Genomic DNA, 66,297 nt, shown 5'->3' with positions numbered 1-66,297 from the left:
TGGGAATGGAAGGGGGGACTTTAACTCTGTTTTAACCTTCAGTATTGTTTGAATTGTTATAACTATGCAATACATTTGTAATAAACACAGACACACACAGAATTCTGAGTCAAGGTCTGCTTGATTCTTTTCTCTTCACTACAATGGCGTCCCACATCTCTCCTTCCAACGTCCCATTCTGTCCTCTCTCATGCTAGACCTTCCCTGATCCTGACCACAGGGCACTTGGAGTCCTGTTCCTTTACACATGCTGTCCCCTCTAGCTGGAATGGCCTCCCCAGGATGGATCTGCTCTGTTAGGTCTCTAGCTCTATTTCATGTGTCATTTCCTGTGGCATTTACACATGCCTCTATCACAGTGCTCCCCAATTCATGTTAACATTCTCCTTTGAGCTCCCCTACCACACTAATGGGTGGGGGCTGCTTCCTCTTCCCCTTCCCCTTCTGGACCTGGCCAAGGTTGGCATCCACCCTCCCATGGTCCTGCAATGGTTTGCTTTTAGTTGAGGATGGGGGTGCCTTCTCGAGCAGACAGCTTGGGGCTGGTGTTGGGAGAGCCAGGCCCATGCTCGGATCCGGCCTCACCTCTCTGGGATTCGGTTCCCTTCTTTCCTTGTGGAAGAAGGGGAGGCTCTTCTCTCCCCACCAGCCTCCTCTCCACATCCTCTTGACCTCCCTGGCAGAATCACTTGTGCCCCGAGCGTGGCACACAGAGGAAGGCCCACCTCAGCACAAGTGCAGATTTGGAAAGAGCACCAGCACTTCAAAGTTAGCTGCTAAATGTCACTTTAAAATAGTCTATGAATGTATGTGTGTGTGTGTAGCTGTATATGTCTATAATATGCATTATAGACATATAAAGATTATAACATTAAAATTACATAATCGAAAAATTATATATTTTTCATTGTCATTCTATTTTAAGTAAATTTTTCTTTATGAATTCTTCTTTGACCTGTAAATTATTTAGAAGTGTTTTTAAAATCAGATATGTATTTTATATTTTTTAAATTGTTTGCTATTGCCTTATAACTTAAGAGCATTACAATCAGAGAGCTTGATCTTTTTGAGAGTCTTAGCCCAGGTTTCTTAGAAAACTTAAGTTTACATCATAACACTGTCTTGAGGGGTTCAATCCCAGGGAAGCAAGAGTAAGGGGGGAAGGGCTGTGAGGCAGAGGATGAGAGAAAGCAACACATGCTACGGAGCCGGGCAAGTGATTAAAGTGGTGAGAAGATGGGGGACACAGGCAAAGCCAGGTGGAAATTGATGAGAGCACGAAACTGGACCTGGTGCCCACACTACTTTTGAGATTTGTTGAGACTTACTTTATGATCTAGTATGTAATCAATTTTTACAAAAGTGCTTGAGAAAGACATTTTCTAAGTATCAAGTGCATGGTTCTGCATGTGTCTATTCATCAGGCATATTAATGGTATTGCTTACTGTACTTTACTAATATTTTTTCTGCTTGACCAATCCGTAATTGAGAGAAGTGTGTTGAAATCTTCCACTATGATGGAAGATTTTATCAATTTCCCCTTATAGTTCTATCAATTTTTGAGGCTATTTAATATTGTGTATACATAAGTCTAAAAAAAACTATTTACTAAGAGAAATTTCAATTTTAGTATATGTGTTGCCAAAGCGAGCATGAAAAATTTCAAATATATAGAAAAGTGGACATAGTAGTAAATGCCTGTTACCTAGATTTGGCACTTCTGAGTTATTTTGAAGTAAATTACAACTTTGTGTCATTTTACTCCAAATACATCTGTGTGCATCTCTAAAAATTAAGGATATTTTTCTTAGTGAACTATAGTATCGTTGTCACGCATAATGAAATTAACAATTCCTTATTATCATCCAATACCAAAGTCATATTCACATTTCCCCAATTACCCCTTTGCTCAAATGCCTTTTGCTGCTAATTTGTTCAATTCAGGATCCAATCAAGGTCCACACCTTATAGTATTTGACTATGTCTTTTAAGAGTGTTTAATGTCAATGATTTGTTGAAGAGCTTGGGTCATTTGTGTGGTAGAATGTCCCACCCTTTGGATTTGTCTTTTAGTTTTCAAATGGTGTCATTTAACCTGTTCCTCTAGTTCTTATATTTCCTGGAACCTGGAAATTAGATTTAGGTAGAGTTAAGCATTTTTGGTCAGATGCTTTCAGTTGATGTAACATGAAGCTGTACTTTACATTCACATTGGGAGGAACTATTAGTGGGTAACAAGATGAAAGTCTCACCCCCTCATTTTAAAATTAGGTTTCCTTCTGAGATGAGCAAAGAATCTATGGGGTGATACGTGGGTATTATGCAAATATCCAGTTCTCCATTGTCTTAATCCATTGAGGCTGCTATAACAAAATACCTTAGGCTGGAAAATTTATAAACAACAGAAATTTATTGCTTACAGCTCTAGAAGCTGGAAAGTCTGAGATCAAGGCACCAGCAAATTCAGTGTGTGGTGAGGGCTCATTCTCTGCTTCATAGATGGCACCTTTTTACTGCATCTTTACACCGCAGAAGAGGCAAACAGGCTCCTTCAAGCCTCTTTTAGAAAGGTGCTAATCCCATTCATGAGAGTGGAGCCCTCATGACCTAATTCCCTTCCAAGGACCCCACCTCTTAATATTATCACCCTGGGGATTAGGTTTCAACATACGAATTTTGGGGTATGGAAACACTCAGACCATAGTGTCCATCAACGTTTCACTTAAAGGTTTTAGCATCCTTTGTGATCCTTGCCTGAATCAATGATCTCATTAGAAGTTGTAAACAGTGGCTTTCTATCACTCAACTGTATTGATTAGCTACACTTTTCAGGAAGTAAGACTTTCCCCTCAGCACCTGAAGCCATCCTGTTACCTGGAAGTAGGTTCCTAGGGCAAAGCAGAATAATGCTTAATTTTTTCTCTTTAAATGTCATTTCAGAGTAAGGACTTGGTGTGATAGCCAACTCCAGTGGTGACAAAAGGATTGTGTGGTTTTTTCTTTTCTTTTTTCCTCTCTTTGTTTGCTAGTTTTAACTCACTCTATCTTCCTGATAAATCAAACCTTTTATGACTATGTAGTGATTCTATCCTAAAGTCAGTTTTGTCTTTTTGTCCTAAATTTCTATTTGGAAAAAATACTATATAGCTACCCAGCTTAAATTTGGTTAAGTGCATGCTTTCTATATATTTTCCCACCTTTTTCATTTTAATGTTTCTGTAACCTGATGTTTGGGTGTTATCAATAACTCATAGCTTGACTTTACATTTTTATTCAATTTTACTTTCTCTGTGTACTAATTGGTGAATTCAACATTTATTGTGATTACCAATACTTTTTCTTTTTTAACCTTCCAACTTTGTATATTCTTTTTGTCCCATTTTTTTCTATGCTTTCCCCTCCTCTTACCTCTCTTATTCCTTCTTTTGAGATTGCTTCATTTTTAATTTTTTCCCTTAATTTATCTTTCTTTTATTGATTTGGAAGTGAATCACTTTATTTCCATTCTTTTGGCAGGTACCCTTTTGACCACCTAGAATACAGTACAAACACTGTGTAACATAACTCTGTCAATACTTAACTTCCCTCCTGAACAATTTAAGAACTTCAGAATATTTTAACTCCACTATCCTTTTCTGACTTACATGCTATTGTTACCCCATATTTAAGCTTTTAAAAATTAACCCAGAAAACAGATATTATTATTATTTTATGTGGACAAAGTTTGTTTAGATTTATCTCCATTTTCACCAGTTGCCTCACTATTCCTTCTTGCATCTTAGTTCTTCCTTTTGGGATCATTTTTCTTCTTCCTAAAGTACATACTTTATATGTTCCTTTAGAGAAGATTTGTTGGTGTTAAGCTCTCATCTTTGTTTTTGTGAAAATTCCTTTATTCTTGCAGGACAGTTTTGTAGAGTTCACAATTCTTGACTTATCATCTCTTGGCATGCTGAAGATACCATTCCACCGTCTTCTGCTCCTTTACTGCTGTGGGAAAGTCTGCTGTCAGTCTACTTGTGGTAACTTTGTGGTAGTGTGAGCGGTCTGGGTTTTCTCTCTGGCTGCCTTAAGGAGTTTCTTTTTATCTTTGGTGTTCTGAAGCTTCAGTATAACATTCCTGCATGTGGATTTATTCTAATTTTCCCACATTGGTTGTATGGTGTACACTGTGATGGCAAATGCTATGTGGATTCATGCCTTTAATCTCTTCTGGAACATTCTCAGCTGCGATCTGTTTGGCTGTTGCCTCTCTTTCATTGTCTCTATTCTCTCCCTCTGGGATTCTGGATATGTTAGACCTTACCATTCTAACCTCCATTGCTCATAGCTTTGTTTTCACATTTTTTGTTTCCTTGTCACTTTCTGCTACAAATTTAATAGTCTTTCATCTATCTTCCAGTTCATTCATTCTCTCTTAATTTGTGTTTTAAATGCTATGTACCTCATCCACTCAGTTTTAAATTTTAATAATTAGTTTTTATTTCTAAAAGCTCTATTTGGTTCTTAAAATCTGCTTGTCATTTTTGCTGGATTATCAGAATGTCCATTTTTAACAGAAAATAACAAGTGTTGGTGAGGATGTGAAGAAACTGAAACTCTCGTGCTCTGTTGATGGAAATGTAAAGTGGTACAGCCTCTATGGAAAACAATATGTTGGTTCCTCAAAAAATTAAAAATAGAATTACCTTATGATCCAGCAATTCCACTTCTGGGCATATACCCCAAAGAATTGAAAGCAGGGTCTCAAAGAGATACTTGTATACACACGTTCATAGCAGCATTATTCACAATGGCCAAAAGATGGAAGTAACTCAAATGTCTAACAACAGATAAGCAGATAAGCAAAATGTGGTATAAACAATGGAATATTATTCAGCCTTAAAAAGGAAGGAAATTCTGACACATGCTCCAACATGGATGAACCATGAAGATACCATGCTAAGTGAAATAAGTCAGGTGCAAAAAGACAAATACTGTATGATTCCACTTATATGAAGTACCTAGAGTAGTCAAATTCATGGAGACAGAAAGTAGAAGGGCGGTTGCCAAGGGCTGGGGAGACGGAGAGATGGGGAGTTAGTGTTTAATGGGTACAGAGCTTCAATTTTACCAGGTGAAAAGAGCTCTGGAGATGGAGGTGGGGATGTGAATGTGCATCATACCACCGAACTGTACACTTAAAAATGGTTAATGGTAAATTTTATGTTACGTGTATTTTACCACAATTAAAAATAATTTTTAAATGTGGAAATAGTATCCATTATTTATTTATTTAAATACTTCATAAATTATCTTGCCCTATAGTGAACTCAGAAAGCTCATGTTCACCTTCCCCATATGTAACCTCAGGCAAGGTGTTTACCTCATTATGCCTTAGTTTTCTTGTCCGTAAGATGAGGATAATAATAGCCTCTCTCTCATAGGTTTGTGTGAGTGTTAAATGAAGCAATACATGATTAAGCACTTAGATCAGTGTCTGGCACGTAGAAACACTCTATAAGAATTAGTTATTATTATAATTATCTGCTCATTCTGACATCTGAAGTCCTTGGGATTCTAATTGATGATTCTCTCTTATGGTGTTTTTGCTTTCTTATTTTTTGGCAGCTGGCCAGGATGGGGATCTAAACCCTTGACCTTGGTGTTATCAACACCACACTCTAACTGAGCTAACCACCCAGCTCTGTTTTTGCTTTTTTTTTTCTTTTAACATTTTTTTCTAGTCTTTGATTGTGAACGCATAGTTGTAGGATCTTTGTCTGGGAATCTTGAGGCTCTAAATTTGGGATATTTTCCTCCAGAGGATCGTTCACCTGGGACCACATTTGCCCCCTTCTGTTGTTTCTGCTTCATGTAAGGGTCTCAAGTGCAGCTCTTCTACCTGCAGTGGGTCCAGGTTTAGTTCTGATCTCAACCCTCATATAGATCTTTGCCCCAAATTTTAGTTTTTTGCTCCCAAGATCACTACCTTAGTTTCAGCTCACAGTTCTGTTGGTTTTATCTTATTTTATTTTATTTTATTACCTTTGAGCCTTTACATTATTTCCTAACAACCTAGTAAGGCATAAACAAGTATATTTTATCTGGGATCTGACTCGACTACAGCAAGAGGATCCTGAGAAAACCTGAGCCTCCATACAGCTGCCAGAGAAGTCCGCAGGGCTTAATTCTCCAACCATTTTGAGTGCAGGGACTTATTCATGCTTGTCTCCCCAGAACCCAGCTTGGGGACTGCCTCATACCTGGCAGGTGATACTTTTTATTTCTTTTTTTTTTTAGATGAGTGAAAGAACCCACATTGAGGGCTCTGTAGGTGGAAGAAGTAAGGACACAGAGGTGCAATGTCTCTTTCCAGCCACTTGGGGAGCCCTGAATGAATGCCACCCTTGAATGCCTAAATCATGTCACTCCCAAGTCCTGGGATATCCCTGGCTCATGGCTAACATCCCAGGTGGGGAGGGAGGGAAAGGGGCCAGTGGGAGACAGCCCTGCACGAGAAGGAGACTTGCCCACCCTGACTTCCCCGGACTGCAGCTCACTCTTGCCCTGACTCAGTGGATCTGATCTCCACATCCCTTTTTTCCCTGCCCCTGCTTTGAGAAGTAACTGCCTCCTCAGGACCTTTTCCTTCCCAGGTCAAAGGATAAAGGTTCAATAGTCCTAACTCAGTTCTTAACAAGCAGCCCAGCCAGCGTATGTCAAAGATTTCACATACCTGTTTAATAATAGCCGCCACAGAGGTAACTATAATAACAACAGTAGGTACAGTAGTCATGCCAATGGGAGGACAGTATTTTTTATGTCACCACTGATTTCTTGCTCCAGTGGGCTTGGGGATGGGTGGAGAAGGAGGGCTGGCTCGGACCCTTTCCTCCTCCACTCCAGCCCTTGGTGATCTGGGTGTTCACAAGAGAGTCTACTTCCATTCAGTAGAGTGGGAAAGTGCCTTCTCGGTTTAGCAATGCTTTCTGAGACCTTGGCCTGCAGGCTGGCTCCTTCAGTGGGCTGCATCTCTCCCTGGGATGCTGGGGCTGCTGGCTTCCTCTGGGTGCCTCAGGGCTGTGGGGATCTCTTACAGGAATGGAGGTTCTTTGCTGCTCCGTGAAATGCTGAGGCCGTGAGTGAAGAGGCAGGCCCATGGCGGTTCTTGCTCTGTGTCTGACTTCTGGGAGATCCCCTGGTGGACGGGGCAGGGGGACACAGCTCCCAGCACTGCAGAAGGGCAGCAGCATTACAGCTCAGACTAGAAAAAGAGAGACCAACGCAGAGAAAGTCAGATGATTTGAAACTGGACAAAACAGTGACCTGTGCAAAATTAACCTTCCTTTTCTGAACTCCTTTGCTTCTCCCTCTACCCTCTAGGGTCCAAAAAGTCTCATAAACTTTTCTACCCTCTTCCTTATCAGAATCTTCTCTCTTGAAAGGATCTGATATTCTCATTCTGTCAGGAAACAGAGAATGATAAAGCTCAGCAGGTTCTCTACCCTAAGGTATTTGTGTTTAATAGGAATTGCTGACCTAAGAAATTTCAGCCTTAACGGTGGAATCTCAGGCTGGGAGGGAAAATTATTTGGGATGTAAAGGGTTGTCAGAGCCCTTTACATCAAACCTAGGGATGGTTTGGTGCCCCCGGGTAGAGGAAGGGAGGGAGGGTGCCACGGGTGGGGCAAACCTCTCACCTTGCGGAGAGTGTAGATCCAGTTGAGATAGGCTGTGACCTTGGTGTACACTCCTGGGGTACTCGGCCCCCCGCAGCCATAGCCCCAGCTCACGATGCCCACCACCTGCCACTGGTCAGATTGGTACATCAGGGGCCCACCACTGTCACCCTGGGAGAGGCCAGAACAGAGGCTGCTGGGAGGGCAGACCAGGGGGTGCATTCCTCCTTCCTCCCCTCCCTGAACTGACCCATCTGTTCTCCTGTGTCCCCAGGGCTCTCTGCTGTCCCGCCCTCACCACCTCAGCTCACGCTGTTCCTGTACCCTGGAATGATCTGCGCATTGGGGCAAAAGGGTTTATCTGTGGTCAAGTAAGTTGTGGGTGTGCTGTTAGCCTTGTCTCAGAGATTCGAAGCTCACACTAGCAAACTGACAGCTCCAAGGTGTCCTGCAGTAGGAAAGCCTGGTTGTCTTTGTTCAGCCGAGTAGTTCCTAGTTTATTTAACCTCTCATGGTACCTATTTTGTGCCAGGTACTGTTCCAGGCCATGGAAATTCAATTAATGAAAAAAACAAAGATCTTTGCCCACAGGGAGCTTAGAATCAAATGGGATGAGAGAGACAATAAACAAATAACAAAACAACAAGAAATTGTCAGATAGTGAAAAGTGCACTTATTTGGGTGTCTTTCTTACCGGCTTCTATAGCCCCTGGGGCTTTCTCCCTCCCAACCCAATACCACTGTAGCCTAACTGTTGATGTATCCCCACCACCACCACCACCATGCACTCCCTGAGGGCAGACACTGTCCCCAAAGTCCACCATGCTCGTGGCACGTGAGAGATGACTAAGAGATGCCTCCTGAATGAAGGAATCTGACTGAAAATGGGGATGGGAGCAGGGTTAGGGGTTTTAATGAAAATGGCTAAGAAGGCGCTCTGGAGGTGTGGGGGTGTGAGAATAGACACAGGGATTGCTAAGTAGTCCTGGTGGCCAGTGGGGGTTGAGGGAGGGGACAGAAACCAGGGCTCATCTAGCATGAGATTTTTTTTTTTTTAGTGTAGTTCAGCAACTTGGGAAAAGTCACAGAGAAAACAGACCTGGGGTTCCTGCTCATAAGTCTGTAGGTGATGAGAAGTAAGGGTGGGTGGAAAAGATGAGCAATGTTATATTTGTGTATGAAATAGACATTTGAAATCTTTCTGCTTGTCTGCATCTACCCATCCATCCACCCACCCACCCACATCCATCCACCCATCCATTCTTATGTCTCTATCTGACTATATTCCTTTCTTCCGTCCCTCTCTCCCTTCCTCCTTTTATCACACATTGAGTCCTCACCATATGCAAGTCTTCACATGGGGCATTCAGCCTCTGGGTTTTCTCATGTCTCTGTGACCTACATTCCTACATAGAACTCCCCATGATCCTTGGAGTCCCCACCTGGCAGGTGTCCACGCCACCGTGTGGGTGGCCTGCACAGATCATCTCCTTGGTGACTTCCCCCTGGTATGCATCGCTTGCGTTGCATCGTGTGCTGTCAATGACCTGGACTGACGCCTGCAGCAGTGTGTCAGACATCTTCCCTGGGAGGTTGAAAACACACTCACATTCCCATTCTTGCCTTCTCCTCCCAGCCCATGTTCATTCTCTGGGTTGCCAAAACAGTGCTTTTTGCCTGGCACTTTAGTGTGTGGTCCTCCGAGGTGGGTTTTTCTGAAGGGTGGTACTCCTTCCCATCACCTCTGGAAGCTGCTCCCTCATACAAGGGCATCTCCTACCATTTGGTGCTGAGCCTAGGACTTACCTCCATTCTGCTTTGTAAAGCCCCATCCGACGACCCAGAGTGAGGTGGCTGGAGCAAGCTCCTCATCAAAGAAGGGCAGGCAGATGGGCCTGACTGTGTCTGCCCAGAGCAGAGAGGAAGAGGGAAACTCCAATATTAATCATGTTTTTAAAAATTTTCTGATGCTTTGACATCTTGGGGATCTTGCTAGTCTGGGAGAGACTGGGTTAGCTCATTCCTAGAGACAATAAACAACTTGCCTGGGAGCATGCGTTTAACATATAAACCAACTGATCCAAAGCCCATATCCCCAATGCCCTTTTTTATTCAATTCTCACACATCAAGCCAACATTTGCCCTGCCTTAAATCACCCCAAGACAGGTACCGAACAACTAGAGACAAACCTCCATAGCCCAGAGAATTATTTACATGATTCAATCCCAAGCTTGCTCAAGCTTGCCTATCCTGCCTTGCCCATACCTTCCTGAGGAAGCCACAGGCACGACTCGGGCCATGCCTTCCCCTCGCTGCTTCTGCATCCTCACCGACTCGGGGGCTTTCCCATGTGGCCCTGTGTGATGACGTATGTCCCCTTCTCTCAGGAATTATAAGTAATAAACTCTTTTTTCAAAGGCAGTTGTCTCTGTGTCTGTCAGCTTACCATACCTGATTAAAGCAAATCCCTGGTGCAAATCTTGAAGTAACCCCAGGGTTCAGGAGAGCCTGGCAGCTAAGCCCTCTGAAAGGTCTACATCAAGGTTTCTATAACACCTGTTCTGGGGGATGTTAAGAGAGGTGGCATGAAAAAGGAATTCTGTGATCAAATAAGTTTAGAAAATGTGTGTTAAACACAATATAACAGATTATTTTTAAAAACTTCTCACATCTTTAATAAACTAGTGTGCTCCAAGAAGGGAGCTATAGTATGAAAATGCTTCTCCAAGTTATCTGACAATGGAGCCCTCTCTTCCCCGAGGGACAAGTGTCTTGTGGAATCCACAGTTGGAAATGCTGATCTAAAAACTCCTCAATAAGCATGAGGCATCTAACAGAGCTGCTCAAAGATTCTAGGGGCTGCCTTAGAAGTAATGAGCTCCCTGCCCCTTGAGGAGAGCAAACAGGGGTGCGATGACCCCTTGGCAGGAATGTTTTGCAGGCTCTTGGGCATTGGTCAGGGGTGGGGAATGTGCTGGATTATCTTACAACTGGATGTCCCTTACAACTCCAAGACTGGAAGAATCTATGGTTCTCACTTGAGGTGCTCCAAATGGAGAAAACGGACCTTGGAAGACTCTCTGGCAGGGGATGGTGTGGGGGTTAGCTGACAGCTTGAGGAAGTCTCATAGTTTCAGTGGTGTTAGGCTGATGTATAAGTTGGGAACAAATGGGCAAGCTCAGGCCTGGAGAGGAGAAGTGACATGCCCAGGGCCATTTAGTGAACTAGCGGCAGAGTGGGAGCAAAACCTGGCCTAAGGGGCTCAGGTCGCCCTTGGGGCTGTGTTCCCAGGTGCCACTTCTCACCTGAGAATGTGAGTGGGAACTTCAGCTTCACCAGGGCAATGTCCTTCTCTTTGGGGTACATGACGTTGAACTCAATGATGAAGATCTTGGCCACAGGCCGGGACAGAGTGTTGTCCAATTTGTTTGAGCCGACCCTCACCTTCCAGTTGGACACATCAGGATGCTTCCTGGGGGCAGAAACAGTTGGACTCAGGCCTGAGCCAAGCATGAGGAGGCTTTACCAAAGACTGGGTCCTCAGGCCCTGGGGTTGGGGTGCTGGGTGTTGCTGCCTTAGGAAGTAACATGGTAGTGGAGCAGGGGTGGTGGAGAGGGGGAAGTCTGAGGAATCCCCTACCAGCAGCCAAATTCTAAAAGTGGATTCGATTGTTTTTCCTTAGTGAAAACTGCCCAAGGAAACTTCTAACTGGAGGGCAGGGGAAGGAGCTGCTTCCAATGCTTGAGCTCTGGGGTCCCAGCAACCCTTTTTCTTGTCTGTGTTACTCACGTGGCACCTATACTAGAGTCAGTTACCTTATGTGCCAGTCTTTCTTTCTCCCGACACCAGACACAGCTTAGTGTGCTGGAGTGTTTTTCCAGGAAAAGATTTACAGCTCTCGTGAGATTCTCAAAAAAAGGTTAAGAACCACTGGCCTAGACTGTGAACCCCTTGAAGGCAGTGAGGGGTCTAATGCACTTGGGGACATAATCTGGCACTTGGTCCTGGGTAGGTACTCATCGGATGTGAATGAATGGAAGTGAAGAGGGCCTGGGAATGGCCCTTCCCAGAGGTGTGGCTGGGCCTCTCTGTGCCGGGCTGAAAGGGAATCCATACTTTTTAGTTTTCTTAAGTTTCTGGACATAACGAGGGAGTGGCAGAGACTCTAGACCTTGAGACCACTTCCTGGAAGACTGGTAAAGAAGGAGTGAGTTCTTGGGACTCCAGGCAGATGGGAAGAGCTTTGGTGCAGTGAACGAGATGGGGGTGTGGAGAGGTCACTGGGTGTCTGATGCCTTCCCACCTGGAAGAGGTCAAGCTTGATGCCAGAATTCTCTGCTCAAAGCCCAATGCCCAACAAAGGGCATCCTGGCCAGCATCTCACTGCGGTGGCCATACCCTGTTAGTGGTTTCTAGGGGAAAGGAAGAGGGGGAGGAGACAGGGCCCCAGACTCTCCAGCCCCTCCATGGCCTTGACCGCCCCCCCCCCACCAGCCTCCTCACAGCCAGGCCTCACCTGAAGCAGTGAGCTGCCGTGAGGATCCAGCGGTGGTCTAGAATGCTCCCTCCACAGATGTGCTGTTTATTGTACTGGAGGCTGACCTGCCAAGGCCAGGCATCCACAGGGGCCTCCTCCCCGCCCACCACCCGAGTAGTCTTCAGGCTGTGCCCACAGGCTGGACTCGGTAGGAAGGAGGGAGAAAGCAGGACGTCAGGCTCTTGGGGAATGGGGCTGCCTCCCCTTAGAGCCCGCCGTCTACCCTGAGCAGGGCCCTATGACCAGATGGGTGGGGAGGACCAGGCCAATTTGGAATTATTCACGGGGAGATATTGAGTGTCCCAGACCACAGGCTTTCCCTAAATCTTCCTCTCCTTTTTTTGGCTTTGGATGTGTTTAGGAGTTTAGACTGTGGTCATGGGTGTGTCCATTATGCTGGGAATTCAAGACCTTCAAAACAAATAGTGATGCAGAATTACGAAAGCCCTGCTCAGGTGGACTGTGCCCAGCCACTCCCACTGAGTAACAGTAAACAGACGCCCACAGCTGCCTTGGGACCTGGAAGTGGGAAGAAATCTCCAGAAACTAGATTTTCCCTTCCCCAAATCATCTTTCTCCAAGTCCCTTTCCCCTGCTAAGGGGTCTTGCAATCTGACATCGTGTCTTCTCACTGACCTGGCTTTCACATCTGACCCTTTAACTCCTATAAAATCCTCCCATTCCACCTCTTTGTCCCATTCTCTGCCTCCTCCAGTCCTTTGGGCAGCCACTGCCATGGTGGTCGTTCTAAGGGGAAAAGGCTGCCATCCTTCCCCATGCATCTGTGCAAGGCAGAGGTTTATCAAACATCATCTGATTTCTAACATTGCTTTCTCCATGTCATGCTGTCACTCCCTCAAAGCTCTCACTTCCCTCTTCATGGGCAGGGCAGAGTTGACACTTCTCTTCCCAGCAGCCTCCTGCTGTCTTTATAGAAAGTTCCTGTCTAGCCAAATTGTTCTGCTTGTACCTTCCTAAAAGAGTCATTCTGTTTTTACACAAGGAAGTCCCCCCTCCCTGAAATTGTCTCCTCTCCTGTTTATCTAAATCATTAATTAACTCCACAAACTTGTGTCAAGTGCCTACTGTGTCTGGGGGGCAGTGCTGGATGCTGGGAGAGTGGTGGACAAGACAGAAAGACAGACTTGGTCCTGCCCTCCATGAACCCACAGTTTCATTCTCCAGTGTTTAGCTTAAGCACCACTTCCAGGCCACCTAATCCCTGGGGATCTTCCTCTTTTGGAATTCCCACAGCCTGTCCCTAGTGTTGGCCAGCCTTTTGTTGTCATCTTGCTTTGGTCTTGTCTTCCCAGTAAGACAGGAAGCTCCTCAAGGAAGATCTGTCACTTATACATCTCTGTGCCTTCAGTGCTACTTGGTACAGCACTTCAGAGGATGTGACCATTCATTGATTCATTCATTCATTGATTCATTCATTGACTAGCCACCATGTGCCAGATCCCACACACTAGATAGTGGTGGGGGGCCACATGTTAATGAATAAAAATCTTAACATCCAGCAGGGAAGCACATACACTGCTAAACTGCAAAGGTAGTGACGTGACCTTTTTCCTTTTCTCTTAGGCTTTCCAATTTCTGGCCATCTTTGCGGGTCCGGCTCAGTTCTTCTGGATGAGGCCAGTAGGATGAGCTGGGCCACAGCACTTGATTTCTCTTCTGATCTCCTCTGTTAGAGCTAGAACAGACCCCTGAGATCCTCACTGGGCAGTTGGACTAAAGGGCTTCTTGGGAAAACACCCCTCAGAAAGGTTAGGGGAGTTACTCAAGGTCACACGGGATGTAGGTGGGACTAGCGCCTGGGTCTTCTGACCCTGTCCAGCTCTCTGCAGCAGGTCCACTGTGACTGCTACTCAGTTTGGCACTTGCCACGTGTCGTCTTGCATCTCTCTCTTACTCAGTCATAAGCTCCTGGGATTCTTTTACTTGTCTGGTATTTTCTACTTCCAAATGGTGCTGGACAAAGTTAGACACATTCTAACTTTTCAATGACTGTTTCCTCAACTGAAGGTGGATAATATGATCTTGGATACCTGAGCTGACAGTGACAAAGGAAGTTGCGTGGACCCTGAGCAGGGTGGTAGGGGGTGGAGGCCTGGTCCTGCCCTTTCCATTTTTCTTCCTCTTTCTTTCCCAGGTCTCTGCTCAGGCCATGGGGCTGTGTGCAGATGGTAGAGGAAGTTCTTTGCATCAACCACTTGCAGGAGCATCAGCTGACAAGCCCAGCGGCTGGACCAAAGCAGAGCAAAACTTGGAGTTTCACCTAATGCTAATGCAACCCTGCCCTTTCCAAGATTTACTCTTTGAGAGATTTAGGAGAGAGGGTGAAGGTCCCCCTCCCTGCTCATGGCTGGCCCAGGCCCAAACCCTTAGAGATGGGGCGTACTCACCAATGCACTGCAGGGAAACCAGGGAGCCTGAGAGACAGGGTCTGGAAAAGAGACACAGGGCCCTGTGGTTTCTGCTTCTCCCCCGGCTGGGAGGAAGGGGCTCAGGCCTTCTGGCACTGTTGATTCAAGTCCCCTCCCAATGCCTGAGAAACCTGCATAATGGGGACTGCACAAGTCTAGAAACTGCATTAACATTCAGTTTCATTTGATTTGATTCAACACTCCCACTGTTAAGCACCTACTACGTGCTAGGCCTTGCCTGCTTCAAAGCCCAACCCTGGCTCCTGGCATCCAGAGAGGGAAGAGAGCAGAGCCTGGAACAGAGCCTGCTACACTGTGGGCTTTCCAAACTGAAAAATGGGATTTCGATGGAATCTCAGGCAGATGATCATTCTGCTACCATTCTGTCCTTTCCAAGATTCACTCTTCGATGAATAAGCAACTTCCCTGAATGCTAAGGAGGCAGCATCCTCTCTGAGCCAGTGTGATGGAATTGCTGTAGTGTGACAGAATTCATTCAGATGCTGCGTTCTAATGCAGGGTGGTGGGGCATATAAATAGGCCATTGACAAGGGCCATGGAGTCTCTTCCCTGGATCACTGGAATGTGGGGAGGTCTTACTCTGGCCTGGGGAGGGGCAAATTGACCTTTGGAATCTTGTCTATTGGGTAATTTATTAGGGAACCTAATGTAGTAGGAAAAAACATTGGTTTTACTGTTCAGATTGATGCAAAGTTCACTTTATCCATCCCTCTGCCTTTGGGTAGGTCAGCACATCTTATCCAGCTGTCCATTGTATTAAAAAAAAAGGTCAACACAGAAAAACCTCTCAGAAATGTGATTCTACAGCTCTTGGTATTTAATGATCTGCCTGGCTAGGAGTTCTTCCTGTTGTCTGGCTTACAGTCTCCTTGCTGCTGGTCTTTTCAAGGTGAGCTGGCTACAGCCCTAAGAGCAGCCTCCATGTGTTAGCCTTTTGTATGCCAGCAGGTGTCCTCTCACTTACCCACTTGAGTTTCGCACCTGAAGCTCCTGGCCGTCTTCTGTGATTTCAACAACATCCAGTTCCTGGTCTGGGCCAATTGCCACAGCTCTGAAAGTGGGTCTGCTGCTCATATCAGGAGGGAGAGAGAGTTGTGAGCTGGGGCAAGAGATTACAACAAGATGATAGGAGTAGCACCCACTCCCAGGAGAGGGGGGGGAGTGGCAGGGGAGTGGTATTGGTCGTTGTCGGTGAGGGTGGGGCTGCTTTGCTATATAGTAAGGGACATTCCCTTGGTATTCCAGGACTCAACCTTAGCTCAGTGCTGACGTGGCCTTGCTTTGTTGGGCAGGGGACTACTAGCCCAGAACACAGAGCTCTGGAGGAATGTTAGGGATCCCCTTAACTTCCAGCTCTGTCCCTATTTTATTTTATTTTATTTTTTTTAAAGATGACCGGTAAGGGGATCTTAACCCTTGACTTGGTGTTGTCAGCACCACACTCACCCAGTGAGCTAACTGGCCATCCCTATATGGGATCCGAACACTTGGCCTTGGTGTTATCAGCACCGCACTCTCCCGAGTGAGCCACGGGCCAGCCCCCTCTGTCCCTATTTTAAATGTCCCAGCATTCTCTTCTGGTTCACAGCAGGGGGAACAAAGAGGCAAGGGACCCAGGTTAGCTCCCATCTCACCTTGAAGAGAATTGTAATGTGGATATTTGGTTCTCCAAACATGGAGTCTGGTCTAACTTTAATAGTAGAGGTACATTTATGGCCCTCTTGGAGATAGGTCAGGACTGGATCAGTCTTCATATGAATCCAGATCAACATTTCTCTCATTTGAACTACCCCTCCCTCTTTCCCTCTGCTAATCTGTGTTTGCCTTCTTTCAAACATTGGGTTTAAGTCTTTCCTCCTCCAGGAAGCCTTCCCTGATTAATCCCATCTCTCTGATTGTTCCTTTACTGAATCTGCTTCTTTCAAATCTTTCCCTTCTTCCCTGCCCCATCATGCTAGTACAAGCTCTGCATGGAGGCTGGGGTCAATCCATGGCACTGGCTGAATGACTACCTGGGTGGACCCAGGTGCTGGACCTGGGAGGAACAGAGTCTGCTTTAAGAGCCCTCCAGGCTTAGGTTCTTGTCCTGGCTCTGACTTTAGTTTGATGTGTGACTTTGAGCAGGTCACGTTCTTTTTCTGGGTCTCTCCAAGCCTCAGTTTCCTCCTCTATAAAATGATGGTCCCCAGGGTACTTCCCACCTTGGTTTTGTGGTCCTAGGACAAGAAGGACTTCCGATCCAGGTGGAGGAAACAAAGTAGAGAAATCTGAGACCCAGAAGGAGGGACAATGGCAGAAATGGGCATTCCCAGGAAACTAACCTCTGTTCACCCTTTACATCCTGATGAATAATTCTGACCAACTTTGATTTTGTAAGAGCCCAATAACCAGGTGGTTTGGTGCCTTAGTGAGCTCCAGAAGGGCAGAAATTCCAGGAGCCTATCATCTGAAGAACCCCTGGAGACACCCAGGTTTCATAATCAGGCCTCAGCCTGCGGTGCTAGGGACAGCTGACTCAGCAGTTGACTGGACTGAGGGGGGAGGAAGGGCTGTCTGCAGGGAGGCTGGGCTGAGGTGGCTGCAGGAGGAGGGGAGAATAGCAGGTGCGGGGCGTGCCTTCTTCATGTCCTTGGAAATGATGGTGGCAGTGTGTCCTTTCTAGAGAGTGATGGGAGTTGTACCCCATGGAGGGTGGAGAGCAGCAGAAGCCTGATAACCAGAGAGCAGAGAGGGCAAATAGGTCTGATCGATTTGTAATAACTGCCTGGAGCACTTACTGAGTAAGGACCTTGAGGCTGCTTTAGGGATGTATGGGAGAGAGTTCTGTGATTGATTGGTGTTGTCTGCCCGTTATCATTTCTGCCTAGTTTCTGGGTCCAGGTTCTTAGAATCCGGAAGAAGTTTGGGGCCTTCCAGAAAGAGGTTATCCCACTCTGCAACTGAATACATGGGTTCTTTTCCAGCCTCTGCAATTAGGATTTTTGGGTGATCAACCTTCTCATCTCCCCTTCCATAAGAGATGAAGCCCCGTGAGAAGAGAGAATTACCTAACCTAGAAACAGAGATGCCATTACAACTCCTGATGCCAAGGAATTAGGGGTATTGGGCACAAATTAAATTAAAATTTAATCTACCTCTCAGTTACTTACTACCCAAGCAAGTTACTTTCCTTCTCTGAGCCTATTTATAAAATACGTATAATAATAACTACCTCTTTTGTTTTCTGCCAAGATCAAATGAATATAAATATATATAAGCTAATTACCCTTATTATAACTATACACCTTTTTATCCACTCCATATTTGGAACTGCTTTTGAAATTTGCTGAGAGAGCTGGGATTGTGGATGATGGGGTCCTAATGAAATCAGGCTTGCTTAAATGAAATTTTAACCAAGGGGACTTTGACTAAATAAATTAAGCTTTTGTATTACTGGATGGATAGCTTCTTGCAAAGTCAGGACAAAGGAGTGAGGATTGAAGAGTAAAGGAAAAGAGGGGACTGCAAAGGAGCTAGAAAAGTGCGTGGGGTGTGTGTGTGTGTGTGTGTGTATTTGTGTGTATGTGTGTATGTATGTGTTTGTGTGTGGGGGGAGGGGCAGAATACATTCTCTCACTAGCACCTCACAGTCACCCTATGAGGTTGTCATTACTTTCCCCAATTAACTCTTGAGGAAACTGAGGCTTAGGAAATTTAACTTCACGTTGCATGTAAGTGAAAGTGCTGGGATTCAAAAGCAGTTCTGTCTGACTCCAGTGCCTGTATTTTTAGGAAAGAAGGAGGAAGGCAGGAAGGAAAGGAAGAAGAGGAAAGAGGAAGGAAGACAGAGGAAGAGAGGAGGTTGCAGGGGTGAGGTGACAGCCTCTGGAGGCTTGGGTTGGGTACCTGCCATAGCCCATTTGCCCACAGGCTGTCTTGGCCAGAGCGTCTGTGAAGCCGTCGAAACAGGCAGAGGCCCACTTTCCGGTGGCCGGGTCCAGCACCTGCAGGGTGGATCGGTCCTTGGAGAGGCGGACTGGGAGGGGAGGAGGCTGGGTCAGCTGGAGAGTGGGGTCCATCTGGCCCATCCCTCTCAGAACTCATCGTGAGGCCAGCCCGACCCCCCACAGCCCAGAACTGGGGAACGGCAGAGAGCACCACCACTTTCAACATCAAGGGACACCCTCCATTAGGCTTTGTCTGTTTGAGGCTTGTTTGGGTGTTAGATACGCAACCAAATGTCCCGCAGTCAATCTCCGTTTTGACTTGTTGTCCTGGCACAATGATTAATAGTGCCCCCTTTTGTTCTTATAGGTATCAGATTTGATGACACATTATGTGGTCACTCTACTCATGGTCCATGCTGCTTTCTCAGCCTGGGGAAACTCAGTGAGGGACCTAGGTCCTGCCTCGTGTATGGCCAGAGGGGGAGATTGAGTGAGAAATACCACTGGCAGTAGGATGGCAGGTGCCTGCAGGCATTTGACCGCTAATTAAAAAAAGAGCAAATAAACAGGAAGTCACTCAGCACCCCTTGAAAGCCTCTATCACCCATTTCCTGGATTATCTTTTTCTCTTCAGAGCCCAAGTACCAGGTGAATCAAGCCGGCTAGCTCAGTCCAAGAAAGAACATGGGCTTTTATGCTAGAACATCTCATATCCCTTTGACGGATGTAGCTCAGTTCTGTTACACAGCATGCTACAATACACACTAATGAATAGAAGGAGCAATAGCTGGTTAAGTGGCTTACAGTCTCTTTTCTAGTTCCCTTGAAATAACAGATTTCATGGAAAGGAGGAACTCCCCAAGGTCATCCTGTGCCTCAAATCCTCCCAGGCACAGCAGGAGTGGGACAAGCTCTGTTACAATTTCCTGTCCCCTCTGGTCCACATTTATCCATCAGACAGTTAATTGAGTGTTGCTATGTGTGGGGAGTACTCGGATTTAAATGTAGACAAGACACAGTCTTGCTCTCAAGAACCTCGTACAACAGAGACCGAAACTAACAAGCAGGTTGGCAGATGCTGTACAGTGCGCCATGGGGACCTGAGCAGACTTCCTGCTGTGCCCACTCTTGTCCCTCGGCTCCTGGACTCACCTGCCACTGCAGACCCAGTGGGGAAGTTCTCGACACAATGCTCCTCGTCCTCCCCCAAGGCACAGTTCAGCTCGCCGTCACACACCTGCATTTTTGGGATGAAGTGGAGGGGCTTCCCGCAGAGGAAGTAGTATTTATCCAGAATCACCTTGACTGGAAGGCAAGCACAGGGAGGGAAGAGAGGGCTGAGGGTCAAGCAGCAGCAGGGCAGGGAGAGGCTGAGTTTTCCTGAAAACAGTGCGGGGCTTGGAGACAGGTAGACGGGTTCTAGGCTTAGTTCTGCCACCTAGTAGCAGATGTGCTTGATCCTCAGCCTCGGCTTCCTTATCTGTAAAGTGGAGATAATAACACCTTCTTCATGCTCACAAGATGGCAGAGAAATCAAGAGAGACAGTGTGTGTGTGAGTGACATTTAGAGACAGGTGCTACAGTCTTTTACTCCCTAGTATTCTGTCTGGTCACAGAGGTGAAGACAGAACAGGGACCTGGAGTCCAAAGACCCGGTTCTGAGTCCTGGCTTTGCAACCATGTACTGTGCAACTTTACACCAATCACTTCCCCGTCCTAGTCCTCAATGTCCTCATCTGTGCAATGGGATGACAATATCTGCCTCACAGGGCTGCTGAGGACATGGGGTGAGCTGGCAAGTTGTGAAAGTGTCTCGTAACTATCAAGTACAGTTCTAGAACTGGGTGTTTTTATCTGGGATTGAAAAGACCATTAAGAGGTTGTTTTGTTTGTTTTCTGTCTGCTGTCTTCAGATTCTGCAGGCTGCCTTCAAATTCTGTTGCTCCTTTGCTGACTTGGGAGGATGGAAATGTGTTTTGAACCCCTCAGGGGACAGATGTCACAAAACTTTTCCTTGGTAAGGACCCACAGCCAAAAACCCACACCTGGCAGGAAGGAACCTCTCCCTCCTAACTGAACTCTCCTTGGCCTGACATTCCCCTCTCCAGTCCAGTGTCTCTCCTGGCTGGTTCTAAGGGTGGGGGCATAAGTCTAACCATGGTCCCCACTTATCACCATGTTAGGACCTTTCCTTACCTCATGGAATCCTGACAACAGCCTTGGGAGGCAAGTGTCATCATTAACTCACATTACAAATAGGGAGAATCAGAGTTAGGGTTTATTTTTCAAGGCCACAGAGTGCTAATATGGTACAGACAGGGTCCGTCTAACTCCCTGGGGTAGCTCAAGACGTCGTCTGCCGGCCCCCATGCTCCTGGTTTCGGTGAAGCAAAGGAGAAAGAGCAGGTCAGATATGTTCATGGTCAGGAACCAGGGTACAGCAGGGCCACCCTAGACTCCTGGAACAAAGCCAGGGCACAGTGTCACCAGTTGAGACCCCAGAAGCCAAAAGGTTGAGGGAACCTAGCCCAAGATGAAGGACTGAGTTACCACCTGATTGCAGAATCTGGGACACCCAGGCCTGGAAGCCACACAGGGCCTTCTGGGACCAGGAGAGCCCAACTCTAAATTATGTTTTGGTGCCTCCCCTGGCTTCCCTTCAAGAATTTGGCTCTCCGCTGTGGCAGGGCATATGCTCAGAGAATGCAAACTCACTTGAATATTACCCTGAATAAAAGAGGATGACAAATGTGCTGATGCTGCTGCAAAATCACCATCATGCTGGGCCAGCCAAGGTCAAGAAGAAATGACAGGGGTTATCTGCATCTCACACCCCCCAGGGCCCTCGGGGATTTGGATGGTGTTTATGTGGTAAATCTGCATTTCTACTCCCATGAGATGGGGATGAATCTGCTCCAATTGGGGGTTGGGTCCTGTCCCAGCTCTGTCCCCAACTGCCAAGCCTCCTCTCTGAACCTCCGTGCTTCAGTGTAGAATGAGGGGTTGGACCAGAGGATCTCTGCATGTCCTCCTACGAGGAGGTGGCTGCTGCTGGTGGAAATGCCACCATGGTTACAAGTGCAGCCTCCCAAAAGGCCAGTCATTCCCTCATTGCACAGGTAGTCCTACCCTGGGTAGCAAATGTGTGTCCCAGGTCCCATCACTGCACAATGCAGGACACACACTTTTGCACAACCTGCTCTTTATCCAGGTCTTTTATGCACGATGTCATTCTGAGGGAGGCAGGACATTTTACAAGTGAGGAGACTGAGGATAAGAAAGGTTGAGGGACTTATGCAAGGTCACACAGCAGCAAGTAGCAGGTGTCCTGATTCCTACTCTGATCCCCTATGCTCTACTCCCTGCTGTGACTGTGGGGCTGATGAGGGCAAGGACTCAGTCACAGGATGTGGGAGCTGAGAGAGACCATGGGAATTGCTGCTCATGCGGTTTAATATTCTTTATCACAGATAAGTTGCCTGAGGCACAGTGGCCTGCTCAAGATCACACTGGTCTCAGGCACTGGCTGTGATGCAGACAGCACTGAAGGTGGGGAGGGGTGCCATCTGCCCGGGTGGTCCTTCCTGCTGCCTCCTGGCTTTCTCCCTCCTCCCAAGCAGAAATGCTCTCTGTTCTTCCAGCCAGTGGGGCTGCTCAGATCCACTCAGCTCTCAATCTGCAGAAGATGGGGAGGAGGCAGCAGGGTGCGTGGCTTCCCCTGCAAATTGCCCATGTGGGTTTGTAACAAATGCCCTGTGCTCTCCCTTTAGAAGTCATCTGGTATAGAAGCCACCTGGGATACATGGAGGCTGAGTTCATTTCCCCCTTTCACTCTTGGAGGAAGGCTCCCTTCAAAGTGGAGGGTGGATACACTTTTTTTTTTTTTTTTTTTTGATGGCTGACTAGCAGGGGATCTGAACCCTTGACCTTGGTGTTACAATAGATAAACTTTTTTTTTTTTTTTTGCAAAGCTTTATGCAAATACCTGCCCCTGGCTTTCGGGGTGGTTGGGTGGAGGGTGTGGTTGGGGCTGCCACTTACTGAGGGGGTAAATGTCAAGCGGGGGCTGCCACTTACTGAGGGGATGAGGGTGGAGGGTGTCACTCACTGAGGGGGAGAAAGTCAGATAAGAGCTGTCACTTACTGAGGACAGCCGTAATGATGATGGTTGCCACGATCAGCAGTGCTGCAATGATGGGGACCCACACCTTTTTGAAGGCCCTCAGGGGTTTGCGGGGTTTGCGCAGGGGGGTGACATCTGCAAGGAGAGGAGAGTCAGAGGGGAAGAACGTGCAGTCAACACTCGGAGACCTCCCCTGCTGAGGCTCACAGCCTCCCACCCTCTGGCCTGCAGCAGGAATGCCTTGGGGTCAGTTACGGTTAACACCGGTGGGAATGGGGGTTATCCCTGCAGCCTAGGCTCAGTTTCCTCAGCAGATGGTCACCCACCTCCTCTCACTTACCAGGCTCACCTGTCTTTCACAAGTGCTTGTCAAATGAGCCTCCAGCCCCAGCTCCCGCTTGTCTTGCCTCAGCCTGTGCTAGGATGTTCCACCCAGGTCAGTCTGACCTGCGTCTGCCCTGGAAGAGGTTTGAGTCCCTCGAGCATGTACCCAGGCACATACCCATTTGCTGGACTATTGTTTATACTTTTCCTGACTTCCTGACTTACCTTTTCATTAAACTATAAGCTTCAGGAGGGCAGGGGCCTCCGGCACAGTATGTGCTTAGTAGACACTTAATAAAAACTTATCCTAATGGCACCCATCTCCAGCTGAATCCAAAAACAGCCAGGCCCCAGCATGGACCTTGTCTTTTAGGAGATTACAGTCTGGGAAAAGAGGCAGACAGGGACACAGTTGCCAGTCCCACTAGGTGCAAGATGAAGTATGTTATAATAGAGACACCATCTCTATTAGACTGGTGTAAGCTTCTTCAGGAGGTAGCCCTTAAATGCAGGTAGAAATGGACCAGCCCAGGCAAAGCATGGAGGTGGGGAAGTGGGAGCCACCCGTGTGCCCGGAATACAAGGTAGGTAACAGCACGTTGGGGAGCGGGGACTGACACAGTCAGTTGGTGGAGACTCTTGACTACCATGCTAAGGAATTTGGATTTTAGGCAGCAAGGAGCCATCCAAAGTTTTCAAGCAGTGGAGAGATACAATCAAATTAATATTTATAAAGATGAATCTTTCATTAGGGAGGAGGTGGATTGGAACAAAAGAGTCTGGGGTTAGGGAGAGCACGTAGGAGCCTATCGCTGCCTGAAACACAGGTAATAATAACTTCATTGTCCGTTTCACGTGGTTACCCAAGGAGACGAGAAAGGCTTTGGAAAGTGACATTCTCAGTAAGTAAGAGACAGGTTCATTTAAGTCCCAGCTTCCTGCAGGCAATAGGTAGAGGAGGTGCCATGGGGACCTCTCCTCCAGGGAGACCTGGGGCAGGGATGGTGGCAACCCCGAGGAACCTGAGAAAGCAATATGAGGGGTATTCAGAAAGTTCACAGAAAGATTCGTATTATTTTTAAATTCTATCTTCCCACAAACTTTTTGAAGTCCCTTCGTAGGCCAGCTCCGGCCTTTCCCCTCCATGTACTCCCTCCTGTATCTCCTTCAAATCTTTCTTCTTCTTTTTTTAAAAGATGACTGGTAAGGGGATCTCAACCCTTGACTTGGTGTTGTCAGCACCACGCTCAGCCAGTGAGCTAACTGGCCATCCCTATATGGGATCCGAACCCGTGACCTTGGTCTTATCAGCACCACACTCTCCCGAGTGAGCCACGGGCCAGCCCTTTCAGATCTTTCTTCAATGTCACCTTCTTGGTGAGGCTTTCCTCAGTCTCCCTGGTTAAAATGAAATCTTCCAACATTTCCATTTTCCTTCTTTGCTTATTTTTTTTCCCCAAAGCACTCATCCCCTCTAAATACTCTACATTTTACATATTTTATACATTTTCTGTCTCCTCCCACCCAACTTTGACATGAAAACTCCATGAAGATAGGATGTTTTATCTGTTTTGTTTGCTGATGAGTCTCTGGTGCCTAGAACAGTGGCCCATAGTAGGCACTCAGCAAGTATTTGTTAAAGGAACAAATGGATTGCTGTTTGCTCTGTTCTCTTAAGCACACCCCTTCCCTCCTTCTCACAGGTCTCTTTTTATTCTGCCTTGGGTGATGGCTAGTCACGTGTCTGTCTCTATCCCATCCCTCATCTCTTCAAAAGCAGAGAATGGCATCCTGCCAGACACTGGTGCCCAATCAGTGCTGAAATTAATGAATCTGTTGATAAGGGAAAGCTTAGGAAACTTTGTGTTTCCTTAAAAGAGAGTTTTAACCTCCGATACGGAGGCCAGACACTAAGGATGTGGACTGGAAGTGTTACTGCCTATAAACTATCAGGACCCGGTTCAAGTGGGTTATCAATAATGTCAGCTGATATTGTTTTCAAAGGTCCAGCAGCCAGTGTTCAGAATTGTCCTCTTTCCTGTGGCCATGGACATGGTGACATTTCGTTCATTTATTCATGCGTGGTTTATTTACTGAGCATCTGCTTTTGGGGACATGAGATTAGTTTATTTTCTCAGAGAGTGAATGACGTGTTGGGAGACACAAGCCCCTGTGTCCAGAGCCCAATGCCTCTGCCTCCCAGACGTTCTCAGGGATCACCTGCTTCCCTCAGCAGGAAGGGGAGGGTTTTCATACCTAATTTCAGTTCATGAACACACTGAGCTACGAGTGGCCTTCCTGCCTGCCGTTGTTCCGTCCTCCAGCCTGTTCTGCCCACTGCTGCCAGGCAGAACTTCCTAAAAGATGGCTTTCATCCCACCCCTTCCCTGCTCAAGAGCCTGCTGGGGCTCCCCATGACTTCCACATCTGGATTGCACTCTTCCTGGGCATTCAAAGCCAGTGTAATTTGGCTTCACCTTCTCAGCCAGGTGGACTTCCACGGCTAGTCCTCTGAACCCCCATTTCTGCATAGGCCAGCTTCACTCCCTGGTCTTCAAACAACCCATATTAATTCTTATACCTCTGGGTCTAAAGAGCTCCAATTCTTCCCTCCACAACCAAGACCCTCATCACCCCCTTTAGTTTTGTGACAGTTTACTCATCCTGTTGGATCTGGCCTATGGTGTTATCCCTGACCACTTGAGTGGCACTGATCTTTCCTTCCCAAGCTCCCTTCATGGCAGGCACTGGGAGCAAATTCAGCTCATTTTCTGGTTTGGTAGTTCTTAGGCTTACTCAGGTGGTGGAGCACTTGGAAACCTGGTGTTCTTTGGGGATACCATGGTCTATCGATATATGAAATTCCAAAGTACACACTGGGTACCATTTTCCTTGCTGAAGATTGCTTTGTCTGTAATCATTATTAACTCCTGACCCTGAACTGAAAAACAAATAAGCTGTCAAAATAAGTGGGATTGGCCATTTTCTTACTGATCTGTTCATATTAATTTGTCCTTGCTCATTGGTTTTGCTGATCCAGCAGGCTACCAGGAGTAGATATTGATGGTTTCAGAAAATATAACGGGAGGAAAAAAGCCCTTAACTTTGGGAACATTCTATTTGTTAACTTATTTTTCTCCACTAAATCAGGCAAACACTGTCATTTTCTTCTCTACCAATGAAAACGCCTTTGTCCATCTTGTTCTTTGGCAGCATGATCAGACTGTGAACCCCATGAGGGCAGGGGCTTTGGCTGCTGTCTTATTTATTACTATAGTCCAGCATTCAGCCCAGGGCCTGGCACATGGCAGGTATTCACAATTTTACTGAATAATAAGAGAATGAGTAACTGAATGAATGAGTTGGAGAATTATTGCTCTTGGGATTTTAGGTTTGTTGGTCCTGTTTCCCCAGAAACCAGGCCTCCTACTTCTAGAATAAATCCTGGAGCTTACAGTTACATGTTTAGTATACATGTTTGTTGAATGATGGATGGATGGGTGGATGGATGTCGCCCACGACATTTGGCACCTGGTGGTGGTGGTGAGGGCCATGCAAGAGTGGCTTAGTATTTACTAGATAACAACATCAGAGGCTGACATGGACAAAGGAAGGCCAGACCTGAGCTTACCGAGGCTGTTCAGGGGTTGATCACTGTCAGGATCCTGTAATTGAAGGAAAAACAGTCAGTGAGTTGAGCTAGGGAACTTCTAGCAGCCTAGAGGAGGTTCTTGGTTCTTGTCTGCATTTCCTCCTCCCTGCTAACCTTGAATTGGGGGTCTCTGTGATATCCAAATAATTGGTTCAGTATGAAAAATTCAGTCATGCACCTATTTGACCTGGTTCATCTAGTTTACTAATTATAACCAGTTAGCAATTGTAGAAACTACTGGTTGCTGGGCTGTTGTATGTATTGCTGAATTGCTTGAGATGATTCTGCTCTACTGTTTGTATTCATCAATCAATTGTCTATTATAGATTTTGTATTTCTGTAAAAACCTAAACAGTTCACAAGAGGGGACACCCAAGTGGCCGATAAGTACTAAAAGATGATCAATATCATTACTTATCACGCAAATGCAAATTCAAACCACAAGGAAATACCTCTACATAGACACCAGAATGGCTAAAATTAAAAAGGCTGACAATACTAAGTGTTGATGAGGATGTGGAGCAACTGGAACTCTCATATACTGTTGGTGAGGGTGTAAATCTGTACAAATACTTTAGGAAATGGTTCGGCTGAATCTACTTATACTAAACATATGGCTATTCTATAATCTATAACACAGCAATTCTGTTGCAGGATATAGCCAAGAGAAATGAGTGCATATGTTTAGCAAAAACCTGTACCTGAATGTTTGTAATAGCTTCATTCATAATAGCTAAGCATTGGGAAAAACCCAAGTCTGTCACTGTTGGAGTACATAAATAAATTGTGGTATATTTATAGAATGGAATATAATTCAGCAATAGACAAGAATAAACTAGTGCTAAATGCAATGACAGGTGAATTTCACAGACATAATGATAAAGAAACTAGACACAAAAAAGTATACTCTGTCTGAAGTATACTCTTCCATTTATATGAAGTTTAAGAGGTAAACTTTAATTTATAGTGATAGAAGTCAGAATAGTGCTTACTACTGGAGAGGTAGGGTCGTTACTGGAAGGAGCACAATGGAGCCTTCTGGAATGTTGGAAAACTTCTAGATCTTGTTTTGGGTGTTGGTTACATTGGTGTTTATATGTGTAAAAATTTATTGAGTGATATTCTTTAGATTGGAGTGCTTTGCTGAATGTGTGTTATACCTAAGAAAACAAATAAAAACAAAATCAAAAACTGCCAGAACTTTATGGTATATCTGAGAGTGTGGTCTTAGGTCACCATTGACACACGTACACAAACACACACAAAGGCCTGTCTTCCACTTGCTCACACCACTTCACACGTGCACTCAGCACACACACAGCCACACAGAGGTGCACGTAGGAGCCACTCACACAAAGGCTCACATACAAAGTACGTGCAGCCCCCTTCCTGCCAGGAAAAGGTTCATGCCCACTGAACCTTCCCTCACTCTCTTTGGCCACCCAGGAAACTTCCTTCTCTTTCTTCCCTTTCCCAGTCTGGCATGGGATCTGGAATCCCTAGGCTGGGTGAGCAGCAGCTCTTCCTGTGGTCTAGGTGCCTACCCAGGAACTCGCCTGCCCCGTTGTGCTAAGGACATGACCGGCCAGGTGGTGGCTGGAGGAGCCACATGACCCTGTGCATTTCTGGCTAGAAATTTTTCCAATCCCATTGGGAGTAAGAGAGCCCTTCCAATCCCTGGGCAGGTATCCCAGATTAAATATAGGGAGTCCCTGGGTGTTGCCTGCCCCCATGGCTAAGCACAGCACGGACATAGCAATTGGAAAGAGCTGCTCCTTCCTTTCCTTCCAATGCTAGTCTGTAGTCTGTCGGAGGACACGCCCAGCCTTGCCCTTTGGTGACACTAGGCCATGGGTGGTGTAGCAGCCAGCCAGCCTCTGGAGTCAGCAGGGGCTGAGTTGGAATACAGGCTCTGCCCCCTAGTAATTGTGTGTCTTTGGGCAAGATCTGAGCTTCAGGTTAACCCTGCGTGAAGTAGTAACACCTACTTCAAAGGGCTACTTGAGGATTAAATGAACCATGGGGTGGAAAGTGCCAGGCTCACACATGTGGCTCCCTCCCCTCTTCCCTCCCACCCTGTGTGCTCCCACAGCATTTGGTGCAGGCCTTCTGTAGTCAAGCATCTCTGTTTCTTTCCTTTTTGTTTTGGTTCATTTTCTTCTTTTTTAATTTAAATTTTTATTTTATTTTATCTATTTTTTTTGGTGGCTGGGCCATCCAGGAATCCAAACCCTTGACCTTGGTGTTTTATCTGACAAATAATAATAGTATTGGTCCCTCTTCTTTATTGCCCTTGTGCACTTTGTGGTTAGCATTAGCCTTGTACCCAGTAAAGACTCAGTAAATGACTATGGGCTGAACGGAGCTCTGGGATCTGCACTGCAGCTCTTTCCCAACCATCTCTCTACCATCGCCAGGGTTGTCTGGAGGGGACTATCCCCAGGATGAAGATGAGGTGACTCTATATTGTTGTGGCTACAGAGTCAGTAATAATAATACCAATAGTAACTCACCCACAATTGGCACAGAACAGTTTACCAAGTCCTTTCATCTGACTCAGTCAATTCAAAGGTGAAAAAGATTGATACCAATTGTCTGATAACCAAGATGGGTGCATTAAGTAATTAATTACTAAACTAAGTGAATGTTGGTGGATTGTCTACCTTGTACCAGGCATTGCTCCAGGAGCTGTGGATTCAAAGATAAGTAAGAATTATGTAATTACAGCAGGTTGGGAGCAGTGCCCAGACCAGACAGCCAAGGGCCTGCCCTCGAGAAGCTTGTGTCCTGACAAGGGAGGGGATAGAGTCGGGAGGGGGAGGACAGGCCATACACAGATAAGCCAGAGAAGGCCGGGATGGGAGGTGCTGTGCAGAGAGCAAAGTGGTGAGAGGAGGCAGTGCCTGGCTGGAGACTTAGAGCAGGACGTCTGGGGGGGGTCAGGGTGGTTGGGGGGGGTCAGGGTGGTTGGGGAGGGTCCTTGGTGAAGGTGACACTGAGCTGGGACTTGAATGACTAGAAGGAGATAAGCAGGCAGGAACAAGCTTACAAAGGAGGTTAGAGGAACTGAATAGAGATCGGCATGCCTGGCTGGAGGGAGGTGAGGACATGACAGAGGAGGCTGGTGGCAGGATTCCGTGTGTGTTTGGAAGATAAAGGCAACAGGCCTCACCTGCAGACTGGATGCCCTCGGGATTTAGTTAAGCAGGGAAGGGTGTTTGCTGAGGTGTAGTAGGCTAGAGGGGGGCTGGCTGGAGGGATGCTAAGAGCATCCATGTGGTGGGCCCTTCCCTGGCCAGTTCATTCCTTTCACTGAGTCCACCTGTGCACACATGCCTGCATTAGTTGAGGTTGGTAGGGCAAGTCTCTTTTGTTAATTATTAATTCAACAAAAACTGACTGTACACCTTACATGGGCCTGGAATTGTGCTAGAAGCCGAGGCACAGAGGGAACAAAGGAGGCTTACAGTCTGCCTTCTGGGGCCATGGCTTCCTCCTCCCTGAACTGACGTGACTCCAGTACCCAACAGCGGCTAATGTTTTCAATGCTACCTACTGAATACTGTACAGAAAAAACTCCACACCTGTTTGAAAACAAAACAGAGAGAAAAAATAAACAAAATGAAAACTGTAAGCTAGAATTACAGGGACCCGTCTTATTAATGACCGTCTTATTAATCACTGCATCCCCGATGTCTCCTACGATGCATGTACATAGCGAGAGTTGAATAAATATTTGTTGGAGGAAAGAGTTAATGAACATATCTCAGTTTCAGGACTCAGTTCAGGCCAGCCTTTGAGAAGCTGACTGTGGGCTGGCCGGTTAGTTCAGTTGGTTAGAGGACAGCCTTGTAACACGAAGGTCATGGGTTCAGATCCCTGTACCGACCAGCTGCCAAAAAAGAGAAAGAAGCTGTGACTGTGGTCTATGCACACAGGGAATATTACACTGTGGTCATGAACTACAAGGACACAAAATAACATGGATGGCATTAGCAATTTAATACTAAGGGGAAAAGTAAGTCTCAAAAGATTGCATATAGCACAGAATCTTTTTCATAAAGCAGCCAGGGAAGAATGACCATGGGATTTGGGATGATGCTTACCTTGGAAGGTAAGTATAGTTCCTGGCCTATCAAAGATGTACAGTCGATATTTATTGAGTTAATAAACTAAAGAGACTTGCCCACCACCCTCAGCAGGGGGATGGATGTGTGTAGGAGGGAGGGGATCTCATGGTTAGATGCAATTGTTAAGTTCAAGCTTTTGTGTGGGGGGGTGGGTTTATGGAGGCTTACTGTAATTTAAAACCAACTAACTAGCTAAGGAGTTATGAATGGGCCCTGCTGGACCGCCAGGGAAAAATGTCACGAGTCAAAGATTCATCCAGTGCCATGCACCCAAGGTTCAGAGAGAAAGTGAGAGTGCCGTCTCCTGGCTGTCCTCACAAGGCTCTGCCTTGGCTCTTGTGCTGCCTGAGTGCCTCCATTTAGTGGCTCATTCTCTGGCTTTCTTGAAGCTCTTTGAAGATGATGGGTTGATGAACTTCTGGGAAGGGGAGCTCTGGAGGTCACTGGTATGGGGCTAATGAGCAGGAGGTGGGTGCATTTCCTGTGAGTGGTGATTAGGAACCAGCCATGTCAGTGACATTCCAGAGCAGGATAGAAACAGGGATTTATGGCCTGCTGCATCAATCCTGAGCTGAGGAAAGGGGAGAATGGGGCTGAGAGAGGTGGGTACCGGTAAGATTCAGGGAATCCGGTCAGCCTCATCCCTGTGGTGGGGCCCTGCCATGACCCGGGGATGTGAAGCTGAAAGCCCCTCTAGAGACCACCCCAGCAGTTCCCTCATTTTCACATGAGGAAACTGAGGCCAGACAGGGGGAGCATCTTGTCCTGGAGTTGACAGAGTGAGGGAGGATGCTGAGAGGCCACCAAAGAACAAGTGCGCTTCCTTCAGCTTTGCTGGAAATGTCTTCATTTATCCCCAGCTTGAACTTGCCCCTGGCCATCACTGCTACAGCCCAGGCCCAGCCCAGCCAAGCAAAGGCTTTGGCCTTTCTGTTTTTGTTTGGGCCTCTGGCTGGGCTGGGCCTGTCTGCTCTGTTGATTCAGTCTGCTGCAGAGCCCTGACTCATGGGTCCAGCCCAGCTGGTGTCTGACCCGGGGCTCATCCGGGAATAAAGCTCCTGCTGTGTGGAGTGCAGTGGAAGGGCAGGAATGCCCAGGCCCCCAGGGCCCAGGAGGGCCCAAGCCAGAGGAGGTTGAGGGTGAGGTGGGGAGGTAGAAGCGGGTGGAGGGTGGATGTTTGATGGCTGGAAAACACCTGCCATTGCCTGATTAGCTCAGAAAATCTCCTTCTGCTTCTCAGTTGGTCACTGGTAGCAGAAAGATGTTAATTCAAGACCCAAATGTGGAGGCAGAACAATTGACTACTGCAGTTGGGTATTGTTATACAATTACAGTATCCCCTTTCTTAAGTGCTATCCTATTTAATCCTCCAAACGACCTCGAGAAGTTATTTCCATTTTAGAGAAGAGGAAACCAAGTTTCAAATACATGAAGTAGTTGCTATGGCTTCAGAGCAAGTAATAGATCCAGCTCCTGGGGCCAGGCTTCTGGATTCAATGGACTGTCGTTTTCGTTTCCCCGCAGTTTCAGAAACCTGTCTGGGTAAATGTCATTAGCAGGTGCTGGGTCCTTTTTAATCTCTACTCCCCTGCAATGTAGTCTTGTTGCATATAATTAGCATGCAATCAACATGCAGAGATTGCCTGTCATCTCCCCAGCCCTTCCTGGTCTGAAGACAGACAGCTTCTGCTCAGTTCCTGGCTCTGCTGAGTCATCCGTGAATAGGGGTAAGAGACCTCCCTTGCAGAGCTTATTGGGAAAAGGGCCTGGTGCAGGGTTCGGCACAGAGGAGGGGCTTTGTTCATATTAGCAGCCCTCCTCCTTCTCTTCCATTAGGCTTGCCCCCTTTCTCACCTGCTTCTCCTTCCTTCTTTCCCGCCTACCCTCCCCCGACTACGGTTTTAGTTCCCAGAGCCCTAGTTGGGCTCAGTTCGCTCCGAATGGCAAATGGACTTCTCAGGGTCCTGTTTCCCCTCCAGCTCAGAGATAACAGAACCAGGCACCAGGCAGCTCTTGTTTTCAAATGGGGTGAGGATCAAGTGTGCTGCAGAGAAGCCACAAAGAACCAGCCTGGGGAGTAGGAGTTCTCATCTTGACTTCTGACTTGCCGTGTGGCCTTAGCCATGCTCCTCAGCCTCTCTGAGCCTCCAGGTCCCTTCAGGTAATTGGGAGCTCTCTTTCAGAGATGATGAAGCAGATAGAAGGGTTAATAACCTCACAGGGAAATGGGCAAGTGCCTCACTAGGCTAATAATTGGGTGAAGAAGAGGCAGCTGGCCAGCTCCTTTGTCTGCTTTCCTTGCCAAGCAGCCACCCCTAGGGACTTATTTCTCTCTCCTTCTCTGCAATGCTGACTCTGCATTGCCCTGCTCTGGAAAGAAGTCAGTAGGGCCAGAGCTAGAATGATCGAGGTGCAGATGAAGAGAGGAAAGTAGGGGCATATAAAAGGGGAGTTTTTGGCCCTGCTCCAGTCTGTGCAGCTTCAAGCTCCCGTGGGGGCCAAGGCCCTGGTTTCCCCGGTCTTGTAGGGAAACTAGAGTTAGAGATGCTGCTGTTGCTAGGTGATGGGATAAACAGGTCCTCTGAGGCTCTGGCAGGTGGCAGCTAGGTTTCTGAGGCCAGTGACAAGTGGGAAAGGGGGACCCAAGGGAGGAGGCGGGGAAAGTTCTCTGGGTGAGCCAAGAGACCCGGAGGCTGCTCACAGTTAGCTAGAAGAGTGGGGCTCAGCCACAGATGGCTCAGGTGATCAGGGGCTCCTCTGGGGGGCCTCACACTGCCCTCTGACCCCTGAACCTGTACTTCACCCCCACCAGCTGCAAGCAATTGTATCTTCTCAACCTGCAGCTGGGACAGGCAGTTTGATGTCTTTGCTAGGCTGGAAACAGGACGCTCTCCCTTGGGTGCCTCAGCCATGACAGGTAAGGTGAGGAGGGGGGACATGGAGGGTGGGACAATCACACGGCAGGGGAAGAGGGTGTCAGTTTCCCAAGATGAGCCTGGCTGGGATGCAGCAGCCGAGAGTGCATGGAAGGTTCTCAGAGACGACTAATCACCCTGGCTTCCAAGGATCCTCTGACCTAATACCCTGTCTCCAGGCAGGCCCACCCCCAGTTCAGGCCATGCACAGGTGGGTATTCAAGCTGTCACATGAAGGAGATTCAGGAAGCATTCTCACTATCTCTGACTTGCGGTTAGGTGTCCTTTACAGCAGCATGTTTTCCTTTAGGGCTAACCTCAGCGTTGGCTGCTACATTAGAAATCGTTTCACCTTGTTCTAAGCCACATAGGTGCTGACCTGTTGGCAATTTGAGCCGAGAACCTTTGCCCCCATCCCAGCATATAATGGCTCCAGGGCAGAGCCTGGTACAGACAGGAGGTGTCAGATGGCCTGCCGTTATCCTGCTGCCAGCCTGCTGTTCAGCTCTGTCACTTAAGAATCAGCCTTTGTGTTCCCACAGAGCTCTTTGTGTTTAGGCATAGGGGCTGGGGAGAGGGCAAAGATGTAACTATCCCTGTTTCACAAATGCAGAAACTGAGGCACAGTGGTTATGCTCTCTCTCCCCAGGTCACATGGCAAGACAATGTGAAGGGCAGGAGTGAGGTATTAGTACATGCCTGGCTCTCTGTTGGAGGGCCCTCATTTCCAGGTAACAGTGCTATTGAGTGTGGTTCTCACAAATCCAAGAGGCTTCTTTTGGTCTCAGGAGAAGAAGTCTATTCTCTCCTGCCTTTCTGAGTTCTCAATAATTCTATTTGTTCAGCTTTCTTTCTGCCCCCAGTAGGTCTGTCAGAATCCACCTTCCCTTGCCAGCAGGATCTGATGGGAAGGAAGGTGACTCCACCTTTGCACACCTGAGGGCAATGCCTGGACAATGGCTGAAGGGGACTCAGAGAGCCAGCGGGGGTCAGGCCAACAGTTCAGACTTCCAGACTGACAGGGACCCTTAGGGGTTTGCCATTGGGAGGGGCTGATGGGTCTTAAAGCTTAGAGGGGTTACATAAACATTGCAATTTTCCTGAACTAAGAGGCTGTCATTCACGATGCAATCTGACGTTTATAAAATAATTGCACAAAGTTTATAATGTCTTTGAAAAATTGTGCTCCCTTGTGCTTGTCCTGAATTGTCCTTTAGGCTTTAAGGGGAAGGGAAAAGATGGGGAGGGAAGAAGAACTTTGCTGTTACAAGGTCTGACTCTATTTTCCTGCAGAGCAACCTTGGGCAAATCAATTAACATTTCCTGTCCAGTTTCCTCCCTTGGAGCGCCAGTATGGTAACACTGACTTTGCGAGGTAATAGTGAGAAAGGCTCTGTAAGGCACTTCTCCTGCTAGGTGCCATGCTCCTCTTCAAGCCCACCCGAACCCCGTCTGCTGCTTTCATGATTTTATAGGCTGTTCATGGTCCCTTTCGGTTGGTCTTTGCAGTTTGAGGGGTCTCAGCCGCCTTGATCAGAAGGGGTTTATCCCCTGTTCCTGCTCCTCCTAAGCAGGCACACTGGCCTGAATTCACTCTGTTCCTTGCCAGTCATGTGGTCCTGGGCAAGTTAATGAATTTTCCTGAGTTTTAATTTTTCTCATCTTTAAAATGGGAAGAATATGATCTACTTCAAGGGTTGTTGGTGAAGATTATGTGAGATGAGGCATGTGGTGTGCCTGGCACGGTGCTTGAAATACAGAGGAGTTTCGTAAGTGAACATTAGTCCCCTCCACTCCAGTTACCCTGGAGGCTTGGGGAGCAGAACTCCACACAGTGTTCAGGGAGGGTCTGCATAAGGGCAGAATTGAGCATCCTCATTTGTTCCGGATGCTCTGATGATAACCAGCCTTGGGTGGGCCGGTTTGGCTCCTGCAGCCAATCTCCTGGCAAAGTCTTAGTGACTCCTAGATCTCTTTCCTGTGAACTCTGAACTCATGGTCCTATAAATAGTGCTTCAGTGGTGTGACTTCTCTGCATCTATTACTTTGTGGTTACATAAGCTTAGTTCCTTTACCACTTTCCTGCCCACTCATAACTCTGTGCTTTGTGAAATTTTCCCTTGCTGGGCGGTCATTTGCTATAAGAGACAGTGTCTCACAGTGAACAGAGCAGAGGCCTTGGAATCCTGCAGCCTGGGTCTGAATCTGCTGCTCACCACCTTGAGGCCTTAGGCAAGGTATTTAAACTACTGAGAGCCTCAATTTTGTGCGTGCGTGCGTGTGTGCGTGTGTGCGTGTGTGTGTGTGTGTGTGTGTGTGTGTCTGTGTCTGGGTGTGAGAAAGAAAGAGAGATTTAGTAAGTCTTCCTCCTAATGAGCCCCAAATATGCATAGCATACGGCACATTGCCTGGTGCATAGTAAGAATGCAATAACTCTTCCCTGTAATAATAATAATAACAGCAATAATAATACTGTATTCATTTAGTGAGGCATTGTTCTGGGGGCTGGAGATACAGCAGTGAACAAGAGGCCAAGTTCTTATACCCATGGAGCATATATTCTATTATTTTTATTAATAATTAATAACAATATTGGAATAGAAACTGGCAAGTGCTTCCCATAGCAGATACTCAAAATTTTTTCATTATTAATGAGAAAGAGCTTCGCAGAGGGCCTGACATGCATGTAATAGGAGCTGAACAAATGGCAGCTATTTTTATGATTTCATAGGTCAAGGCGCCTGACTTCAGGGGGGGAGTATACGGACTAAGTGTATCCGAGGAAAGTGATCAGGACAGTTAGGGGACCAGAAGTGATGTCATGCGACCTGCATGAACTCTCTCTGAAGAGAGGGCAGAGGATTCAGGCCAGAGAAGGATGGAAGCATAAGGTGATCCTTTAAAATGCGTAAGCCCTGGTCTGGGGCCGGCCCTTTGGAGCAAGAAGCAAAGGACGACCGGGGAAGTTACAGAAAGCCCTTTCTTTAGGGTAAAGGAAGATTGTTTTAAGCAATTAGAGCTTCCTAGAAACGGAAGGTGTGTGTGTAGCAGCTGGATTGGGAAGGAGGTTTCTGCAGCCAGATAAGGGCTCTGTGCATACCTGGGGAATTCGGTGGCACCCCCAGCTCCTGCTAGGGGAGGGAGGCGGGGTCGGAGAGGGTGGGGGCCACAGTCCTTTCAAACATCACAGTTCTGTTTTTTTCTGTTTTCCATATGAGGGTTCTACATTAGATTGCGGTGGGGCAAAGGGGTCTGAGGCCAAAACACATCTGGGGAAACCACTCACCCAGAAGACCTCTAAGTTTCTTTCCTTAGGGCCTGTGATTCTGAAGAACTTTCTGTTAGTCTGAAAACTCTTGTCTCCTCCCACAGATACAATTAGTCCTAGGCCTGATTCACTTACAATTTTCTCTCTTTAAATCAATTTTCTGTCCTTAATGGTCTCATGGTAACTTGGGTTTTTTTTTCTTTTTCCTGAGCAGCACTGGATATGAAACTTTATCTTGGTCTTCCTGAAAGTCTAAGTTAATGACGCCCACTGGTTTCCCCTTGTTCACGTGTTTCTCTCTAGTGACCTTTAGGAGATTAGCGAGGGAAGGGGTCTCACTGCAGAAGCAGTGTCTTTCCTTCACCCTGTCGTGCCAGCTGACACAGTCTTCACTCAATGCATACGTTATTATAGAATCATCCGCTTCTGCATAGGGAAGTGGGGCTCCCTGGTTCTGCGGGTTCTAGGGCAACTCCAGGTGCTGTTCTTATGGGTCCACATCTTGGGGGAGAAGGAGGGAACTTCAGAGTTTAGAGACCCAGCTCTGACTATTCTTGGCTGAGTGACCCTTTCAAGTCATTAACCTCTTTGAGCCTTGATTTCCTCCTCTGCAGGATGAGGACTACAAAGTCTCAGAGAGTTGGTGTTAGACTGAAAGGTAGATTCTGGATGTGGAAGTGCTTCTCCAGCCACAAAATGCTGCACTTGTTGCGTTAGGCTAAAGAGGAGACGCTGCTGTTGTCATTGTCATTCCTTTTAAGACCAGAACTGACTCGTCCTTGTCAGGATAGGTCCTTCTGGCAGCCTGGCCCCTCCTCTCTGGGGATTGAAGATGTGATCATGAGTGATGTCCCCAGTGCCAGGGTAGGATGAAGGTGAGGTAGCTGATCTCAGCTAAAGATGCCCCCTTCTTGTTGACATTACGGGTGAATGAGTGCCCTGCTCTGCCTGGGGTCAGGGAAGCAGTTTAGCCTGTCCTGCTCCATCTATGGAGTACATGGAACTGAGGGTCTGGATTCTGCATATTCTTCTCTGAATCTTCCACAGTTTCTTGCAGTGCCTAGCACATATTAGATGCTCAGGCAATAAATGCTAAATGAATGAATGAACAAATTCATGCATATTACAGAGGAAGAAATTGAGATCGCAGGAAATGCCTAAAGCCTTGGTCAGCTCAACCACTCCAGCCCGCAAAGCCTAGCCAGCCCATGCAGGATACTTGGTGACAGAAGATACTGCTGCCACCCCTGGATAGTTGCCCACCCCTGGAAAGGGGCGATCTCAATCTCTCATCCTCTTCCTGAAGTGTTCCTCTCAGCTGCTATCCATGAGAATTTTCGGTTGCATGTGGATTGTGCTAGGAAGCTAGAAACTGCTCTGGGAGCAAGGAATAGGGGAGGAGTGTTGTGGTTTTGAGTCTGGTTTCTAAATTTCTCTGTTGCAATCATGATAGTCCGAGTGGCAGGCTGGGAGGTGGATTTAAACACGTCGCAGGGGGATTGCTACATGGGCTTGGCTCCGACTCTTCCTCTTCCCTATCACTGGGTTTCCAGGCAGGCTCAGGCCTGTCCCTCCCTCACACCCAGCCCTATCTGTGATGAAAACATCTTGGTAAATCTGATAGAATCTGGCATGTTTTCCAACTGAACTTGGTGACCCTTGTTTTCAGCGTCAGATAAATCAGAAGCTGGTTATAGGGGATTTGGTCTTCAATCGTTTACCTACTATTTATTTATTCATTCATTCTCAAACACTTACCAAGTGCCTATTCCATGCCAAGCCATGTGCTAGATTTAGGGCTAAAAGAAGGAAAAGACATAGCTTCTGTCCTGAAGAGTTGCCACAGTCTGGTGGCAACAGGTTTATAAAAAATGTCACAGATGAACACATTTCAGATTTGGGGGAGTTCACTGTCTTGGAGAATCATTGCTTGAGAACTTGAAGTGCTTTATTGAGGCTAATATTTTCATCTGAGCAAGAAGGAAGGCTGAGGGCAGAAGAAGCACCTAGGAAATCTGAGGCCTGGAGAGCATTTGTCTCCTGCTGTCCTGGGTTGGTTCTGGGGCTTTAGGAAGCTTGCCCTGAGTTCCTGAGCCCTGATCTCTCTCCTTATTCCCAATGCCCCTGGACTGGTCTCTCCTCATTTCCCACATCCAGCTCCTCAGATCTCTTGGGCTCTGTCACGGGGATAGGCTAGGGGTGAAGGGCATTTGCTGCAGGTGATTGCTGGGATCTCAGCAGCGCTGAAGGAAGGTTGAGCAGAGGAGCAGGGCCTGGGGGCCTGTGGGAGGCCTGGCTCCTCAACCCCTACTCCAAGTCAGCAGCCAGGCACAGAGCTGCACCCCAAGGCCTGGAGGGAAGAGCCCAGGAAATGGAAGAGGGCCTGGGGGATTCTGCTGCCGCCTTCACAAGGGCTGTTTCCTCGGCCCAGAATGCCCTGCTCTCAGCCTCCGCCTTCTCTGCCTCCCAGCGAGGCCATGCCTGGCACAGATCTCTCAGGCTCCCTGGGTATTGCACCGCAGCCGGCATCTCAGTTGTTAGTTAAATACAAGTATGTGTGATTATTTGATAACTGTCTACCCTTCCCCATCCTCCATCCTACTAGACTCTGAGCTCCACAAGAGCAGGATCCACGTTTGACTTCTCTCACCAGCGAGCAAGTCTCTAGTGCTGGCACGGTCAAGGAATGCTACCCTTTGTGGAGAGAATGCACAGAGCTAGACACCTGCTGCCCTGCCTGGTGGGGAAGGTGGCCCATGCCAAATTCTGCAGGTGGCTCAGCCCAGCCCCACTGAGCTCCTGGGCATGGTAGGGACCTGAACCTGAGCTTGGCAGGGGGCCTGCATGACCACCCCATGGGGGCCACACCTCAGCCTGTCCCCTCTCCTAACCTGTGCCCTTGGCTCCAGCCACAGCACATGACCCACTTGTCCCCAAGCTGCCACTCTTTTTTTGCTGTTCAATGCAGTTCCCTCTGTCTGGAATACCCTTCCTGCCTTCTCTGCTGGAGAGAGCTGGCTCATCCTTCAAGATCCAACGCAAATACTTTCTCTACTGGGACAACTTCCCAACTACCCTACAGAGAATCTAGTGCCTCCTCGGCTCCCGGGTAACTTGTAGTCACCTCTGGTGCTACACTTGTCACACTCTCTTGAACACCTCCAGGGTGGGGCATTACTCGCTGCCCCAATTTCCCCATTTATTGGCTGGCCAATGGCAGGGGTGGATTAAATGGTGGCTGGCTGGATAGAGTTTCTTTGGGGTTGCAGAGACATCAAGTCCCCTATCCCAGGGAGGGAGGGACCCAGGTGGGAAGGCAGAGAGAGTTGCCCTTCTTTGCCTATTTTGCCCCCTAGGGCCTTTCCACTGCCCAAGTCTCAGTTTATCACCTCAGAGCCCAGGATGGCATCACCAGAGCTTAGGGCCCCTGGACTCTGTGCCCATCTGAGGTGGACCCTGGACATGCTCCCAGAGCCCTGCTGCCAGCAGGCTGGCCTGCTGACTTGCCATGTTCCTGAGCCCCAGCCCAGCCCACCCAGACACTGTGGATCTGTCCCAGGCTGGCAAGGAGAGGAGCACCAGCATGCTCCAGAGCAGCTAAAAGGGTTGGGATGAACCTCAGGGGTCAATGCCCTGACTGGCAGCTCATGCTGTGTTTGAGGCTTCCTGGTCAGTAATGAGTCAAGGCCAGGATGACCAGCTCCAGCCCTTGCTGGGCATACCCAGTTGAATAGATTCCAGGGAGAACCATTGTTAAGAATCAGCACCATGAGGGACTCCAAGTCTTTGTCCCAGGGAGGGGCCTGTGGGTATGGGAGGAGGCAGGGAGGGGAAGGGAAAGGCAGGGCCGAGCATTGTCTCCCAGGCCTGGGAGCTACGGTTGTCCTGACCTCATTAGAGGGAAATAACAGGGTTACTAGGCACAGGTGGTTTAATGGCTAGCTCAGGGGCCAGGAGCTCCTTCGATCCTACTCCAGAGACAGGCCAAGGTGCCTCCTTGCCTCTGGGGTCTCAGGCCTGACCCCTCCACCACAATGTGCCCACCTGAACTCTCCCCCTCATGCAGCAATGCCCAGCTTCTTCCCTGGGTGACAAAGGGTCAGTGTTGAATATACCACCCCGCTGTTGCTTCCTGGAGCAGATTCCCCTTTAGGCATAAATTCTCACATTTGCACAGGGCTTCAGGGTTTACAGAGCCTGTGCACATGCAGGAGCCCATTCAGTCTCTCCACTAACCCTGTGTGTGTGCCTGGAGTGTGTTGTGGATCATATTATTTCCGTTTTACAGAGGGAGAAAATGAGTCTCAGAAAGATTAAAGCCTCAAGGCAGCTCAGCTAATAAGGGAGCTGGCCTCTTAGACTTTTGATTCTATAGTTAGTACTCTTGTAATCTGCCTTGGAAACTGCTCCCCCAAGAGGCACCCCAGGTCTCCCCAGTGCCCCCCAGAAGCAGCTCCCAGCCAGGCAGGCTGCCACCACTTTTGTCCTCTTCTGGGATCCCCAGAGGATGGGCTTTTCTGCATACAAGCTGAGCTTCTGGAGCGCCTCCTTGGAAGGGGAAGTGGAAAGCTGGCATTTTGATCCTGGCTCAATTCCAGCCCCAAACAGGCAAGCCCCTTCTCCTTTCTGACCCTCAGCTACCCTGGTACTGGCTACCGCTGCTTTGGCTGGTCCAGGGATTGTTGGCAATGGGGGGAGAGAGGAAGGCAGGTGGATAGGAGATATGTAAGGTGCTGGGGTGTGGGGATGATTCAGGTGTGACCCCTTTTTTAACCTGGAAGATGTTACAAAATTTTCAGCTGATAACCTCTCAGGCTGATTAAAGGCCCTTTATGGGGAGCCCCACCCTCCCCCAGTTTTGGGAGCAGTGGCCCCCACACTCACCATGCTGGCTCTGCAATCTTCCCTGCTGCCTGGAGCTGAGTTCGGCAGCCCAAGTCAGGAGGAGGGCCTCCTGGAATGGGTCCTGACTGGCCAGAGGTTCAGAACTCCCTGGTGAACACTGGCCAGAGGAGGTCTAGGTGCAGGGCAGGCCTGGGTCCCTCACGCCCAGCATCCCTGTCCTCTTAGCGAGCTGGCTGCCTTCCACCGCTGTATTCCAGGAGTGATTTGGGGACTGTGGGACGGGTTGATTAAAACAGGCCTACAGGTGAAGTTGCCAGACTGGAATGATTATGTGTCTTGTAACCCAACACCTGTCTTAGGGGCTGGAACAACACCTGGAATCATTCATGGGCCGTTTGGCCTCAGAACAGGTGACATACCTAAGATGTCACAAAAGCCTTCCTGCCTGAATGACTTCCACCCAACTGGGTGTTGGCTGCGGGTGATGTCAGAAGGTCCCTCCCTTTCTAGCTGCATGACTTCTCACTGTGTGGGTGCTTTTGTTCAGGCTTGTGGAAAGTTGGAGAAGTCTGAGGACTGGGATGACAGAATTTGCTGCTCAGCAGAATGGAATCATTGCCACGTATGGAGCAACAGGATTGGAAAATCCATGAAGGAGAGGGTTTCTCCCCTTAAGAAGATGAGATAGCCCCCCTCTTCCTGGACCCCAGAAGTGAGGCTGTCCAGCTCAGGGCTGGTGTCCAGCGTACCAGCCAGCATCTCTTCCAAGTGCTTCCTGCCCTGGCCTCACAGGCTATTAAATATTTTGAAAATCACTGTTGGTGCTGTGGCTAGGACCCAGGTCTCCTCTTTCACAGTGTCACTTCTTTTTTTTTTTTTTAAAGATGACCGGTAAGGGGATCTCAACCCTTGGCTTGGTGTTGTCAGCACCACGCTCAGCCAGTGAGCAAACCGGCCATCCCTATATAGGATCCAAACCCGTGGCCTTGGTGTTATCAGCACCGCACTCTACCGAGTGAGCCACGGGCCGGCCTCACAGTGTCACTTCTGATTCATGTCCTGCCACATTCTGACAGCTGGTGCTGTCTGGCCAGCAGAAGTGCAAGGTGAAACCTCAGAACCATAGACCATAGAGCTGGAAGGGACTTGGGTAACTGTCCACTTCCATCCCTCCATTCTGCGGGCGATGAAATTAAATTCCAGAGAGGCAAAGTCAGCTATCCACGGTCACACAGTAAGTTAGTGTCTGATTTCAAACAAATCTAGATCTTCCCTTTCTCAACTCTGACTCTCCCAGGAGACCAGCGCAGGTTAGACATGCACATTGGCTCTTCCACTGATAACGTGTTTCTACATGTCATCTCTTTAATTCTCACAACTCCACCATGAGGAATGTTTTGTTCCTATTTGACAGTTGAGGAAACCATAGCTCATGGAGATGAAGTAGTTTTTGGTGGAGCTGGGGCTGGAGCCTGGTTCCACTACCACTGCCAGCCATGTGAACAGGCTGATGTGACACAGGTGTCTGACAGTCCCCGGCAGATGGTCTGGAAAGATATGGCCCATGGAAGAGCCCCATGATGTCTGAGCAGGAGGAGGAACACCAGGTGGATTTAACTGATTGTTGGCCAGATCTTGGCTGATCAATGTGATGCAGACTTAGGCTTGTTTCTGAGCAGCAGAGACCTGAGGCTGGCCTGGGGAGCCTCTTGAGCCAACACAGCCCCAGCCCTTCCCTACTCTAGGGTGGTGGCCTTTAGAGTTGGAAGTTTTGGGAAGAATCAAGAGCCTGGGATCTCAGAACAAGTGATTTCAGAGGACAGAGCTGTAAAGATCCCACAAGCACCTCCCTTTTAAGGAGGACTCCAGCAGCAGGGTGGTGAGAGGCCAGGGGGCACCCCAGGTCAGGATTTCCACTGTCTTGGTTCATCTATACACCACGTTAAACATCTGGCCCACAGGTTTACATTTCCCCACCTGGTGCTCAGGTGATGAACCAGGAAAGATGTAGCTGCCTGGGCAAGAAGGCTGCTGGGTGTGGCTGGTTGAAAGGTTGTTACTCAGGCCTCCTGGCCCCCACACCCAGTTGGGTCTGGGAGCCTGTGGAGGGGCCTGGGAAGGAGGCATGTGGGCAGGACCATGAAGGGCCCCTGTGATGCCCAGGGGGAGAAGGCTGCTAGGCCTGCAGGTGGAGGTACAGCAGCCAGGAGAGAACAGAGGCCCACGTCTCCCAGATGCCAGGGCCAGAACCCCCATCCTCCCAGAGGAAGCCCAAGCTTCCTCCCAGCTGTGTCCTGCCCGACTTCTTTCTTCTTTCTACCTATCTCTTTAGATTCTCCTCCTATTTTTCCTCCCTCCTTTCCTTCCTTCACTCCCCTTTTATCTCTTCTTCTCTTTTTCCAACAATTTCCCCTTCCTCCTTCCTTTTCCTTTTCTGTTTCCAGCATGTATGTCAAGATCAGAGGCAGAGTTACCATGAAGCTCATGAAGCTTGAGTCTCAGAGCCCCTCACTGACACGGACCCTTCCAAGGCTCTGGGAAAGGTCCCAGCAATATGTTCACACTGCCATATGTTTTTGTAAATTTGCAAGTTTGGGGGTATACTTTTTCTTAAAGGGTCCCCTCAAAATGCATAAGAATCAGGCCTTACAAAACCTGGATCCCCTGTGGTCAAGAGCATGAGCTCTAGTAGCCTGGAGTCCTGTGTCCTAATCTCAATAACCACTAATTATTTGTGTGACTGTGGGTACTTTATTTAATCCTCCTGAGCTCTACCTTCCTTATCTGTAAGGTAGGAATAATAACAGTACTGGCCTTATAAGGTTGTTATAAAGACTAAATGAGATAATCTCTGCAAAGTATCTGGCACCTCATAAATGGAGCTTATCCCTTTTCATGTCACAAAATGTGTGCTAATAGAGCTCATGCTAGAGCCAGCTCTTGTACTAGGCGCTGGGGATTAGGAGATAAAACACAGGGCCTGAACATACACACCTCATAGACTGCTGGAGGAGACAGGACACATCTATAAATCATGATAAGTTTAAAAAGATGTTCTGGTAGAGATAAAAACAAAACTCTTTGGGGGTTTCAAAGAACCTTTTTTGTATTTCACTGTTGTAGTGGATTAAATTATGTCTCCCCAAAACTCATTGAAGCTTGAATTGTATCCCCCATGTTTTATGTATTAGAATCTTAGCCCCCATTGTGACTGTTAAGAGGGTGGGAAATCCTATTACGGTAATTGAAAGGTGGAGCCTTGAAGAGGTGATTGGGTTGTAGGACCCTGCAGTAGTGAATGGATTAATAATGGTGGTCAGGGGCATGGTTCTGAGGGCTTTAAAAAAGAGGAGAGTTTGTCTTTTGCTCTCTGCTCTCTCTGCTTCCACCATCTTGCAACGTGAGACCCCCTGGGTTACTGTCACCATCACCAGATGGACTTTGGACTTCCCAGCCTCAGACACTGTAAGCAATAAATTTCATTTTTCTTTCTAATTACCCAGCTCCATGTACTTTGTTATAAGCAACACAAAACAGACTAATACAACTGTCCTCTCTTCTCCATCTCTTCCTTCTTTCTTTCCTGCTGTCCCCCTGCCTTCATTTTCCCCCAGGACATTTTCACTTAGATATGTAATTTATAGGACAGTTGTTTCTCATTGTGCATTTGATCTTCCTATCAGCAGTTGCCCACCTACCCACCCACTGATATGGGCCTGCCCATCCATCTGTCCATCCATCCATCCATCCATCCATCCATCCATCCATCCATCCATCCACCTAACAAATATTTTCTGTGGTGTCATCAGACAATGTGGTTAGATACTGTGGTTGGAGAAAATAAAATAGCCCCTGCCTTAAAGAGCTCAGTCTGCCCACATACTGCACTTTCCCAATTAAAGCAGGTGCTCCTGAGGGCAGCAAGCCCTCCAGGTGTGTCCATAAATCAGCAGTGTCAACATCACCTGGGAGCCTATCAGAAACAGAATTTCAGCACCACCCTCCCGCCCCAACCCTGCCCCAACTTAATCAGAAACTGCATTACAAGATTCCCAGGTGATTGGTATGCACCTTAAAATTTGAGAAATTTTGACTTAGAGCTCTTCCCACATTCAGGAGTGGGTAGAGGCTGTTATTTCTAGAGTGAGCTGAAATCAGAGATTGGAGCTTGACATAAATGAGCCTCTGGGGTTCCTTCTAGCCAGCAGAGTCTGTTTCTTACCTCTGAACCCAAGTCACTGGGGATCAGTTTCAGTGACAGACCCTCTTGTTTAAGCCTCTTCCAAGAAATCAGGTAGAGAGAGGTGCAGCGGGTGGGCATGAACTGGCAGTGGCCTGGATCACCCACGCCAAGCAGTTCTGCAAGGCAGTGTGTAGGGCATGTGGTGCCTTTCCTGCAGGGGACAGCAAGGGGCACTTGGCTCACTGTGAGGGAGACGCAAGCATGACTTCCTGAAAGCACTAACTTTTCAGAGAGGATTTTCACTGCTTAGCAACCCTTCCCCCAAGACATGGTTTAAGCCCAGAGCCTGTCAAATTGAACCTCAAATATCTGCTCCAAAGAACGGGGGGAAACTGAGAATCCCAGACCTGGATCCAACCCTGATCCCCAGTTACCTCTGTTGGGTGAGAACTGACCTTCCTCTTGTGGCACCTGCTGGGGTGAACAGGTGACATAAGGCTGGGAGCAGGGGTGGGAGGAAGACAGATGGGAGCCTGACAGAATGACAGGGCACATTTGCTTCAAATAAGCCACAAACAGTAAAAAATAGCTAAGACATAATATGTGCTCCCTTGTGCCAGGCCCTTATGCCTGTGTAAAGAAGTCACATTGCTTCATCTAGTCCTTGCATCCACCCTATGGTGTGGGTGCTGCTGTTACAAAGGAGGAAACTGAGGCTCAGACACAGTTGGGATCCAGGTTGGTGTAACCTAGGATTCCCCGGCCTTTTCCACTACGTGGTGCACGGTGGGCCTGGCATGGACTGTGGAGAGGGTCTCCAAAGGCCTCTGCAGTCCTTCAGGGACCTTGGAAAAGCCATTCAAGCCTCCGTAGCACCAGAGCTCTGCGTGCACCTGCCTGGGTCCCAGTGGCAGTTTTCATGTTGCCTGCATAATTTGATGGCAGTCTCAGTGAAAGACCTTTTCATCCAGGCTTCTCCCCCTAAATGAGGTGAAGAATGAATTTCAGGTTATTTCTGCGTCCAGCCCCTTTCTTTTCATCTGTCTCTCAAGGATACTCTTGATTTCATCCTGGGGCGGCCCAATGGTTAACAACACATAGTGGGGGCAAGGGGGCTGGGAGATACTGTTTTTTGTCTTGACCATACCACAAATATATAGTACTTTAACAATGCTTTTTTGAAGAATCTGGCTAAAAAGTAAATAGTATAGATTTACGTTATTACATTTATTTCCTCAGGATCTGGATAATGAGCGATGTATACGTGGGATAACCTTCATGCACAGCTTTACATCTTAGCTGTAATGGCTCTGTCACCTACCAGCTGTATCACCTTGGGCATGTTACTTAATCTCTCTGTGCCTCACTTTCCTCAGCTGTAAAATGGGGGCAATAAATAATAGGACCTACCTCCCAGGGCTGTTGTGAGGATTAAGGGATGACATTTGTACAGTGCTTACAATGGTACCTGGCCCACACATAAGTGCCATGTAAATATTGTCAGCGAAGTGAAAATTATTATTTTAGTCACAGGTAGAACAAATCATTACTTTCAAAGAATATTTTTTGATTGCTTTGTGCTATATATTCTTTACACATCATTAATTCTTTGTGGCTTCATCAACAGTCCATGTTTTTAATTCAAGTTCCAACCTGTCTTTTGCCAGCTGTGTGGGTGGGGGCAGGACCTTCAATCTTTTTGGCTTCATTTACCTGCATGGGGAGGGGTGTGGGGATCAGCGGGGAGTATGCTGTGCTCCGTCTGTGCAGAGCACTGCCGATGTGAGGAACTAGCTTCTTCCAGATCTGTGACTTGGAAAAATCGACTGTTTGTTTGTTTGTTTTGGGGTGGCTGGCCAGTATGGGTATCTGAACCCTTGACCTTGGTGTTATAACACCATGCTCTAACCTACTGAGCTAACTGGCCAGCCCTTGACTTGGGAAAATTGAGAAGGCCCTGATGTGGTCTATGCACCTGCTCAGGGCAGGGCAGGGCTGGGCTGTGCTGCAGCTGCAATCCTTCTAGGTTCTCAGACCCACTTGGATTTCTGTTTTGTCCAGTCATGTGCATGGCTTATTCCACTGACTCATTCTGCATGGAAGTCCGGCCTCACGTTTCCAAGCACTTTGCTTTTGCACCTCTCTGGGGGAATCAGTTTGCAGTTCTATCCCTGTCTGCAGGGAGCTGGGGTGCAGGCAGGGGCCTGAACCAGAGGAGAAGTCATGCCAGTGAGGGGCCTAACAAGGCAGCATGCCCGACTGCCTCGGGCCCAGCCACTGAAGGATGCCTTCTAGAAGTCCTGAATCATGAAATGATATAGCTTTGACCTTCTGCCAAGGTACCTCGGAAATGTTTGCTGATGAGGTCAGGGGAGCTCCCAATCTTTTCCAAGAAGCCAGTGTGTCACTAGAGTGAGGTGGGCCTCATAGGTACAGAGGAGCATAATAGCAGAAAAAAGATCTAGAAAAAAGGCAGCGAGGGTGTCAGTGACTTAACTGGCCTTGTTGAGGGAGAAAGTGCACCAGCTAGTGAAGAAACATCTCATGGATCTCTGTACAGGGCTTTACATATCAAAGCACTTTTTCTCATGGGACTTTCAAAACAACCTTGTGTTGGTGACAAAAGAACTGAGGTTCAGAGGAGTTGAATGACTTGTCCAGGGTTACACGGCTACTAAGTCACCCATCTGGAGCTGAATCAGTCCCATGGCCCTTCTTATGGTACTTTACTCTGCCTTGTATCGGCAACTTGGCATGCCTCATTCTGCTGGATTGTAGATGCCTGTACTGGGTTGAGTAGTGTCTCCCAAGAATTCCTGTCCAACCAGAGCCTCAGAATGTGGATCTTACTTGGAAATAGGGTTGTTGCAGATATAATTAGTTAAGATTAAGCAGAGGCTGGAGTAGGATGAGCCCTTCATCCGATATGACTGGTGCCCTTATAAGAAAGGAGAAGAGACACAGAGACATGCAGAGGGAGGTCATGTGAAGCCACGGAGGGAAGATGGTCATGTGCAGATGGAGGCAGAGATTGGTGTGATGCTGCCACAAGCCAAGGAGTGCGTGGCCACTGTAAGCTGGAAGAGGCAAGGAAGGATCCTTCCCTAGACACTCTGGAGAAAGTATGGCCCTACAAACCCCTTGCTTTCAGATTTCTGGGCTTCAGGACTGAGACTGTAAATCTCTGTTGCTCTAAGCCCCTGGTTTGTGGTACTTGGTTGCAGCAGCTCTAGGAAACTAGTACAGTGCCCACAGCCAGGGTTCCCTTGCTCTTCTTGGTTTCCTCTAGAGCTGCCAGGCCCTTCCCCTTCCTTGACAGTCACACACACAGAGCGGCGAAATCCTGGCCACCTGCACCCCGTGTGGACAAGGGTTTTGATCCTTGACCTGGATTATATTTATTGCAGCAAATTCACCTGTCTGGTCCTATTTGGCTCTGGCTTTTATTCAGTATAACTTCTACTGCCTCAGGTATGCCAAGAGCATGCCCTGTCTGTGTGTGGGGGAGTGTGGTGTCTACGAAGGGAAGTAGGAGGCAATATGGCCATCACACCTGGGCAATAGGTTTTTTGACTTGCAGGCCCCTCAGAGGGTCCCTTGAGTCCATCTGCCTGGGGCTGGGGCTGAGAGGTCATGCTGGATCTTGCTCTTGGCCTTCAAAGGCAGGCTGGACCAGTGCTGACTGAGAAAGTTGGGCACAGGTCTGAGGCCATGAGCTGGTTTTTTCATGGGGTGGAGATGCTGGGATTTCTGTCTTTGTGTGAGGACACCCTCTTGGATGAGGAGCTGACCTTGCTTATCCTGCCAATTAACAGGAAATATTGAAGACAGAAGGACTCCCAACACCCTCCTAAGTACCTTCTCCACCAGAACCGTTGAGCCAGATGTTTGCAGATGTTGGAGCCATACATTTTGCCTGTTTACTCTTTCTGTCACTGCCTCTGGATAGTTTCTTTATGCCGGGGCTCTCTGCTACTTGTCCATGTGCTGAAGGTGGGTTGGGGGTGTGGACAGAGGGCAGATAAGGGGTGAGTGGAGAATGGAGAGTGAATTAGAAAGAACGTGGGTCCAGTTCAAGTCCCAGCTTAGTGATTGTCTTAGTCTGCTTTGTACTGCTATAACAGAATACCAGAGACTGAGTGATTTAAAATGAACATAAATTTATTGGCTGATGGTTCTGGGGATTGGGAAGTCCAAGATCAAGGAAGGGGCCAGCATCCTGCAAGGGTTTTCTTACTGCATCATCACATGGTGGAAGGGCAGAGAGAGAGAGAGAGAGAGAGAGAGAGAGAGAGGAAGAGAGAGAGAGAGAAACTTTACTTTAATACGAATGTTCTTTTATAAGGAACTCACTCCTGCGATAATGACATTAATCATTTCACTCTGCCCTCGTGGCCTAATCACCTCTCATTAGGCCCCTCTCCCAACCCTGTTGTACTGGGGATTATGTTTCCAACACATGCTTTTTGGGAACACATTCAAATCATAGCAGTGATCCAGCTAAAACAGTCTCTTAAGTATTTATGGAGCCCCTGTGCTGGGCTCCCTCAGGGAGACCTCCTTTGTCTTTTTATCTGCAGCACCAGCACAGTGCCTGACACACAAAAGCTGCTTAAGTGTTGGTTGAGTAAACTTATTTATTGATTGATTTTGGTGGCTGGCTGGTAAGGGGATCCAAACCCCTGACTGGTTGAGTAAATTTAGTTTAAAACACAATTCCTGCCACAGAGGATGATAATTCCTTTAGTCATGTAGGGGAGAAGTATGGAGACCAGGTTAGAGGCCATTGCAATAGTTCAGGTAAAAGATGGAGAGGGTCTTAATTAAGACATAGTCCACAGGGATGAAGATGAAGAAAAGGAAGAATAATATTATTTACTGACATTCTACTCTGTATTGTGTTATACCTGAGATATCTAAGATATCTAATTTTGTCTTAATAACCTTGCAGACTAAGCCTCCACATTCCCTTTTTGGAGATGGGGAGCTGGCCCGACACCACACAGCCTGTACTTGGCAAGCAGACCCAGAGCACAAGCTCAGGGCTGGACGCCGGGCTGGTGGAGTGTAGAGAAGTTGCTGATGCAGAAAAATAAAGGACTGGCTGTGGGAGGAACCGGGGGTGACTCAGGTTTCTATCTGGGTGATGAAGTCGATGGCAGGCCATTAACAAATGAGTTCATCGGGCTGACCCCCTCGGAAGAGAGGATGCTTTTAGATTGTCTGTGTCCAGGCCTTGCCAAAGTCCGGTGGATGGTAATTTATTGATAATGCTGGTGCCTCTGGCTTGACTGAGTGTTTTTGGCCATGGCATGACTCTTGGGGAGGAGCTGCAGGATGCTGCTGGGCTCTGGGGCTGCCATGGATGCAGGCACAGTGCTGCCAGGTGGTGGAGGCTCACTCCCCCATCCCGGGGTCCCCACTTTTCCAAATAGACTTCATTTCCAGCCTGAAAGGCCATCAGTGACAGCGCTGTGTGGGGTTCGACATGCAGACATGGTCCTGGACACCTGTCCCATGACCTCCCCTCTCTCTTATCCTCTCCGCTGCCCATTACCCAGGCTGCCTGTGGAGGTGTGGGTTCAGGGCCAGAAGGAAGGTTCTTGAACCTGAAATCCTTGGGCCCAGAGAGTCCCTTGACCTCATCCCATCTCTGTGAGTCCCTCACTCATCAAACACTAGCATCGCCTACAGCATGCTGGGCACTGAGCACACGAAAGTGAATGAGGCACCTGCCCTGCCTCTGAAGCTCTTTAACAGGTTGGGAGGGAGACTTGCCATGGACGTTGCACAGTGATCCTGCTGCCAGATGCTAAGAAGCAAGAATAAATAGAGCGGAAGGCACAGGACTGCCTCCCAAGGAGGCAGCATTTGAAGTGAGCTTATGAGGATAAACAGGGCTCTGTCAGGTGGAAAACTGGGGGAAAAATGGGGAGAAGACATCCCCAGCTCTGAGAGGAGGCTTTGTGTGTTTGGGGAGACAGTGATTAATCCCATAGTATTTACCGAGGACCTCTCTATGCCAGCTTTGTGCTAGTGCTGGGAGGATGAACAATACAGGGCCCTGGTTATGAGAAACTCTCACAAAGGACTTCTTCCGAAGGACCTGTACATAAACTGAGGGATTTGGTCACAGCCCTTATAGACTAGAAGTCCCAAAACTAGGGTTCTTGAATTTGGGATTATGCAAGATGACTCACTGGGATAGGAGAAAAAATACTGAAGCCTCTATTTACATGTATTTCTGTCTTTCTTTTGCTTGGGCTGACCGGTATGGGGATCCGAACCCTTGACCTTGGTGCTACAAGGCTGTGCTCTAACCAACTGAACTAACCGGCCAGCCCTATTTATGTGTGTTTCTTAACTAGCTTTTCCTGTGCTTTATGTGTGGGTTGACCCTGGTGCCTGCATGTAGTTCCTATGTCGGATGCTCACATGTGCACAGGGTCCAAGGGAAGGGAGTACAGGAGTCCCAGGACAAGGGGCAGAGGGGTCCCTGTGTCTTCATTCACTTTCAGCATACTGTGACATGTTTACACACGGATTTATTGGTGATCTTATCTAGTTTTAGCAAAATTAATCCTCACACGATGGACAAGGTACTTAGCAAGTTTCCTGAAAAGATACTGGGGATTAAGAGAAGGCCAGTAATTCAGGCACAAGTAAATAGCAAGAAAATGGCAAGGCTTCTGCTCTCCAACTCTCAGAATGGGCTTTTCATTATCTTTTCATCTTGAGTTAAAAGTTGTAATCATCTAATTATAATTCACAGAAGCTGGCCAAAAAAGTTTTCAAAATTATCAAGATCATTTGAAATGTAGGTTCAAATCTCCTGATGTTAGTAATACTCCCATAAAGGTTTATTGTGCCTTCAGATATTGGCTAATGATGGTAGTGCATGTAAGCATAATTCATACATAAATAAACATACATATATTAGAGATGTGTGCTAAATTTTTTTTGTTATCGACAGGGATCAAAGAAGTTGGGAGACCACACAGCTCTAGGCATTAAGGAGCCAGTAGGAGTTGTTTAAGCAGGAAGGTGACTTGTTTTTCCTTTGTTTTGGAAGATCACCCTAGCAGCAGTGTAGAGTGAGAGACTGGGGTGGAGAGAATAGCTGGGGACTACTGCGACAGCCCAGGTGAGAGGAGATGAGGTCCCAAACCCAGGTTAAGGGAACCAGGAGAGCAGAGAGAAATTTCACACACAAGTGGGACTTGGTAACTAACTACATTTGGAAAATAAGGCTGCTGGGCATCCAGGGTAATTTCCAGTTCTCTGGGTGACTGGGCAAATACTGGTACCATTTTATTTACCAAAGTGGCAAACGGAGGGGAGGGGAGGGTTTGGGGAGGAAGATGAAGAGTCAGTCTGAACAGGCTGAGTCAGAGATGTTGGGGAGGACCTGGGTGGAGCTGTCCTACTTGATCAAGGCTTCTGGAGGTCCCATGGCCAGTTTGGGGCTGCAGCCACCCCTTCCCCAGGCAGGGACCAGATGAGTGATGGTGCTGGTAGCTCTTGAAGAAAATGAAATGGGTAAATTGGGCAGCCCTCACGTCTTTTGTCCAGACCTCCTGGTTCTAGCCCAGGGATCATACCCTGACCACTCCCCATGTTTCACTTCTGGGAAACACCCCAAGTGTAGTCACCCCTTGTCTTCCTCTTCATCTGAGTGCACTTTGAATGTGCGCATGTTGCTTATCCTCAGTGGTCCAGACCAAAGTCATTGGGAAATCCTGATTATGCTGGGAGTGTCACCATCACTTTCTGTGCTGAGATAAGCAGAGAAAGGCAGAGGAGGAGCCGGGTGGGGCAGGGTGGGGTACTGCCAAGGCTGGGCAGGAGAAGGGCTCTACTGGAGCCATGCTTTAGAAAAGAAAGATTTCACTGTGGCTTGAGCTGGTCATTGCTGAGTTGGAATATTTGGGCTGCTCCAGTGCAGGGTGTGCTTTTCTGAGTGGCTTTGACCTGGAGAAGGCTAGAACTTACTATCGGTGATGACTCTGGGGATGGCACCTGAACCACCAACTTGAGCCTCTGGCAGGATTTTGGGGTCCATGTGTATGGGGGTGGGGTGGGGTGTATGAAATCAGTGGAAGATTGGTGACTGCCTCATTTCCCACTTAAAAACTTTTCTTTGGAAAGGAAAGGAAGATATACATAGATAGAAAGATTCAAAATTAAGAAGGTAAAGAGGATTTAGAAATAAAGACAGAAAAATGGAGATGAGAGAGAGACAGAAAACAGAGAGTAGAAATGTTACTAGAAAATGACCAACTGAAAGAAACAGAAAGAAGAGTGGAATTAACACTGAGGAAAAAGGAAAGTGAGGGAGACAGAAAAACAGATGCTAATGGATGAAGTGTCAGAAACTCAGAGACACAGGAAGACTGAGGCCAAAGGGGCCAAGGATGTGCAGGGAGGCTTGCTTGGTGGATGAAGTGCTCGTCCTCCGTATGCCCGATTCCCAACTGCAAAATCCAAGGAGTCGGAGCACGAGTGAACTCCCTACCGCCATTGCTGTCACCCAGCCAGGCCATGGGAAGTGGGCAGGGGACAGCTGTTACTTTCACTTCCGCCAGGAAGGGCCACTCAAGCAGGGTCTGGAGAAGAGCCAGCCTGGCCTATGGTCCCAGCCCCTGTGAACTGTAGGGGATGCCTGACTTGATGTGTTAGCTCTGGGGTGCCTCCCCTGACCTGCTTCTCTTTTTGATGGAACAAAGTTGGAAGCCTGTTTGGTGGGTGGTCAAAGACTTTCCAATTCAGAGGGGGAGCCTGAGTGGTAATGAACTTGGACTGAGGCAGTGCATGGTGAGTGCTTTGCGTGATGACAGCCGGGCTGTGGGGCTGCAAATGTGGGAACCCCCTGAGCAGGGAGGGCCGGTTTTGTGAAATCAATTCAAGATGGGAGGAGATACAAGGCTTCAGAGGCTCGGAGGACTGCGGCCTGCCTCTGGCTTAGTCAGCGATGCTCACACATCTAGAGAAAGGGTCACCAAAGTAGGGGAGGGGTACAGGGGTTGTGGGCCAGGAGTGCAGAGGAACAGGCTCGTAGATCCCAGCTAGTCAGTGTCTAGCAGGCCAGGTCAGAGGAAGCGTCTGGAGTGGGGGCCACTAGCAGGTTTTAAGGGGAGCCTCTGGGAGGCTAGGTGTATCCATGGGACTTTCCCAGGGCTCAGGTGAAGTATTTCCCCCCCACCCCCAACACCCCCCACTTCATTTGATCTGATTATGTGTTCATCTGGTAACCTAGTTACTGCTTTTGCTTCCCTGGAACACTGATGCCAAAAAGAAGATAGCTTGGGGTGGGGACTTGCCACACTAGTCCCTGGAATAATTTACTATTTAAAAAAAAAATCAGTATACGGGCTGAGCCCGTGGCGCACTTGGTAGAGTGCTGCGCTGGGAGCGCGGCGACGCTCCCGCCGCGGGTTCGGATCCTATATAGGACTGACCGGTGCACTCACTGGCTGAGTGCCGGTCACGAAAAAACGACAAAAAAAAAAAAAAAAAAAAAAAATCAGTATATTGTATAATAGTAGCAAGATATGCCACTTACTGCGTGAGCTTACTAAATGCTTTATGCGAACAGGCCGTCCAATCCTTGCAACAACCTTGTAAGGTGGGCATTGTTTTCTCCCCTCTGCAGATAGAAAAACAGGCTCAGTTCCGGGGTTTGAAGCTCGAGCTCTCTGAGGCCAAAGGCTGGTCACCTAAACATGTCCCTTCTTGGAGGAGGTTGGGTTGAAGGTGATGTTGGGCTTTGAGACCTGGTCTTTCAGTCATCTCCGCTGTGGATAGCATGTGTCTGTCACTGAGATGGTGGTGCAAGGAGTCCCATCTCTGGACCAGTAGGGCTGGGACCAGATGCTAGAACAGGTGGGCCCAACGGAAGTGGTGCCTCTGGGGGTCTCTGCCGGTGGGGGGGGCCTCCCCATCAGGGTCTCTTAGACCTTCTACCAGGACCACTGTGATGGGAGGACACAGGGCTGGAGGAACTGCATGGAAGTGCTTTCTCTGTCCCTTGCTCTTAGATCAATAAAGGAAAGTTAAAAGGGAGGCAGGGTCGGTGTCTGCCTGGGGAGCCAAAGTAGAGGAGCAGCCAAGCAGTAGAAGAGGACCCATGTCTGTCCTCAGGGTTGGCTGAGGAGAGATTTGGAAACCAGATTGGAACCAGCCTTCCTGGGGGCCTGGAGCTGTCAGGGAATTAGAGGAAGAGTTGGGGGGGGCGGATGGAATAGCTGGAGGTACAGAGAAGAGGGACCCCTTAGACTCTTGCTCCGCAGAGGGGGTTCCAGATGGCCAATAGCAGTTGTTTTCTCCCCCCAGGACCCAGAGGAACACGGGATGCTAAGCCTGGAAGGGAAAGGTAGCCAAGGACAGTCTTCTAAGGGAGCAAGGCAGCCACCTCTGGGTTTCTGCCCCAAATGCTTCCCAGGCTGCCTGCCCCCTGTCCTGCCAGCTTGCAAAGACAATTGGTGATAAATTGGCTGAAGCAAGACAACTGCAGCAAAACCCTGACTCATGCCTTCCTAAGCCAATAGATCTTATTTTGGTATTTTCCAGCTCTATCATTAGCACCGACAATTCATTGCAAGAGGGATGTGGAGGAGGTGGGAGAAGGGACTCACACTCAGAGCATGGCCCCAGGGGGCTGGGACTCCTGCCGGTGGGGAAAGACCTCAGTCACCCTCCCCATCCCTGTTCACCAGGGAGGTTGTGAAATGGGGAGTTGTCTGGGCTCTTGGTGGAGACTCCAGACAGGCCACACAGTAGAAAGGCCACCTGGTGGGGAGCATGTGAGTGGATATAGTTTTGGAGCACCCCTGGAGCGTGGGAACTGGGTTGGTGGCTAGGGGCCTGAGCTTGGGCACAGCCCTGGCTGTCTCCTAGTGCCCCACCTAGTCAGTTCCTCCTTGTCCCACATGTGGGTTGGCAGGTGTGCCTGCCAGGGCAGTGCATGGGCTCCCAACAGGCTCCCAAGCTCAGGGCGACGAGATAAAATGCTAATCAAATTCTTCCCTGCCTGCAGGTTCTTCGCCTGCTTCAGCACTTATTTTCCCCACCACACAGGGAACAGGAGTCTCTGATCCCTTGCAGGCTCTGCTGCACTGGGTGGGACACCTGGTTCTATACAAGTTTATCCTGTAGAGGCTGAGACCCCCACCATGCATCGCAGATCTGGGGGTTCCTAACAGCACTCCAGGGTTTCATCTGTGCTCCGAGTGAGGCAAAGCTTGAGGAGTCCAGACTGCTTTTCCAAGTGAGGCAGCAAAGGAATAAAGGTAGAGCCACGTGGGAGGGCCGCTGAGGCCCCAGGGCACCCAAAGGCCCATGAGCTGCTTGCCTGGGTAATGGAACCCCCATTAAATTTCTGTGTTTCTAACAGTGGTGGAAAACGTCTGTGCAGCACTTTGCACTGGCAAAATCCTTTTGCAGGTTTTCTCACTTAACGCTTATGGCCCTCTGAGGTGGGCCTTACAAGACTGCTCAGTGCTCCAGATATGTGGGGCAAGTCCAGCCCTCAGGAAGTGGCAGGGCCGGGACCCCAGCTGGTCCGGGGGTTCCCCGCTGGTGCTTTCCCGTTCACCTCAGCACATCTGTGAGAAAACATCACTCCCCTTCCCAGACGGGCCCACTTGAAGCGTGTCTGGGCCTTCACATCCATGACCTCGTCTTCTTACCTCTCACACTGGCTTAGGGTTAGGGGATGATGTTTACTGTGAATAAGAAGTCCCATGCCCTTCTTGGGTTATGACTCCCTGACAGGATGGCCATGGTCTCACCTCATGGATCTTTTTTTTTTTTTTTCCAGACAGTATTTGTCCTTTCTGTTTTTCTTTTTCTTTCTTTTTTAATTGAAACATAATTGACTGTACATATCTGTGGGATACGGCATTGAATATCAATACCTGTGTGCAATGTGATGCTTAAATCAAGACAATTGGTATATTCAACATTATACAATGTAATCATTTTTTGTGGCCCTTTACCAGTTTCTCACTACTCCCCTTCCTACCTCCCACGGCCTCAGTTCCGTTCTCTCCTTTTGAAATTTCAATGAATTATTGTGATTATTGTATCTTTCTTTTATTTATTTATTTGTTTATTTTTTTAGCTTCCACTTACAAGTAAAGATATGTGGTATGTCTCTTTCTGTGCCTGGCTTATTTCACTTAACATAATTTTGTCTAAGTTCATCCATGTTGCTGCAAGTGGCAGAATTTCATTCTTTTTTATGGCAGAGTAGTATTCCATTTTGTGTATATGCACCACATTTTCCTTATCCAGTCGTCCATCAATGGACATTTAGGTTGGTTCCAACTCTCAGCTACTGTAAGTAGAGCTGCAATAAACAAGGGAGTGCAGATATCCCTTCAACAGGATGATTTACATTCATTTGGGTATACACCCAGCAGTGGGATTCCTGGATTTTATGGCAGGTCTATCTGTAGTTGTTTGAGGAAATTCCATACTGTTTTCCATAATGGCTGTACTAATTTACAGCCCCACCAAGAGTGTAGGAGAGTTCCCTTTTCTCCACATCCTCACCAGCATTTTTTACTCTGTCTTTTTGATAATAGCCAGTCTAACTGGCGCATTGTGGTTTTGATTTGAATTTCCCTGATGCTTAGTGATATTGAGCATTTTTCATGTGTCTGTTGGCCATTTGTATATCTTCCTTTGAGAAATGCTTATTTAGTTCCTTTGCCCATTTTTTAATTGGGCTACTTGTTTTTTTATTGTTAAGTTGTTTGAGTTTTTTGTATATTCTGGATATTAATCCTTTGTTGGATGCATATTTTGCAAATATTCTCTCCCATTCTGTCAGTTGTATTTTTGCTCTATTAATTGTTTCTTTTGCTGTACAGAAGCTTTTTAGTTTGATATAATCCCATTTGTTTATTTTTTATTTTGTTGGCTGTGCTTTTGGGGCCTTATTCATAATGTCTTTGCCCAGTCCTACTTCCTGAAGTGTTTCCCCTATGTTTCCTTTTAGGAGTTTACAGTTTCGGGTCTTACGTTTAAGTCTTTAGTCCATTTTGAGTTGATTTTTGTATATGGTGAGCAGTACTGATCTAGTTTCATTCCTCTATATGTGGATGTCCAGTTTTCCCAGCACCATTTATTGAAGAGGCAGTCTTTTCCCCACTGTTTGTTCTTGTTGCCTTTGTCAAAGATCAGTTGGCTGTAAGTATGTGGTTTGATTTCTGGGTTCTTCATTCTGTTCCATTGGTCCAAGTGTCTGCTTTTATGCCAGTACCATACTATTTTGTTATTATAGCTTTGTAGTATAATTTGAAGTCAGGTAGTGTTATGCCTCTGGCTTTATTTATTTTTTTTGCTTGGGATTGCTTTGGCTATTTGTGGTCTTTTGTTGTTCCATATGAATGTTAGGATTATTTTTTCTATGTCTTTGAAGAGTGTCATTGGTATTTTGATAGGGATTGCCTTGAATCTGCAGATTGCTTTGGGTACTATGGACATTTTCACAATGTTAATTCTTCCAATCCAAGAGCATGGAATGTCTTTCCATCTTGTTGTGCTCTCTTTAATTTCTTTCAGTAGTGATTTGTAGTTCTCATTGTAGAGATCTTACACCTCCTTGGTTGAATTGCTTCCTAGGTATTTAATTTTTTTGGTGACTATTGTAAATGGGTTAGCTTTCTTGATTTCTCTTTCTGCTAGTTCATTGATGGAGTATTAAAACACTACTGATTTTTGCATGCTGATTTTGTATCCTGCAACTTTACTGAGATTGTTTATCATCTCTAAGAGTTTTTTGGTAGAGTCTTTAGGTTTTTCTATGTATAGGATCATGTCATCTGCAAACAGGGACAGTTTGACTTTGTCTTTTTCAGTCTGGATGCCCTTTATTTCTTTTTTTTGCCTGATAGCTCTGGCTAGTACTTCCAATACTGTGTTAAATAGGAATGGTGAGAGTATGAAGGTTCCTCATCTTCTTCCTGTTCCTAAGGGAAAAACTTTCAGCTTTTCCTCATTCAGAATGATATTGGCAGTGGCTTGTCATAAATGGCTTTTATTGGGTTGAGAAACTTTCCTTCTATACTTAATTTGCTGAGAGTCTTTATCATGAAGGGATATTGAATTTTGTCAAATGCTTTTTCTATGTCTATTGAGGTAATCATATGGATTTTGTCCTTGATTTTGTTTATGTGGTGCATCACATTTATTAATTTGCATATGTTGAACCATCCTTGCATTCCTGGGATGAATCTGACTCAATCACGGCATATAATTTTTTTGATGTGTTGCTGTATTCTGATTGCTAATATTTTGTTGAGGATTTTTGTGCCTATGTTCAACAGAGATATTGGCCTGTAGTTTTTTTTTCTTGTATCTTTGCTTGGTTTTGGCATCAGGGTTATGCTGGCCTCGTAGAATGAGTTTGGGAGAATGGCCTCTGTTTCAATTTTTTGGAATAGTTTGAAGAGAATTGGTATTAATTCCTCTTTAAAAGTAGAGTAGAATTCAGTAGTGAAGCCATCCGGTCCTGGGCTTTTTTTTGTTGGGAGACTGCTGATCACTGCTTCAATCTCATTGCTTGTTATTGGTCTGTTCATGTTTTCTATGTCTTCTTGGTTCAGTTTCTGCAGTCTGTATGTGTTCAGAAATCTATTCATTTCCTCCAGGTTTTCAAATTTGTTGGCATACAGTTGTTTATAATAGTCTCTAATGATTTTTTGTATTTCTGTGGTATTGGTTGCAATGTCTCCTTTTTCATTTCTAATTTTTGTTATTTGGGTCTTCTCTCTTATGTTTTTAGTTAGCCTAGCTAATGATTTGCCTATTTTGTTTATCTTTTCAAAAAACCAACTTTTTGTTGCATTGATCTTTTGCATCATTCCTTGGGTCTCTATTTCATTTAGTTCTGTTCTGATCTTAATTATTTCTTTCCATCTAATTTTGGGATTAGGCTGTTCTTTTTTTTTCTAGTTCTTTGAGGTGTAGCATTAGGTTATTTATTTGAAATCTTTCTATTCTTTTTACGTAAGCATTTATTGCAATAAACTTACCTCTTAGTACTGCTTTTGCAGTATCCAGCAGGTTTTGGTATGATGTGTCTTTATTTTCATTAGTTTCAAGAAATTTTTTGATTTCCTGTTTAGTTTCTTCTTGGACCCATAGGTCATTCAGGAGCATGTTGTTTAATTTCCATGTATTTGTATAGTTCCCAGAGTTTCACTCATTATTAATTTATGGTTTTAATCCATTGTGGTCTAAAAAGATAGTTGAAATGATTTCTATTTTTAAAAATTTTTTGAGACTTGATATTGACCTCACATGTGGTCTATCCTTGAGAATGCTCCATGTTCTGGGGAGAAGAAAGTATATTCTGTAGTTGTTGGATGAAATGTTCTGTAGATATCTGCCAGGCCCGGTTGGTCTAAAGTGTAATTTAAGTCCTGTCTTTCTCTGTTGATTTGTTGCCTAGATGACCTGCCCAATGCTGAGAGAGGTGTGTTCAGGTCCCCCACTATTATCATATTGGGGTCTATCTCTTTCTTTAGGTCAAATAGTGTTTGCTTTATATATCTAGGTGCTCCAGTGTTGTGTGCATATATATTTATGAATGTTACATCTTCTTGCTGGATTGATCCCTTTATTATTATATGGTGGCCTTTTTTGTCTCTTTTTATGGTTTTTGGTTTAAAGTCTATTTTATCTGATATAAGAGTACCTATTCTTGCTCGTTTCTGGTTTCCATTTGAGTGGTATATCTTTTCCCATCCCTTCACTATTAGTCTGTGTGTGTTTTTACAAGTGAGGTGAGTCTCGTAAAGAGAGCATATAGTTAGTTTTTAATCTGATCAGCCAGTTTGTGTCTTTTGAGTGGAGAGTTTAATCCATTTACATTTAGGGTTGTTATTGAAAGGTAGTGTTTTACTCCTGGCATTTTATCGATTTTCCTTTGGATGTTTTAAATCTCTTTTGTCTTCCCCTTTTACTGTTTGTTTTCAATATTTGTGGGTTTTTGAGGTGGTAAGATTTAGTTTCTTTCTCTTGTTTGTATTTTTGTTCTCCCAGTGAGTTTTGTTCTTTCTTGTGTATCTGTGGTAGTGATTGTCATTTTTTCAGATTCCAGATGCAGGACTCTCTTGAGGATTTCTTGCAGGCTGGTTGTGTGATGGTGAACTCACACAGTTTTTGTTTGTCTAGGAAATAACACTATTTCTCCCTCATTTATGAAGGATAGCCTTGCTGGATGTAGTATTCTTGGCTGATAGTTTTTAGTATTTTGAATATGTCATTCCATTCTCTTCTGGCCTGTAGAGATTCTGTTGAGAAGTCTGCTGTTAGCCTGATCGGGACTCCCTTATAGGTGACTTAATGATTTTGTCTTGCTGCTTTTAAGATTCTCTCTTTGTCTTTGAGCTTTGCCAGTTTGAATATAATGTGTCTTAGAAAGGATCTTTTTGAATTGAGTCTGTTTGGGGATCTTTGAGCCTCCTGGATCTGAAGGTCTGTGTCTCTCCTTATACCTGGGAAGTTTTTCACTGTTATTTTGTTGAATAGGTTTTCTATGCCTTTTCCTTTCTCCTTCCCTTCTAGAACACCCATGATTTGAATGTGTTTGTGCTTAAGGTTGTCTGCTAGCTCTCTTAGATTTTCTTCATTTTTTAAAATTCTTTTTTTTTCTGCCTAGTTATTTCAAAAAGACCATCTTCAGGATCAGAAATTCTTTCTTCTGTTTGCCCTAACCTGCCGTTTAAGCTCTTGGTTGTGTTTTTATTTCATTGAATGAATCCTTCAGTTCCATGAGTTCTGCTGCATTCTTTATTAAGGTACTGATTTCCTTGTAAATTTCCTTCTTCATATCCTGGGTACTTTTTCTCATTTCTTTGTTTTGTCTAACTGAGTCTTCTCATATCTCATTGAGAATCCTTAAGATTGTTGCTTGGAATTCCTTTTCAGTCATTTCAAGTTTCCTGCTCTATGGGGTCTGGTATTTGAGAATTACTGTATTCCTTTGGTGGTGTCATATTTTCTTGTTTTTTCATATTTCTTGTGTCTCTACATTGATGTCTGGCAGTGGGCTTTGAGAAGAGAGACTTCCTCCTTTTCTCCCAGACTCCACCGGTGACTCTCCTTGTGTCAATGCAGTTGAGTGGTTGGTGGGCTGCCTGCACAGTGGCCATTGCTGCTGCTATCGCATTGATCCCCCCTTGTGGCAGCAATGGCTGTGGTGGACCACCCATGTGGAAGAGGTGTTTGCAGCAGTGGTGCAGGCTGCAGTCTCCAGGTGCACTCTGCCTTCTGTCAGATGGGTGGCTGCCTGTGGCTCCTGCTGAGGTCCCTGGACATTCTCCTGCCTTCCTCACGGATCTTTTTAATCTCCCAGCCTGGCTCCTGTAGATCCTAACACTATACGGGGAGGTGCTCAGAAATGCCTGTTGAATTGGACTGAGGCTGTGCTCAGAGACACCAGCCTGGGACAAACCTAAGTGTGGAGAAGTTGGGAGGACTGTCCCCCCCACCACCAGATAAGACTCTGACTGGTCAGAGCTCTCCCCCAGCCATGCCACCACCCTCTGGGAAAATTTCTGTTCCATTTGTAACTTGTCCTGCTTGCCGTTTGTTGATCTCTTTCCTGCTTCCCTTTAGTTACCAGCCAAACCTCAAAAGCACTGAGCTTTGTTTTAGGGACAGGAAGATGCGAGTTGTTCTAAAACTGCTGTCTCCTGCAGAAAGATAGCTCCCACCTATTTCTTCCCCAGGTCCCTGGAGCTGGGCTCTTGGTCACATCCCAGAGCAGTCTTGCCTGGAGGCAGGATGTGCTCAGTGCTCCAGCCCTTGAGTCATGGGTGGGCCCAGATGGGTGCCCTGTTGGGCACTGGGCTCTCGGTTCCCCCACCTGCACTGCCCCTGCTTTGATAGAGAGGCATCCATCCCCAAGTTTCCTCAAATTTTGAGTTTCCTATGTTCTTACAAGTCAGTTTCTGGTTTGGTCCCTATTCCAAGCCCAATTCCTGGCCCATACCTCTCATCCACAAGTTAAGCACCCCATTCTGAACTCCATCATCTGTCCTGTGCCCATGCCACCACTGCCTGTCAGACCCCTGCCCACAGCTCTCACAGCTGCCCAAGCCTGCCCCTGCCCCTCCGCCTCCCCTTCCTTGGGTCCATTTCTAGCCCTAGCCACTTCCCCACATGCCCGGCCCTGGGGTAAATATTGAACCCGAGATTGGGGTAGGAGGAGAAACCTCAATGGAAGGAGGGGCAGGCCCAGGAAGAGGGGAGAGTGAATGACCTTGGTGCTGCAGGGAAGTCCTGAAAGGTGAATAGCAGCCAAAGCATGCCCAGTAGGGCAACTCCTTCTGCTTCAAGGTCACTGCTCTCCTGGCTCCAGCAGATGCCCCCATAACAGGATCACTGGCCCCCAGGGCATGGGTGCCTGAGACAATTTTTTAAAACAATTACAAAACTTGTTCTAATTAGGTAGGACAGCTAATTAGCTGTCAAATTGACTCTGCTATGTCACACTGACAGTCAGGTCATAGGGTCAATAGAGTTTAATCCTTGCCTGCAGTTCCCCTAGCCCTGTGGCTAGGTATCAGATTATAGGCTTGGATGAACTAAAGGTAAATGTAATTATTCTTAAGCTGTTTGTGTTTAATTCCATGAAAATTGCCTCCTGGCATCATAAAGCTCAGTATCCAGTTGTTCATTCTCCAGTCATGCCCTCCCACCCCTCCAGTCTTTCCACTCATTTGCTTTCATTCCACCTGCTCCCCCACCTCTTAGAGAATTCCAGCTCCTCATCTCCCCAGTTTCTCTCAGTCCATTAGCCCCTTCCTGGCTTTGCTTCCAGCCCCCAAGGCTGATCCCCTCAACACACCACTCTTTTGCAAACACCCTCATCCTTGTTCTTTTGCCCCACCTAGTCTGTGTAGCTCCAACCCTGGAGCAAGCCAACCTTCCACCCACACCACTCCTGCACCTGGATGCTGAAAAATCCAGGTCAGCCATGCAGACGTGACCACAGCAGCGGCATTTTGCCAGCCCCCAGCAGAGCTCCCTCCCACCCCCTGGCCATCCTTCTACGTGTCCATGGTCAGCTTTCTCCCCACAGTGGCTTTGTCCATTTTTCAGGGCTTTCCTCAAGTTCCCTATTGTGCTGTCCCCTTTCCGGCCCCATATGCTCAGCTCAGCAGGTGCTCCCACCTAAGTAGAGCTCCTCAGACCAAAATATCTTCAATTTCCTGCTTTTCCTTATCCCTCACGCTTCCAGACTTATCTATATCCAAACTTATCTACATCTCCTTCTGTACCTTCACCGTCTCCCTGTCTCCAGCAGGTAGGCGCATCTAAGTCTCCCTTCTTCCAAACACATCCATCTCCCTTGATGCTGCGTCCTGTTCTAGCTCCACTGCCAGATCTCTTTCCTTCCCTTCACCACTCAGCATGGGGAGAGAGTGGCCAACGCTTGTCACGTCCACTTCTCACAGAAATGTGTGGCCTTTCTGTTTTGTTTCTTTCTTCACCATCCCCTTACTCCACCATTTATTCTGCAGCCCTGCCCCCTTCATTCCACCAAAACTGCTCTTGCTTAGGTCACTAGTGACCTCTGTCACCACCCACTGCAGTGTTCAATGACGCTGTTTGCCTTCTCTGCAGTGGTTGCCTGTCTTCCTGGAACCTTTCTCCCATCGTGATCACCCTCCCTCTTGGGGCTGCGTCTTCTCAGGCTCCTCTACCTCGTATGTCAGCCTTGCTCGGGGCTCCCTCGGCGGCCCTCCTTTTTCCTGCCTATATTCTCTCCCTGGAGTTTTCATCCACTTCCAAGGTTGTACCTGTCACATGGGTGCTGATATATCCCAAATTATGCTTTCTAGTCCAGAGAACTTTCCTAAGCTCTAATTCTCTACATCCATTGCGCAGTGGACATCTCCTCTTGGGGTCGAGTGGGTACCTTGAACCCAACAGGGAACAATAGACTGCCTTATCCTATGTCCCCATTTTGATCAGTGACACTGCTGTCTACCCTATTGTCTAATCAACACCCCCAGAGTCATCAGGGCTCACCTCTTTCTAACTCACTACATCCTTCTGATCACCAAATTCTGCTGACCCTTCCTTGTCTATTTCATATCCACTGATCCGCTGTGCCCCTGCCCTAGGTCAGCCTCCCATCATCTGTCTCTGGGATGGCCGTTATGGCTGCCTGAAGGGTCATGCTAGCCTGGTCTTGCTCCTCACCAGAACATCCCCACACTGTGGCTGAAGTGACCTTTCTAAGGAGTCGATATAAT

The 66,297-nt window shown here is 47.3% G+C and overlaps 1 protein-coding gene across 1 annotated transcript; it reads right to left on the bottom strand.

Annotated features, from left to right (window-relative positions):
• Positions 1–6,738: 6,738 nt before the first annotated feature.
• On the bottom strand, positions 6,739–42,058 carry TMPRSS4 (transmembrane serine protease 4). Its single transcript, XM_063094503.1, has 13 exons — positions 41,875–42,058; positions 26,657–26,690; positions 22,723–22,836; positions 19,731–19,883; positions 18,538–18,667; positions 15,617–15,718; positions 14,611–14,651; positions 12,182–12,341; positions 10,970–11,136; positions 9,469–9,567; positions 9,105–9,247; positions 7,684–7,833; positions 6,739–7,247 (listed from the first exon to the last, which is right to left on the bottom strand). Exons 1-13 carry the CDS (start codon positions 41,875–41,877, stop codon positions 7,236–7,238), a joined length of 1,308 nt encoding a protein of 435 aa, XP_062950573.1. The 5' UTR covers positions 41,878–42,058; the 3' UTR covers positions 6,739–7,235.
• Positions 42,059–66,297: the final 24,239 nt, after the last annotated feature.

The sequence above is a fragment of the Cynocephalus volans genome, chromosome 4, assembly GCF_027409185.1.
Source record: "Cynocephalus volans isolate mCynVol1 chromosome 4, mCynVol1.pri, whole genome shotgun sequence".
Taxonomy (NCBI): Eukaryota; Metazoa; Chordata; class Mammalia; order Dermoptera; family Cynocephalidae; genus Cynocephalus; species Cynocephalus volans.
This window is presented reverse-complemented; position numbering and strand designations above follow the sequence as displayed.

Coding starts and splice junctions, on each gene's coding strand:
- TMPRSS4 (XM_063094503.1), bottom strand. Junction 18,668..19,730: donor CACTGGGTCTGCAGTGGCAG/GTGAGTCCAGGA, acceptor CTCCCCTCCCAG/TCCGCCTCTCCAAGGACCGA. Junction 9,248..9,468: donor CTTTACAAAGCAGAATGGAG/GTAAGTCCTAGG, acceptor TCAACCTCCCAG/GGAAGATGTCTGACACACTG.